The sequence below is a fragment of the Macaca nemestrina genome, chromosome 2, assembly GCF_043159975.1.
Source record: "Macaca nemestrina isolate mMacNem1 chromosome 2, mMacNem.hap1, whole genome shotgun sequence".
NCBI classification, from domain to species: Eukaryota; Metazoa; Chordata; class Mammalia; order Primates; family Cercopithecidae; genus Macaca; species Macaca nemestrina.
This window is the reverse complement of record NC_092126.1, coordinates 50409091-50481179: the sequence shown is the minus strand read 5'-3', so window position 1 is coordinate 50481179 and position 72089 is coordinate 50409091. Positions and strand designations below refer to the sequence as shown.

Here is a 72089-nt window from a genome sequence, read left to right as displayed (position 1 = left end):
AACAGCAAGTTCAAAGGCTCTGAGACATGTGAATGGGTGAGGCATTCAAGAAAATAAGTGAAGTCCAGTGCACCTGGAGGAGAACAAACATACGGGTGAGTTGAAGAGAAGGCAAAGGCCAGGTCCTGCAGGCCATGTAGGCTCTTTTAGGAATTTGTCATGTCTAAGTTCAATGAGAATTCTTCTAAAGAAGTTTAAACAGGGTAGTGCCATGATCCAATTCACATTTTAAAAACGATCATTCTCATTGCTGTATAAAGAATAAATTGAAGGGAGTAAGAGTCAAAGTGGAAAGACCAGTTAGGAGGCTATCGCTAAGAATTGGGCAAAAGACAATAATTTAAGGCCCTTGTGAGATATCTTACTGGAAATATCACATATACAGTAGGAGTTAAAATTTTAAAGCTTAGTTGAGGTCTGGAGAGAAGAATAAATTTGATACAAATGGGCCAGTAGATAGTATTGAAAACTATGAAAATGAATGAGAGCAGGAGATCAGGTAGGAAAATAAAAGAAAAGAGGACCTGGAACTAAGTACTGAGGAATTCCTGCATTCTGAAATTGTCAGGGTCATGGTTTTCGAGAGCCAAATTTTTTCAAAACGAAATAGGCTTTTACCTGTTTATTCCAAGAAATTCTGTGTGCCAATAATGATATGCTCAAAAGTAACGATGTTTTCGGCAAGAATAAAAGAAAAAACCCACAAGCTCTTTTTTTTGAGTTAATTTATATTTCTGTGTGTTTTGACTAACCTATATAACTTTTTATTTTTCCCTCTGGGCTTCTGTGAAGACCTCCAGATTGCATATTTGCCCATTCATTTTAACTAAACTATTTTTCCAGATAATTTTTACCAAAGTCAAGGTGCAGTTGTGTTCTCTAAACCTGCGAGGCCTTTAACTTACAGACTCTCTCAAAATGAGATTCCTTCACTTCTATTTGAAATTCAGCCAACTCTTCCTTGAGCTCATTTCTTTCTTGTAACACTTGATAAACACAGCCCCCAAACCATCAACATTCACTGTTAATGTTCTGTTTTCCTACCTCTTTCCCTAGAGCTACAACTTCATTATGTATATAAGTCTCTTCTAAGGTAACCACGAGTGACACTCTTTCTTCCACTGACGTAATGTCAGAGAGATACCACTTCTACAGTCATTTCATTGGCTAGAGTAAGTCATAGCCTGCCTAACTGCAGGGAAGCTGAGAAATGTTGAGGAGCTTATAGAAGGTTTGCAGATTCATCCATACCTGTCACATCTTTCATTTATTCAAACTAAGAAAATAAAATGCCATGGGCATAATTGATCCCCCTCAATATTAATGTTCAGATTCTTATGTTCTGATTATTATTAGTTATGATTATATGCTACCACTCTCCTTTAACCTTTTGGAGAACAAGGATAACAAATACATGTCAACTAGAATCCCAGGTCTACTCTCTGAATTTCTTTTTATAATAGACCTTGCAGTGGAAAAGGATTTAAATTAATAATTAGTTAATCACAATTAATTTATTATAAAATTAATGACCATTTCAAAGGAAAGAAAGAAAAAGGAGGCATAGACATTCCCTTAATAGACAAAATTTATTTCCTTAAAAGGAAACAAAAAAACAGTTACATATCTTCTCCATCGTCCTCTGTGGCTGATTGTTGTTCAAAATAGTCATCATCTTTTCCCTCACTTCTATGGGCAGTGGTTCCCCCTTCTTTAGATTCTTGGCTTGGCTCATTCTCGCTTTGGCCAATGGGATATTAGCAGACCAGACTCAAGCCAAGGTTTAACAAACACCTGTGAGATTGGGTTTGAATTCTCGTGTCAAATATTTATTAGTTCATGCACTGATATTTTGTTATATTTAGTTATGCATTACTTTTTGAATCATATTGATCTGTACACTCCAAAACCCTACCCAAATAGATGGAGTGTGACTTTTCCATTACTGATCAAAACAGGGCATGAAATGTGACTTTTGGTGAATTAATTCCCTCTAAATATCATGTTCCTCATTAGGTGAGGTCTCAAATAAGAGATATAAGGATCAGGAAAACATGAACCCAACTTTTGAGCTTATTCAAAGACGAATTACTTATATCAATGTACGCAACTTTTTTTTCACTTTCATAAAAAATAATTCTCTACCACCTAACAAGTGTAAGCTTAAATTTTGCTTTCTGTGTGGTTTAAAACCCTAGATAGAAGGAGAGCTGAATGCAAAATGAACTTCTAAACACAAATTGAATTTCATTCTTAGTTCCTAATTGTCACAAACTCTAGTTAGCTAATCATATGCCTCATAACTTGGCTCTTTTAAAAATCTTGCTAACTCTGGCCTCACAGGTACTTTTCAAAGGCAACAGTCCATTTTACACTGTTCTTTAAAGGGGTAAAAAGCTTTCTCAGTTCATCCTAGCTACTCTGAGCACTGTAAGACCTCTTTTCCCAGGGGACAAACTTCTAAATTTCTACCAATCTAGGTCAAGCCAGGCCCATTATTCTTTGTCCGCCTACTGGGCATTTATTTTTCTCTACAGAGAAGGGTCAGATGTTCTCTGACTGCGGCATATTTGTTGTTCATTTTCATTGTTAAACTAAATCTGTCGAAACAACGTAGAACAGATAATGGTCTCCTCTCACCGTAGAACGGAATCTAAGAAAATGTTGGCAGCAGTCACTGTAGGTGTTCCCCCCAGATTGCCTGGACACTTGCCTCTCCTGAATATATTGATGGCTTCTTACTGCAAATACCTGCAATTCTCTCCCTGGGGCTTTCTCTGGTGTCAGGAGCATGTGCAGCTGGTATGGATCAGGCAGCATTGGGGAAGGGGTAAGAGCCCCTGGGAGGAGTTGTCAGCAAAGATGTTTAGGAGGTGATAGATGAATAGCACAGCTCTCTCCCACTTCGGATGGGACAACTCTGAGACAAGTTCTATTCTGTCTTTTCACCAGGGACTCACAGTCGAAAATTGTTCATTAATGCACCTGGTATTACCTCCTTCTCTTACCTATGTTATATCGCTACAACCTCACAAATGCTTTCTGCAATCACTTTCCAAATAAACTACTTATACTCAAATCCTTGTTGCAAGGTCCGAATCTGGAGGAACCCAGTACCAGATAGTGCATACGTTTTTAAAAAAGAAAAAAGTAAAAGGAAGAAAGGACGGGAGGGAGGGAGGGAAGGTGAGAGAGAATGAATTAACTTGAGTAAATTAATTACTTAGGAAAAAATTTCAGCTCGGTAAAATCAATAACTTAATTCTTACACACACACACATACACACACACACACATTATATACAACATTATTAAAATAGGTGTTGCTTCCAAAAATATCACATCTGAAAATAAATACTGTAATCTTTTGGCCTTTGCATCTCCGAAGGATGAAGCACAGTAAAAACACACACACATACAGGCTTTGGAATCCTGGATTCATGACCCTGCCTCCTTTAATAGTTGTGTGGCCTGGGACGTGTAGGCAGCCTCCTCACCTGTTAAATGAAGATGGTAGTGACAAGCTCATCAGGGTTGTTTTGAGGATTAACTGAGATAATTTATGTAAAGAAAAATAAGTGCTGAGAGTTGGCTATGGCTACACTGATGTGATATGATAGTCATGGGTTCCCTTCCTGTTAGTTTAATTTGTTATACTCTATTTGTGTCCTGGTTTGGACTCCTTTTTGGAAGTTGATGAGTCTAACACAAAAACTGTATCAATGACTAGACTATCAGGCCTTCAGAGATGACGTTTGACTGTAGGTATTTTCAGAAATATTAGGATTGCATCTTTATTTCTTAGAAATTTTTCTTAATATTTGGGAGTCACAGAAATTTATCACATTTAGTAGAATTTTTAATTTGCTTAATGGCTAAATTATATTTAGTAATAAAGAAAAATATTATAAAATATTATATAAAGACACTGTACTTCTATATCCTTAGTGTGTGTGACATTATTGTCAAAATTAATAATTTTAAAGGTGCAGATCAAAAACTTAATTTGAAAGAGTAAATGATAAACATAAATCTATTTAACAGCATGATTTGCTGGGAGAGGGCTTTAGCCACAAGTATTTTGGTTGTAATGGGAAATCTTACATCTATTTCAAAGTCTTATATAGATTTAAAAGTCCAAAATACTACATCAGCTTCTTTGGAACTAACCATACTAAAATTGTATACTTTTTAAAATTAACAATGAAATAAAAATTGATTGATTGCTTCTTAGGATTGGTAGGTGTGTGTTAAACACTATAGAGCACTACATAAAATCTTTTTTACTGTTGCACTTTGTAAATTACTCTATAGGTGACTGTGAGTGGGTCATGAGAGACAGAAAGATTTTATTGCCCTTGTTTTCCAGATAAGGAAATTCAAGCTTATAGACAGTAAGTAAGTAACTTGCTGAAGATCTCAAAGCTAAACAATGGCAGATCCAGGAATTTGAGGCTTACAGTCTTAAATCTTTTCATCGTTAGCGTGACATTTTGTTATTTTTTCAACTCAGCATAAGTCATCTCATCTGAAGTACACTTACAAAGAAGACATTCCCTTCAAAGCCAAACATTTCCTTACGGAATGTTTTTATTGAAATGAAGTTAGAAATCGAAATATGGAGAGCTGAGTTTCAGTATCTGATGAAAACAGCCAGTTTTGTTTCATGGATATTAAAAATGCTTGCTTTAAGACCAAAATGGTGAAAAGGTCAAAGGACCTGGGGGCTGAGTGGTGGTGTTTGCTTGCTGGCAGCTCTAGCTCCACCATCCCTGATTTTGCACTCACAGCATCTGGAGCCTGATTAGCTTTTGCCCAGAATAAGATTTATCTCACTAGTTTTGTCTGTGAAAACTCTGCAGTGTGAAAATGCACAGAACTTTTGAAATTACCATAAACGACTCAAAAATTTTCGATGTTTTCTACTTGGTCACACAGGCCTCCTCTCATATCTCCAGAAACCCTAATGCTGGTCTTTTTAAAAAAATGTATTGTACATTGATTTCAATTCATGATCTAAGTTTCAGCACAGAAATCACTGTTGAACCATTTGCAGATTCATTCCTAATGCTTCACCTAAAAGTAAAGTGTACAAAACAGTATCACTGAGAAAGAGAACAAGAAACAGACTCTTTTCAGGGGCTCCAGATTAGGGCTGCATCTTGTGCAAACTGAGGGCATAGGGAAGACTTTCTTATCCAGAGATCTGTCTGGCACTCATCAGGTGGTGTTACTTGATCACAGCGGGATAAAAATGCACTCCCAGGGCAAATCTGTAAACACCAGCTTAATCTGCATGGGAAGAGTAACTGTCATCTCCTCTGACAGAAAGAGCCTCCAGGACACATTCCAGCAGTGCCAGTCACCTCAGTGTCTTAAAAAATCTTGCCAGATTTATTACGGAATGATTAGAAATGTTGGAAAGCTGTATTGGGAGAAAAGAAATGAGTATTTTCTGTGAATTTTGCTTCTTTAAAGGTAATATAGATCCTCATTTTACATTGTGATTAAAATAAAATTTGTATTGCTTCAAGAGCTGCGGCATCTTCAACATTGTTATACAGTGGCGTCATTTTTTGTACTATTGCCTCTTCAAGCAATCTATGTAGTCAGCACCATCCTTTCTAATAGAATAGGTTAAAGATGATCATTCCAATATTTAACTTAAGTTCTTATTGTGTGTTAGCATAAAAATCACAAAATTATTGGGGGTAATATTTAAAGAAAGATAAATATGAGTAGACTTGTAGATACCTAAGGGGAAAAACTCAAAGATAATGGTAAAAATTAAACTGTAATAAATGTAATGATATATAATTAACCCACAAAGTACAATTTTTTCCAAGTCTTGAAAGGTTTGCATGTCAATTTTTATAACACTGTATTTAATGAGGGACAAATAAACAGTCATTTCCCACTCCATCCCTCTGACACACACATGAACACCAAAATCTAGAGAATCCTGGCTGCTGAAGGTCTTTTCTGTGTGAAATAAGAATTCTTGCCATTTAGAAGTAGTGGCAGTGGTGGAGTAGTCAAGAATACCTCCATGAAGCTGATGAATGTCATAAACTTTATTTTCAGAAGAAAAATAATACACAGAAAATTTGATATTCCATTTCAAAGGATTCATCAACTCCCTAAAATCCTACTAAACTGGGCTAAGAACCTTAATGCAACACATTCAAGTGAATGATTGGTTCTGACTATGGCCAAAGTACTATGGAGGGATGGGCTATTCCCACAGTAATTCTGAACTGTCATCACAGCTGGAAAGTGTGGCCTTTAAATTTCCTCTTAATGTCCTGCCCAAGTTCACCTGAGAATTCCTTAACTTTCTGCTTTACTTTCATTTAATTCAACCTCCTGGCTAATTCCTGTGTAAACATATGTTTGACTCTACATACATGGAGAGAAACATATTGAAAATATTAAGTGTTAAAAAATGGTTTACATTAGTTACTTCCATATATGTTCATTTGAATAAGGTGAAGCATCAAGAAAACTAGTTACCAGGAGCCTTATTTATCCAAGATGAATACCTAGAGAAATTCTTTGGTATTAGTGTCAGCGTTTGCAAGAAAAAATTATCCTATTAAAATAGTCTTCATGAATAATTCAAAGAGTTCAATTTAATGGAGGAAGGGGGAGACAGAAACAGGTTATCAAATTTGTTGGAAACCCATGTTGCTGAGCAGCATTTTTTATGAGCAGTTATAATGTAGGTTATTCTTTGTTCTGTATCTACATGAAAAAGTAGATTTCAACATTTAAACACCATTGCCTTTAATTTTTTGCTTTGTAGCCGTTAATGCATTTTTTCCAATATTTTTTCTCAAAAAAAATGTGTTGAACTGTGGAGTCCAATTTTTTTTGTTTGTTTTTATAGTCGATAAGAAATGTTTGCCAATGTTGAAATAGTAGCAGACTTAAAAGGAAACAACTGGGATTACGAACTTTCTGTGTGATAAAGATGATCATGAAGGCAAGTGTTGTGTACACTGGTTATTTAACTTCTGCATTAGTCAGGATTCAGTAAAAACAAACTCAGAAGCCACTTTAGAAATGCCAATTATGAAGGATTTAGAATAGAGAATTAGAGCTTACACAACCTCAAGAAAGGCTGGAAGAGCAAATTTTCAGGAATGGAGAGAGACAGATTAAGGACAAAGAAGAATAGCAATGGGATTCAGTAGTTCACCAAGCTCAGAGAGTTTATCTTCTTCATCAAGTTTAGTGACTACTGTCCCACATGCAGAGAAGCCTGATGAATGCAGGATGTTTCAGATTCAAAACTCAATAGCCAATGGTTTTTCAGTTTCCCTATTAATCAGCAAGTGCTTTTCCTACAATGTAGATAGCATAGTATTTTTTTCTTTTAAAAAAACAAAAAGAATATCATATTCCCTGATGTGGTTTCAGTACCTACTACGTACTATATCAACCATCTACATGTATTTTATAGAGATAAAACCATAAATGTTAATAATAATGGACCAAATAGCCACTAAGTTATATAATACTAATAATTGTAATTACCTCCTCTTTTTCCTCATTATCATCATCATCATTAGGAAAAAGACACTAAAACTTCAGTTTTGGAGGAAATTGTGTCACCTAAAGTAGCAGAGAGGGCTTTGTGTGAGAAATGGTGTTTCACCCAGTCTTGATAGGAGTTTCTCAGAGGATAGGCATAAGAGAAGAGAAAGTTGCAGGGTTTTTGTTCGTTTGCTTTTGTTTCTGCTTTTGAGACAGGGTCTCACTCTGTCACCCAGGCTGCAGTGCAATGGTGTGATCTTGGCTCACTGCAGCCTCAAACTCTCAGGCTCAAACTATCCTCCCACTTCACCCTCCTGAGTAGCTAAGACCACAGGCACTTGCCACCACACCCGGCTAATTTTTGTATTTTTTGTAGAAATAGGATTTTGTCATGTTGCCCAGTCTGGTTTCAATCTCCTGGCCTTAAGCAATTTGCCAGCCTCAGCCTCCCAACGTGCTGGTAATAGCAAGAGGATGCAGACAAATTCCTAGGTAGACAGGGATGGGTTCCTGTTGAAACCTGACCTTCAAGCCAAAGACAGACTGAAGTCTGAAAACAGAGCTGCCAGTTCCAGGTGCGGCTCACTACCAGAGTGAGAACTTCATCGATACCTTTTAGCCAACCTAATGGTGCTTTTTCCAGACCCACCCATGGACCAATCATCATGCACTCCCCCATTCTGGGCCCATGTTAACCCCAGACTCATCCTCACAGATGGCTACATGCTTTTGGGCCCCCTGTCCCCACACAGAGGGCTACCCACTTCGGGTCCACTCTCATGTCAAGAGCTTTTGTGTGGCTCAATAAAATTCTTCACTGCCTTGCTCACTCTGGTGTCTGCATGCCTTATTCCTCTTGGTTGTGGAACAAGAACCTGGAACCTGCTGAAACATGGGTACAGAAAGAACTGTAACATGTGCTCCTACTCACAGAGCTATGGGAGGGGAAAAAAAACCACTGGGTGCCACATGCCCCCATTTGTTGAGCTGTGGGCAGCTGGAATGAATGAGCTATAACACACTCCTGTACACCAAGCTTCAGTTGGCAGGGAGAGCTATAACATGCCCCCATCCACTGAGCTACAGGCCAGGGGGAGAGCTATAGCACACCTCCATCCCTGAGTTGTATGCAGTGAGTAGAGCTGTAACACGTTCCGTATGTCGAGCTGTGGGCACAAAGAAGTGAAGCAGTCTGGTGCCATTCCTTCCTGACTGACTCACCAAACTACAAAAGCCACAACATTTCTTGAGGGCTCAGACCTCAGGATTCTCCAAGCAACAGCTGTAACACCTCTTGGGGCTTCATGGCTGCTGGCATCTCTGACTTTTTGGGTGTCACCATGTTCTTCTCACCTAGACTCTGGTGCCCAAGACAAAAACCACCCATGGCATACCCAGTTTAGCCACAGGTGGGGGAGAGTCCCTGTTCAGGCATAGTTTCTGGGCTGGGGAGTGAGCCTAGTGCAGCCTACTGGGCCAAGTGGGCAGAGTGAGTCTGGCAGGCCTGAGGGAGGCCCTAACCAGAGGTCACAGCAGCTGCAGATATTTCTGACTGGTAAAGTGGCACTAAAGGAATCCTGTAACATTTCTGGGGGCTTGACTGGGATCATCAGAATGGTGAGTAAATGTGGACCTACCTCTCAGATAGCACAGCTGCAAAGGACAGGCTTGCTGGGGAGGACTTTGTCAACTCCTCCATCACCCTCGGGTGTTGGGAATGTTAGATTTGTTCCAATCTAGTTTCCTTTTATGGAGGTCTAGCTGTTGTGTGGGACTAGAAGGTTCTTGGGTAAATGAGGGTATCTGTCTGAGGCTACATCTTGTTGTTGATCAAAGGCCCCTGGACTGACAGTCCCCCACAGTCCACTAGGGCGTTGGCACTAGGACCTCCAGTTTTTCCTATGGTACTTTCTTTCTTTCTTTCACAGCTGTCATGGCTTCTATCTCTTCTTTATATACAATATTAAGGGTGCTGTTGTAAACCACAAAGGTAATATAACTGGATAGAATGAACACTTGGCTCAGTCATCAGGAGGGTAATTTGGAACAATGTGGTTTCTGTCTAAGAAGCACGTAGGATATAATGATTAAGAAAATTTTCTTTCCCCTGTTGAAGGAACCTATTAGCATAGGGCAAGAGGCTATTTCCCCCAGGTACCTTCTCTCCCCTGCATTTAAGTTGTTTGCTTTTTTCCCACCATGACAGGAGTCAACACAGTCCTGAGAATACAGGGAGATTTTCCATGCAAGGGAGTAATTTTTTCCTCATGGGAGGCATCTTATTAGGACAGGTTCCCAGTTCCCAGGACTCCCTTTCTTTTTTTGTTTGAGGAGAACCTGGTTCCACAGTTTCACCTTAGCATTATTCTAATGTATTTTCCAAGCTTCATTTTGGAACCCTAAAAAGAAAACTATATCTGAGGGACCCAGAGTCAGTCAATAGTAGAAGGCTAGGGTACAACACAGGTAAGCATGACTATTCCTGATGACTAGGCCTTCCTGCTTCATGGGTGAAGAACTTGTTTGCATTCAGGGCATAGAAGAGGTCTGTGGAACACAAAGGTTGCTGACAGCAGAAGGCTAGGATACAGCATAGCTAAGTATGACTTACCCTACTAACTAGGCCTTCCCAATTCATGGGTGGAGGCTGCACACACATCCATGAGTGGCTTCCTACTGGCTGCCAGGACTTGAGGAAGGGAATGGGGTAAGAAAAATATGACACCTTTTATTCTCCCCCTCAGATACCCCAGGTTTTTGCTGAAAGAGAGACAGGAACTAAAGGATGCCTTTTCCTCTCTCTTTCAGATGGGTAACAAACCATCTTCAGCCTGCACTCCTCAAGTGAACCTTGAATCGCTGGAACTCCTTTGACCATTACACTCTGCAGAAAAAAAAAAAAAAAAAAATGCCTTAAATTTCTTTGCCTGAGGATTTGGCCAGATTGTGATTTGCAGTAAGTACAAGCCTGGCCTCTAAAGGGAAGCATTAATTTCAATACTATCCTGTAGTTGGACTTTTTCTTTAAATGCCAGGGCAAATGGTCTGAGGTCCCATATGTGCAGGCTTTCTTTGCCTTGCAGGGTAATCCAAACCTTTGCTGACACTGCAGAATTGATTCAGGCCTCCTTGTGGCCATCTCAGGAGAGGCTGATAAAGGCAATTCCAAGGGAATAGGAAAGTGAACCCCCCAGGTGCCTCCACCAGGGGAGTCAGCTCCCTCTGGTCCTGCTTCTCCTAGTGCACCCCATTCTCCCTATCAAAGTTCTCTCTCAAGCTTGTCCTATCCTAGAAGTCTTTGTTTTAGGCAACTCCCAGTCTCACTCCTATCCCTACAAGAGATGCCTGGTGAATATGGATCCATTAAGGTCCAGGTCCCCTTTTCCCTACCAGACTTAAGGGAAATTAAGGTGAATTTTTTTCAAAGATGACCCAGGCATGAATATTGACTCTTTCTAGAATTGTCTGCAAGGACATTATGTTACTTTTGAATCAAACTGCAACAGCCCTTATAATACTCAAATATTGGAGGTACAGAAACTCAACAGGGAATGGAGACTCATCCAGGATCTGTACCTCATTAATGAGGATGTGGTTCCAATTCATCCAGTGTTTCTGAATCCCTATGTCCTGCTAAATCAAATACCTGAGGGAACTAAATGGTTAACAGTCCTGGACTTCAAGAATGTCTTTTTTCTGCATACCACTACACCCCAACTCCCAATATTTGTTTGCATTTGAAGATCCCTCCAACCAAACCACTTAGCTAACCTGGACAATGTTAACCTCAGGGATTCCAAGATAGTCCCAAACTGTTTGGGCAGGTGCTGTCAAAAGATCTGAGTTCCTTTATCCTCAGGTTAAAATTTTACACTATGTAGATGACATTCTCCTTTGTGCTCCAACTGAGTCTCTCAGGAGGGCAGTAAGAATCTTCTTAATTTCCTGGCTAATAGAGGATATAAGGTCTCAAAATCTAAGACTCAGCTCTGTCAGGCTTCAGTCAAGTATCTAGGTCCAGTCTTGTTAGAGAGGACCAGGATACTAGGCAAAGAAAAAATTAAGCCCAGCTCCTCCTTTCCCATCCCCCAAACCCTCAAGCAACTGAGGGGATTCTTAAGCATTACAGGATTCTGCAGATTATGGATACCTTGGTACAGTGAGATAGCTCATCCCTTATATCACCTAATAAAGGAAACTCAGGCAGATAAGACTCACTCCCTAATTTGGGAACCAGAGGCTAAAAGGCCATTTGACCAATTGAAACAAGCCTTGCTTGAGGCACCAGCCCTCAGTCTTCCCACAGGGAAGATGTTCAATCTTTATGTAGCATAAAGGAAGAAAATGACCCTGGGAGTTCTAACCCAGGTCCAAGGTCCAGCCCAGAAGCCTGTCGGCTACCTGAGCAAGAAGCTTGATTTAGTAGCTAAAGAATGGCTGGCCTGCCTCTAGGCAGTTGCAGCAGTAGCCGTGGTGGTATCAGAGGCTACTAAGTTAACCATGGGTAATAACTTAAACTGTTTATGCCCCACCTAATGTGGCAGGACTGCTGTCTTCTAAGGGGAGTCTCTGACTATTGTAAAACTACATCCTGCAATATCAAGCTTTGTTATTAGAGGAATCTGCAGTCCAGTTAAGAACCTATCCCTCCCTAAACCCAGCCACCTTCCTCCCAGAGGAAGCTGTGGAATTTGAACATGACCGCAACTACATAGTAGTGCAAACCTATGTGGTCAGAGAGGACTTCAAACTAACCCCCTTAGAGAACCCAGCCTGGACTCTCTTTATGGATGGAAGTTCTTCTGTAGAACAAGAGTTTCATAAAGCAGGGTATGCAATAATTACCCTGAATGACATTATTGAGAGCACATCTCTCTTCTCAGGCACAAGTGCTCAACTAGCTGAGCTAATTGCCATCACAAGGGTGTGTGAATTAAGCAAAGGGAAAGCAGTCAACATTTATACTGATTCTAAGTATGTTTTCCTAGTCCTCCATGCCAATGCCACTGTCTGGAAACAGACTTTCTCACAGCTAATGAGTTGCTCATTAAATGTCATCAGGAAATTAATAGACTATTATCCTCAGTCTTCTTTCCATGAGAAATGACAGTAATGCCTTTTAAACGCCACCCAAAGGGGACGGATGAAATAGCCAAGGGATATTATTTAGCAGACCAAGCAGCTAAATCAGCAGTGAGAAGGCTGCAGATTTCTGATCCACTTGAGGACCCTCTAATCTGGAAGGGCTTCGTAAGAGAAATAAAACCTCAATATTTTTCTCTGGAAATAGAATGGGCCACTTCTCAGGGATATACCTTTCAGCCCTCAAGATGGCTACAATTGGAGGATGGCAAGTTTCATCTACCAGCTTCCAGGCCATGGAAAGTTCTTAAAATCTTTCACCAAGGCTTCCATCTAGGTAAGGATAAAACCTATCAAATGTCCCAAAAGTTGTTCTCAGGTAAAAATTTGCTAAAAGAGTCAAACAGGTCATTAATGCTTGTGAGACTTGACTTAAAAAATAATCCCCTCAATTAATGACTTCTCCCCACTAGAACCCAAAGAATGGGAAGCTACCTGGGGGAAGACTGGCAGATGTATTTCACCTATATGTCAAAGATACGGGGCATCCAGTATCTTCTGGTATTATTCTGGTTTACCTTCACTAACTGGGTAGTATTTCCATGTTGAACAGAGAAAGCCTCTGAGGTGATAAAAGTACTAATTAATAAGGTCATTCCTCATTTTTGAACTTGCTAAGTACCTCCAGAGTGATATGATAATAGCCCTTCATTCAAGGCAGCTGTCACCCAGAGAGTCTCAAAGACACTAGGCATATAGTGTCATCTTCATTCTGTTTGGAGACCACAATCCTCGGGAAAGGTAGAAAAGACAAATGATATTATCAAAAGGCAATGAAGAAAACTGTCTCAAGAGATTCATCTCTCCTGGATTATACTTCTTCTTATGGCCCTACTATGTGTTAGAAATACCCCTTCAAAGCTGAGCTTAAGTCCCTTCAAAATGATGTATGAATGGTATTTTCTCATCAATGATTACTTGCTAGACCAAGAAACCTCTGATGTGATTAAATATGTAATTTCTTTGGCCCATTTCCAACAGGAGCTGGAATAACTGTGTGGCCCAACCCCATGAACTAGGGCCACCTCTATTCAAATCAGGGCACTTAGTATTTGTAAATGGTCTTCCTTCCCTTTTTCTTTCTCTAGGCCTGAACTGAAAGGAACCTTACACTGTACTTCTTTCTACTCCTTCAGCATTAAAGGTCACTAGAATTGATTCTTGATCTCATTATAGTTACATAAAGGCCTGAGAAACTGATGGAATTACCTCTGTTGGCCCAAAAGAGCCCCCAAAGCACCAGTGTGAAGAAATAGGAGACCTCAAGCTAAAAATAACAAAAGATAAGTGTCAATAATTAATCTTCCATGGATATTCTCTTTGTAGTCTTGCCTATGCTTGCTGTTCTTGCCTTCTTCTGTTCCTCACCATAAGGTATGTTTGCCATGGACCCCTTGATCCTGAACACTCACAGGATTATCTACTCCCCTAAACAGTTATCTTTTTTCTAAAGTTTAACTGCTCTTCCCCATACAAGACTTAATTTCTTCCACCAAGGTGAAACAGTTCTGGCCACAACATTGTTTTCAGAATGATTAGTGTATTTTACTTTTTATTTCTGTTATCTTTGACACTAGGTTTTTTCATTTTAGTTCCTTTTTGTATAATAGTCATATTTGGTCCATGCATACTTAACTTCCTTGTAAGATTTGTTTCTTCTTGTCTAGAGACCATCAAACTCCAAATAGTCATGCAAATGGAGACTTGGAAAATGACTCCCTTTTACTGGGGACCCATAGATAGGCCTCTGAGAGAAATCTGACTGCCATTTTCCCAAAACAAAATCTCTTGTCAGCATGAAGCAGTTAGAGCAGTCACCCTCCCTATCCTAACAGCAGTCAGCTGTACCTCTTCAGAGAGGGGATTGATAGTGAAAGAAGACAAATTCCTAGGCAGACAGGGACAGGCCCCAGGTGAAACCTGACCTTCAAGCCAAAGACAACCTGAAGTCTGAAAATAGAGCTGTCAGTTCTGGGTGGAGTCTACAACCAGAGTGAGGACTTCCTCGATGCCTTTTAGTCAATCAAATGGTGCTTCCTCCAGGCCCACCCATGGAACAATTAGAACACAGTCCCCCATTCTGGGTCCATAAAAACCCCAGACTCAGCCTCACAGACAGCTGCCTAATTTTGGGCCCCTTCTCACACAGAGGGCTACCCATTTTGGGTCCCCTCTAGTGTAGAGAGCTTTTCTGTCACTCAATAAAATTATTCTCTGCCTTTCTCACTCTCCTGTATCCACATACCTCATTCTTCTTGGTCACAGACAAGAACCAAGAACCCACTGAATGGTGGGTGCAAAAAGAGCTATAACACACACTCTTGCTCACTGAGCTATGGGAGTAAAAAATAAAAATTGCTGGGTGGCAGGAATGAATGAGCTGTACCTCACCCCCTGCAAATCACGCCCCATTCACAGAACTGCAGGTAGCAGGGAGAGTTGTAACACGTTACTGTCTGCCAAGGTGTGGATGGTGGACTCTCATGTTTACCTAGCTGTGGGCACAAAGAAGTGAAGCAGTGAGGAACCGTTCCCTCCTGGCTGGCTCACTGAACTACAAAAAGAGCAGCATTTCTTAGAGGCTCACACCTCAGGACTCTCCAGGCAAGAGGTGTAATACCCCTTGGAACTCTGTGCTGATATCTCTGAGTTTTCAGGTGGCACCATGTTCCCCCCATCTAGACTCTGGTGCCCAATGTGAAAACCACCCACTACAAGCCTGGTCCAGCCAGAAGCTGGGCATGGAGTCCCTGATCAGACACAGGATGCAGGACAGGGCATGAGACCAGTGCAGCCTACTGGGCTGACTGGCTGGAGCAAGCCTGATGGTCCAAATGAGGCCCCAGGCAGAGGTCATGGTGGCCACAGAGATTTCTGACTGGTGAAGTGGCACTGAAGGAATCCTATAACACTGGCAGTACAGGCATGAGCCACCACACCCTGCTGAATGTGGCAGTTTTTAGAGGAGCAGAAAAGAGAAAGGTTGTGAGTTGAATTTCCTAGGATGTAGAATCTGAGAAGGAGATATGTGGTCAGGAAGTTTACTATGATATGCTTTTGGAATCAATTATCTGGGGGGGAAAAAAAAAGAAGAAGAGAAGGAAACAAAAGTGGGAGAAGGTGAATCCAAGCTGAGAGGTAAGACAGTCTCACTGTGAGTCTACGAGATGCACTGCAAATGGAGCAGCCCTTTACAGATGTACCAACTGGGCCTAGAAGGCCAGACCCTTATGTCTTCACTTCCATTATTGAGTGTGGATTGCCCTGAGAAGGAGGAACAGCTTTGGGCTAGTTTTCTTTCTTTAGCTAAGGCAATCTCTGAATGGAGCTAAGATCTAAAGGCTGTTTGCCAGCAGCACTCACAGCATCTGGGAGAATAACTTCTAGGTTCCCACAAGGTGGCACAATAAGTGTCCATCACAGGAAAGATGAAATGGTCAAATATTAAAACATTTCAAGTAGAAAGAACAGTACCTCAGGGCAGACTCAGGAGTAGAAATGAGAGAGACAATGAAAAGGGAAAACCTATATGTAAAAAGGTATTTGTAGCTACAATTAGGACAGATATATCTGGGCCAAATAAGAAAGAGCATTAAAATTCAGGCTCAGGTTTTTCAAATAATGTAGCAATACACTGGGAGTTCTATCTGGATTTGAAAGAAAAAAGCTATGCATAAAGAGAATATGTATGGCAATGTTGTGTTATAGTTGGATGAAAGGAAAATATCTTGAGTCAAGTAGAAGTAGAGTGTGGATGAAACTGATGGTTGCTTTTAGATATCTATTACTAGCATCTTCTTTCTTTAATAACTGGTCCTCTTTTTGAAAGAGGCTTTCCGTGAAGAGAGAGGTGATCAATGAGACAGAAGCATAAGCTAGGTGATGCTTTAGGGAAAGCTCTTTAAAGTGTGACTCACTTGCCTCTCCTTCTTTTCCTTCTTGGAGCTCAGAGATGATGGCTAGAGTTCCAGGACACATTTTAGCCTATGGGGGAAAGACCAGGAAGAATTGCAAAGAGCTCAAATTGCATACTCTTGAGCCACTGAAGTGATGCCAGCTGTCCTCTCTTTCCAGATTTGTCATTACATGTAAAAGATTATAATAAACCCTTAAGTGTTGAAGTCACCATAGTTGAATCTCTACTACTTGCAGTGAAACACGGTTACTAATGATAGCCAATGGTCTGACAAGAGACAAGACTGTGATTAACCTATGCCTTTGGGCAAGAGTAAAGAAAACTTCTTTGTCCTCAGGGGGCTATAATTGAGTTAGGTAAATAAGACTTCTATCTTGAAACAATAGTAAACATGATATAATAATGTATAATTAAGCCCCTATTTAATTTCACACTACAGAAAATATATTATATAGGAGTTCAAAGGAGAGGAAACTCAGGACATGAGCTAACCCATAAGTAATGGGTAGATTTGCATAGAGAAAGAAAATGTCAAGGAATTTAGAGAGAGTAAAACCATCAAGTTGAGAATTAAGATGACATACTTTATACAACACAATATAATTGATTTTTTTAAAAGTCAGGAATATAGCAGTTCATATAACAGGAGAAAATGATAGGAGCCTGGCAAGTCTCACAGGAAAGACTGGATTTAATATGATAGAAAGTAGGGAGCTATTGAAAATGTATGCCATGCAAGTCACTTTGAAGATTTTGGGTACAGCATGAAAGAAATTGGAGAAAAACCTTTACCTGAAGAGATTAGCCAAAAGACCACGACAGTAACCCAGAAACAAGGTGGCAAGAGTCTGAATCACACTGTACAAGTGAAAAGAGATGAGAAGGCATGGATACAAGAGATATTTCCAGATTTCAACTAGTGAATAATCTTTACCAATGCTTAAAAAGATAAGACCGGAACCAATCATGATCAGCATCCTACCACAAACTATTACTGCTTTGGGTGAAAGGCTGTAATGGCTCTCCAGTGAACCTTGAGGACTCCATAAACCTCATGAAGAAATCCCTCCTAATAAGATGATATGCACTTCTAATGTTTAACATTTCTTTAGGCCCATCCATCAGATTTTATTGTTTTATTTAGATAAAACTGTAATTTTCTTGGTAAATGGATTGCTTATTTTTGTTGTTTCTATTTTTACCACATTGTGGTTAAGAGCACGGGCTCCACAATTGGACCACATGGGTTTGAGTCCTGCCTTTTCTGAATATCAGCTCTATGACCACGGACAAATTGCTCAAACTCTGTATGCCTCAGTTTACTCATATAAAAAAATGGAATAACACTTTTTTCATTTGAGTATTTAATAAGTTGATGCATATAAAGAATTTAAGGTGGGGTGTGGTAGCTCATGCCTGTAATCCCAACACTTTGGGAGGCTGAGGTGGGAGGATCACTTGATCCCAGGAGGATGGGACTGTGCTAAATTGTGTTTGTGCCATTGCACTCCAGCCTGGGCAACAGAGTGACCTTGTTTAAAAAAATAAAATAAAATAAAATGCTATAGAATACAAGTGTTCAACAAACTTTAGTATTATCATTATTCTGAAATTAGCTGGTTTCTATTTGGTTCAGTAGGGGAAAAATGTGTTATTCAATAAAGAGCACTAGTATGACAAACCATATGGAATAATATTGTTTATAATAAGAAAAGAGAAAGGAAAAAAAGTCTCTTATTTCATCGTTGAAACTGTGTTTTTTGCTCAGTGAGGTGTGGTGGCACATGCCTGCACTCCCAGCTACTTGGGAGGCTGAAATCAGAGGATCACTTGAGCCCTGGAGGTCGAGGCTGCAGTGAGTCAAGAGTATGCCACTGCACTCCAGTCTGGGCAACATAGTGAGATCCTATTTCAAAAAATAAAAAATTTTAAAAATTCAAAAAAAAAAAAAACCTGTTTTCTACTTCATGCGTTGATTCTTCCAGGTTTAATGGCCTTGTTCTTTCAGGATTCTCTCTGTATCTTTGCTTGTGCTGGCCACCTCAAAGCCACGAGGGTTGCTTGGGCTCACCACTGCACAAAGGTTCAGGATATTCAACACTGAGATGTGGGAACATGGAGGGTGGACATCTCCCAATACTCCCCAACTATCTGTGCCCATTTTCTAGTCACTCATCCTTTCTCAGTCTTGATTTACCCTTCTGAAAAATGTGGGTCCAAATTCATGCAGAATCTATCTCACTACCACAAAGTTCAGAGGAACAGATATATTTGCGTGGTTTACAAAGTTTAAAGCACTGTTCAAATGGATTTTGTTTTCATCACTGACATCATCACCTCTATTGTCTACCCTTCACATACAGCAGAGTACACTTAAAACAAAATCACTTCCATTCTCACAGTTTATCTAACAAAGCCTACTGTGGTGGGGGATGGGAGGCGATGGGAAATAGCAATATGTGTGCAGGAACGCCATCTCTGTCTCAATTCCCTGAGTGCACAGTCATCTGTTCTCTGACGAACTTCTTGATAGGCTGCGTCTGTCCTTCCAAGTATGTTATTTCTTCAGCATCGGAGGCCTTCTGTTAGAGTCAGACTTTCATGGAAATTTTCCATTTCTTTGTTGTTGTCATTATTTTTTTAACTTTTATTTTGGGTTTGGGGTACATGTGAAGGTTTAGTACATAGAAAAACATGTGTCACAGAGGCTTCTTGTACACATTATTTCATCAACCAGGTATTAAGCCCACTACCCAATAGTTACCTTTTCTGCTACTCTCCCCTTCAGGTAAACCCTAGTGTCTGTTGTTTCCTTCTTTGTGTTACACGAGTTCTCATCACTTAGCACGTGAGAACATGTGGTATTTGGTTTTCTGTTTCCATTTCATTTTCAGAAAAATTGAATCTCTCCACTAAACACCTGGACACAGGTTTCTCCAATACCTTGTACCAGTGTTGCATTTTGGGCAAAAGATCAAAAGATATTTTTCAGACAAGGACACAGATTTCTGGCCTCACTTGGCCCCTGTAAATGCCTGAGGCCTTCTCACTGGCCAGGAATTTTGAGGCCAGTTTTTTCATGGAGTCACTAATCCCCATCGCACTTAGCCTCAAGCTTCTCCAGTAAACTTTCTGCTGACATTTTCTCAACCTCATGCTGGTGGATGATCCCTGATGTGGTAGACTCTTTCTTCTGAGCTCTGTGAAATTCGAAATCTACTGTAAATAGCTCCTCTGCTTCCCAAGAAGCTCCCTCTACCTCCCAACTTTAACTCAACTTGCCTCCCTCCACAGGACACTACTGCCCCTTGAATGACAACTAAGTTTGGCTTATTTCTATCTATGAAGAGACTTTTATTGGTTTCAGCTGTGTCACACAGTACAGGCTGACATGTCACTTTCTTTGCTTGTATGAAGGTGGTGGTGACTTTTTCTTTGATCTTTCTGCTACAAAGACCAATGATCAATTGTATCTCTACACAAGATGGAAAAATGTAATAATAAGAATACAGGAAAGAGAATTATCATATCAACATTGTAAGTTTCTATGCCAAATGTCTAAGAACAATCAGTACATAATAAAATATTTTACTGTGTAGCAACCGTACTTGATAAAGATTTTCTCCCACACTTTTTCTCATTCATAAACTTAAAACTGTGAGGAAGAAGGGCAGCTGTTAGTTACTACTTTTTTAAAAAGGAGATTGTAACTCAGAATGCTAATTGACATTCCTGTGGTTACTTGGTGAGAAATAAACCCTCTGTTAAGCGTCAATCATCTGACACTTGTTCAGTGCCTCTGTATACAGCTACGGGCTTTTAAAACATTAATTTTAATCATGTACATATCATATGAATATGGGATTAAAAAATGCATGTAATTTTATCGTGTTATTAATTCATTATTTGTACTTTAAGAAAATGATCTTGCACCAACTCTCTCTCATCTTACGCTTAAGTAAAATGACCTTCTAAGAATGGCTTTCAGCACAGCCGAGCCCTCTGAGCTGTCAAGCCTAGATGCTTGTTTCTCGTTTAATGGAGAGGGCTTGCATGGGTGAAATGGTTTTATCCGAATGTAAACCCTTGCCATCAATAAGTAACTGGCCTGAAGGCACAAAGTGACAGAGTTAACACTTTCAAAATTAATTTCCTTAACTGACATTGCTGCTCTTTGGAGACTGGTCTCCTCTATGGGACATTGCTCCAGAAGCAAAAGTGAACATTTTTCAATATACAATTGTAGCTAGATTTCTTTAATCCCATGGGGTGAAGTAAATCTGTGTAAATGTTGTAGTTCTGTGGCTGAATCAACACAGTTTCAGAGAGGCCTATATTTTGCAAAGATAAAGAAAAAATAATTAACAACAACAACAAAAAAATAGCAGACCAAATCATCTAGCAGAAGATAAGCCTAAGGGAACTCATATTTTTTGAGGGTCCACAAAAATTATTTTGTCCTTATCCTCACAGTAACCTTTTGAAGCTGGCTATTATTCTTCCCATTTTTCAGATTAAAAACCTGAGGCTCAAGAATTAAGTGGCTTGAACCAGGCCATGGAAATTAAAAGTGACGGAATTCTGTTCAACTCTGAACGCTGGGTTTTTCCCACTTTTCTGCATAGTTTCATGAAGAGTGTACATAGTGTCATCTTCTCCAGAGCCATCATGGGCATCAGAAGGCAAATATCTCATTTCCTGTGGGTACCATACAACCAACTCTAATTCCTAATTTTAAACAGCTTTACAATTTTAATTATAATATTTTAGACCAGTCATTGTTTTTCGTGTGTCTTAAAAGGCTGACCTATTTTGTCAATGAGCCACATGTACTTTCTTTATTTTTTGCTTATGTTTTTTAGGATACATTCTATAAACAACATTCTAATTTAGCAAAGAAAGTCTACCTTGAATTTATACTTGGTGCCAATTTATGTTGTAATATTACTGACAGTGTCACTTAATTTGCCTAGTTGCCTATGGTCTAAATGTAGGTAATTTACAAACCTTTAACAATTTTCAGCTTTGCTAAATGGTACAGAGAACTGCAATTACACTTAAAATGCACTGGCGCTCTATATGTCAGTAAAAAGCACCTACAAAGACATAATTATAATGTAATTGCCCACAAGTTCATAAAGTAAACATACATTATTAGAAGGCACTCGTCTGTTCAATTTAAGTAACATTACAGCTAACATATTGCATAAATAGGGAGCCATTTTGTGACTAGTTACTGTAATAAAAAGAGTTTAAATTAAAATGTGGTGCCTAAGTATATGTATTCTTAAGATCATTTTGGATATGTTATTGAATATCCAGTGACTTGCTTTTAACCTTTAAAAATGCATTTTAAATATTAAATTCATTTTACGGAAATATTTACAATAAATATATGTTTCAGATCTGATTGAAAATAGGTGTTACAGAAAAGCTTTTTTAAAAAGTTTTAATCCTGGGAGGAGACGCAGATTCATATTTTACACACATTTAGAAATATGATGCACATATAGGGAGATGGCCAATTATGATCTTATAGTATGCAGAACACACAAATCAGTAACTTGAAACCACAAAAACATTTTTACACTTTGACTGTCTTATGATAAGTATATCACTCCTAAGCTTCAAAATTTCATCTATCACATAAAATATGCATTATTTATACCAAAGAATTCAAGCCATAAATTTTTAGAGGAAACAGGGTGTATAGCAGAGGTCCTATAACTCAGTTTGCCTTAATACATTTTCCATGACTCTTTGACTGGGTGCTCTTGATTTGAAATACTATAGGGGAAATGGGTGGTGGAGGTGATGACTGGGGAAGGAGAGGACCGCAGATTTGAAGCTTGATATTTTAGTAATATGTGTATTTGTAATTTAATATTTTTTATTCTGAAGCTTCTCAAAGACTTAGCAAACTCTTTCTCAATAGTATATTTGGCACACTTCTATCCCTGAGTTGAGCATAAGAACAGGTGAGGAAATAAGATGCTTTATCCAGGTACATAGGATAGTTAGTTTTTAGTCAGAACAAAAGAAAACAAACAACATAAACTTTGACAAAGTGTTAAAAGCTTTCTCAATAAGTGACGTCTACAGTATTGCAAGATAAAGGTCCTATTTCCAAATTTTTCTCCTCCATCTTCATTTTTCCAAAAGATTAAGTCAATTCCTGTGAAATAGCACCAGTCAGAACAAGAACTCTTCCACTTAGGTTAATTAGAGAAAAATAAGCAGATACTTCTATGTAGACACAATTTTTCTGCAATTTCTCTACTCATTTTTATTCATAAATAGATGACTCAGGCATAATAGTTGAGTATTATTAAAGTATGTAGGAATTTGAATATCAGTACTGTCTTACATACTAGAGTTCGGACCTGCAGATTTGTGCCAATATTTTGTCAGCTTTGCATGGGCTAAAAGTCATTCTCATCTTCAACAAGATATAATAAAAATAAATGTAATCCAAGAGAATTTAAAGGGATATTTAAAAAATCATTCTGACTAAGAATACAAGAAAATAATCTTTCTTGAATGTGTTGTGAATAAACTGATAAACTTACCCCTTGGTCCAAAGTAGTGACGGAAATTTTGAGAGCTTTCTCTCTACCAGTAGAAATGTAGACAAAAGCTATCATTAGAAGTATCACCCTAAATATACATTTTTATTAGTTTCTCAGTGTTGTATGGTTTAAATAGGAAATTTGAACTTTGAGTAACTTCTAAAAACTTCCATTCCATCTCATATTTCTCCAGCACCCTCTTTCCTAGATGTCTGCCTTCACCTGAATCCAACACTTTTGATGATACATTTCCAGCCGTTGCATTCTGTATTTACATATGGAGAGGTAAGAATGTCATAATATTCTACCTAGATTAAACTGCTCATCATTTTTCTGATTTTTGGAGCCACCAGGATCCTACCCAGAGTTATGACCAATGCCCGCTAGATGGCTCTGAACATGGCTTATCTCTTGATCTAGGCTACTCGGCTAGTTCAAGTCACAGGCAAATTAGTGTATGTTTGGCGTTATGATAGCCTCACTATGCAAACAGTCTATCTTCTGGTTGGGCATTTGAGTTTTGTTTCTACTTGTGATGCCTCTGCCTTACAACCATCTTTTCCATGAAGAAGACAAAATGGTAACTCTCAGAGCTTGCCACCATTTTGTGTAATTCCTATAGGCCAAGTATGCACTGGGGAAAGGGAAAGAAGGAAACAAGTTTTTCACTTCTGTAATGCAATTGCAACTTCTTTTTTTTCTAGTTAAAATTTAGGATAAACATTACAGCTAAAGCTTATAGCAGCTGCCTTTGTGGAATAATTTCTAGACTTCTAGGAGGAATTTTTGTTTCTATAAATACCTTGTATGTGTGAGCATATAGAATGCAAAGTCTCAGTAAGACCTGAAAATCTACAGATAGAGATTCCTTTGATTGGCTTAAGGAGTGATCGTTTTTAAGGTACAAATGGTCATAAGAGATGTAAGATTTTAAGTCTAATTAAAGGAATAGGGGGCAAAATTGAAGTTTCAACTCAAAAGCCAATATGACAGATATTGGATTCCAAATTGGGTTTTAAAAGAAAGCCTATATAAAGATTTTACAGGGAAGATTTGCCTTGTAGATGCAAGGAATACATGAGAATTTTGCATACTCCAAATGGACCACTAAGAACAAAGAATGCATATACTACTACTTTGGATCATTTTCAAAAGGAGGACCTAAAGGTTGCAATATGAAGCTGACGGTGTATTTGGATCCTAGGGTTTGCAGAATGATTTGCAATGGGCCACTGAACATAGAACAGTCCCCATCTGGAGTCAGAGAAATTTAATGTGAGTAACCCTATTGTTAGGAACCTCAAAAGAACACTTAAATACCCACTGAGGGTTGACTTTTAACCATCTGTCAGGCCCATAGAGTGGAAAACCACCCAGCCTTATAAGAAAAGCTCTGTCTCTCACCTTTTCTCCCTCTCCTATACATGAACCTAAAATCATCTGACATAACAGTGATCAAATGAAGAAGTTTTTATAAAAAAGGAAATTAATTGAATCATAATTCTTGTATGATGGTGCAGGCAAACACTAACTACAGGTTTTAACTTATGTAAAGAAAATGAAAGGTTTAACTTTGGAAGAAAATTGAAGTATTGAGTAATACCTTCTACTAGATACTAATTATTGGACTAAGTTTGTATATGATAGTGAGAACAAAATTCATGAAATCTTACTGTTTCTATCTGGGGAGAGATATATTAATCTCAATGAAAAATATTTGTAAAATATGAAAATAAACTTGTACTTCAGTATGTGAGAAATTGTGTTTGTTCAATATATGTATATAACAACTAGTTATCTCTTTGTGTGAATAAGTTTTTCCCAAATATTCCCAAGTTGGTTAGTTCTAAGGTTGGTGGAGAATAAGGAGGGAGCATGGGAATGAGTTAGGGAAAGTTACGGAAGCAGATTATGAAGGGAAAGGAAATAGCAAAGAACATCTTATGGGCCAAAACAGAAGGAGCAGCAAGGGTAAAAGTAGCAAAGGAAGATGGGATGATTGGAACAACAATCTTTCCTTTGAGAGTACTGATGGTATAAATGTGTGAATGGAAAAAAAGAAGTGAAATGAACTAGCTACTTGAAATTCTTTATGGGGTTAAATTTGAGCTTTCCACACAGCATATAAAAGCCACAACACTCAGATAAAAATTATCTTTCACTGGAAAGACTTATCAAGTTGAAAACTAAACTACTTCCTGATTTAAGCACACTATGATGTCACATTTGATTCTGCAGTAAATTCTCAAGTGGCTAATTCTTATACTGGCTGTGAAATTCATAGAAGATGAGCCATATAGAATTTTGTCTACCAAAGAAAGGTTAGAATCTGCCTCAGGGCATTATTTCATAGACATCATGTTTATACATGTTGTGATTCTTAGAAGGCCAACAACATTTTCATTAGGAATACTAAATACAAAAGAGTCTGGCAGATTGTGTACATAAGTAAAGAAAAATGAATTTCTACTTTTTCAGTTGACAAATGCTTTTATTTACCCTATAAAAATGCAATAGTATGTAAATTAGAATATCTTTGCTAAAAATCCATTGCAGAACCATGTAATCCTCCCCAGAGAGTCAAGAGTGAAAGCTCCTTGAGGCTAAAAGTAGTGACTGTTATTCCAGTGCTTTGGGAGGCTTGAAGCCAGGAAGTCAAGACCAGGCTGGGCAACATTGCAAGACTCCATCTTTACAAAAAATGAAATTATTAACTAGGTGTGGGGGTGTGTGTTTGCAGCTGCAGCTACTCAGGACGCTGAGGTGGGAAGTATCCCTTAAGTCCAGGAGCTTGAGGGTGCAGTAAGCTAGGATCTTGCATTGCTTTCCCACCTGGGCAACAGAGCAGTTGTTGTCTCTGGGGGAAAAAAAAGAAAGCTCATTGAGAGCAAGGACTGTCTTTCTTTTTTCTTTTAATTGCTTTCTAAAGATATACTGGAAATATGGTAAAATGTGCATATTTAAATAATAGTCTTTGACAAGTTTTATCATATGTATACACCCATAAAACCAATACCACTATCAAAATAATTAACTTGTCTCTCATCCTCCCAAAATTTTCTCTTGTCCTTTGGTAATTTCTCCCATCCACCCTTCCATGCCCCCATGACACACAGGCAGCAACTGATTGGCTTCCTGTTACTATAAATTAGTTTGCATTTTTAAGATTTTTATGTAAATGGAACTGCTGTGGGTGCAACTTGCTGGGGCTAGTGTAGTGGTTAATAAAGGAACTTACCAAGACAGTTGTAGGTAAAAAAAAAAAAAAAAAAGGCAGATTTTTAAGAGAAAGTATGAAAATACATTGCAAGGGTGCAATAGGCAGCACAGCAGAGAAGGGGCTGTCTGCTAAGAGGTGGGGGCTGGAGGGAAGTTTTATAAGGTCATGCTGGAGGGGGCTACATGCCAAGCAAGGTAGTTATGTCAGAGGTATGTATGTGATTTATCCATTTCTCAGAATAATTGTTAATTTTTTCCCCCATCTCTAGCCCTCCCCCATCAGTAGCCCTTCTTCACTTGGAGCCCCTTCATCATTGTTACTTATTGAAATAGCACATTCCTCCTCTGACAAAACAACAATGACAAATCTTTTGCATTGGGGAAGATGTCTCATCTTCCAACTACTTCCTGCTGGCCTGGACCATACAGTTGACCCTACCTAGGAGTGCTGGTCTGTCAGGAGGTCCTGTGGGTCATTGTCTCAGATTGTGGGACTTAGGATATTGGATCTTCTTGGAGGAAAGGACTCATCAGAGATGAGGAACATGTCAAGGCAAAACTGGTGTCCAGCTGAATCCAGGAGAGATTTGTAAAGGTAGCAGGCATCACTGGGAAGAGACTTATATCCTGTTCACAGCATCATTTGAAATTGAAACTGCTAAATTACAGAAAATAAAATTTTGTTTCTTAAGCCAGTTACTGAAAAGGCCAAGAAAACCTTTAGCATTGTGACTATTTTTCCTTACTGGAAACCCATTTAGATAACCTGGAAGTGAAACTTGGTGCAAAAGTGCTTGAATTTAATTAGACACAGAATGTGGAACCAGTTTTAGAGAAAATATTATACCTTAATCATGTACAATACTCCTTTTATAAATTTCCTTCCATGAATTTTCTCATTACTTACACAGACCATCTATGACATGCTTGGATTTTCTGACTTGTCCTAGACATCTCTCTTTCTTAAACAACTAGTTATTTTACTTTAGGACAAGAACTTACCATACAAGGATCCTTTCTCATGTAAAATATCTTTGATATAACCTTCCCTTCTAAAAATAGCTCTTTACCTTTATAATCTTCTTTATGTTTCTCTTTTCCTAGTTTCTTTTACCTTATTTTTATATATAACTTTAAAATAACCTTTGAATTAGACAAAAATTATCTTCCTTTTGTTAGGAGGTTAAAGTTTGTATTGCATGTTTCTGGGTGATTCTTGTGAAGCAGAAGGAAATAAAATTATGTACATACTGTAGAATTTATCCCCCATCAAAACATTGCTCAGATTTATTGCTAGGCTTGTCTGAATAAGTGGAGGCTATTTTAATCCCTTGAGGTAGGACTATCTAGGTTGAAGTTATTCATTAAAGATTTAGGTAGCTTTCCCAGGAGAAATAGGGCTATTAGAAGGAAAGATGAATTCAGATGTTGGGTAAATATTAAGCAGGCACCCATCTTGGAAGGCATATTTTTGCACCAAACGTGTGTGGGGTACTTAGACATTACCAGGAACTGGTGGGAGAATGGTATTTCGTTCCTTAAGTAATATAAAGGGATGTGAATTTTTTCTTTTAGAGGAGGAATGCCATTTGCCTCCATTATTAGACAGAATTTGGAGGATAGTTACTCAGAGAAGGTAATTAGTACAGGGTAGGCATCTCTTGAGACCAAAGGAAAATTTATAATCTTACTTGTTGCCTCTCGTATTACCCTTGGCTTTCTCACGTTGATGAAAATGTTTGATTTGGAAGCCAGTGGAGCAGAAAGCCCCTTCAGCTCAAGGCCATCAGGGATTGGGATTCTGTCTCAGGGAGCCTTTGGTTCTCAGGGCAGTTCCGTTTCCAGTGGCTGAGCTTGTGGCAGATAAGGCTAGCTGTGTGGGGCTTTTTCCCATTTGTCCCATTGGTACAGTTTGCCTTCCAGTGTCTTTCTGAACCGGTGGCAGTTACCTGGATGAGTGCCTTTAGGGAAAGCTGGAGCGAACTGGACATTTGTGAAGCAGCCAGCAATTGAGCCTGCCTCTGGCCCTTTTGTTTTTCTTTCTCCTTAGCCCTATCAATTTTTCTCAAGGCTTCTAACTGAAGTAAAAGTCCACTGAGCAACTTTGAGATGCACTTTCCAAAGAGACATCTCACCTGTTGGAAAGTACCTTACTCTAGATGAGCAGAGGTTGAGAGACCCCTGGTCAGTTCAGGTACAAAGTATGCTGGGTGCTCAATCCAGGTATGAGGGGAAAAGTCTGAGGGAAGACTCATCATCCTCGTGCTGTTTGGGATCACCTGGCTTAAGACACCCAGAGCAGGATGGCTGGCTGTCTTTATGGGAGAGTTAGAGTGAGAAAAGGGGGTTCTGAGTCCCCTAGAACGTGTGTAGGTTTGCCCTGATTAAGCTTTCACTGTCAATTGCACTACACCTAGGGACTGGGGACTTTTGACTAGAAAGAATAGGAGAGAGCCTTTCTCCCTTCCAGGCAAGGCAGCCAAACTTTTTCACCCCCTGGCCTTCAGGCTACACTAGCAAGTGGCCCTGGCCAGTTGCCAACAATTGCTAAAGGGGTACTAGAGTTTGTCTACTGGAAAACTAAAAATGAAAGCAAATTCTGAACTCTCACTCAATGCGGCAGTGGTTGTCAGACATCTTTCCACCGGAGCCTTCTTGTCCACCAAGGAGTGGCCTGTACCTTTATTTGTCTTCAGGTTTGGATGCTGTCCACTTACAGGTTGGAGTTGGAGGAGACCAAAGTAGGCAAGAGGTCCCCTAGCAGGCCACCAAAATGTTACCAATGCTACTAGCTGGGCCTGGTCTCATCAGTGGTAAAAAATTCACTAGGTCAGTTTTAGGTAAAGAAAGACAGATTTATTAGAGAAAGTATGAAAATATGTTGCAAGGGTGATATGGTTAGGCTTTGTGTCCTCACGTAAATCTCATCTTGAATTATAATCTCCAGGTGTTGAGGAAGACACCTAAACCCCCTGACTGAATCATGGGGGTAGTTTGCCCATGCTGTTCTTGTGATAGTGAGTGAGTTCTCACAAGATCTGATGGTTTCATAAGCATCTGGCATTTCCCCTGCTCACTCTTCTCTCCCCTGCCACCATGTGAAGAAGGTGCTTGCTTCCCCTTCATCTTCTGCCATGATTGTAAGTTTCCTGATGCCTCCCCAGCCATGTGGAACTGTGAGTCAATTAAACCTCTTTCCTTTATGCGTTACCCAGTCTCAGTTATTTCTTTATAGCAATGTGAGAACAGACTAATACACAGAGTGCGACAGACAGCACAGCAGAGAAGGACCCGTCTGCCAAGAGGTGGGGGCTGGAGGAAAGTTTTATAGGGTTGTGCTGGAGGAGGCTAATGTGGAACAAGTTTATGCTGCTGGGGCTATGTGCAGAGCAAAGTGGTTGTGCCAGTTGTTTGTGATTAGCCATTTCTCAGAACAACTGTTCATTGTTCTTCCCCACTTGGGGCCTTCCCCAACCTGGGACCCTCCTCCACCTGGGACCCTTTCCTCACTGTTGCTTGCTTATCAGGATTCCACAGGAACCGAACAGTATTTCCTGTTTTTAATTATTTTGAAACTCATCCATGTTGATGATATCAACAGTTCATTCCTTTTTATTACTATAAAATATTTCACTGCATGGATAAGCCCCAACTTGTTTATCCTTTCACCTGTATTTTTGTTGTTATTGTTGTTGTTTTCCTTTTAGAGACAAAATTCCTCTCTGTCACGCAAGCTGGAGTGCAGTGGTGTGATCATAGCTCGTTATTGCCTCAAACTCCTATGTTCCAGTGATTTTCCCGCCTCAGCCTTCCAAATAGATTCACACCACATTGTCACCTGCCAAGCTCTTTTACCTGTTGGTGGACACTTCTTTTTTCCCAGTGTGTGGTTACTCCAGGAAAAGCTGATACGAATATTCATGTACAAGTCTTTGTATTCACACATGTTTTCATTGGGTAGGAGGTAAATACATGTGAATGGAATGGTTGGGTCATATAGCAGATGTATGTTTAAACTTTTAAGAAATTTCCAAGATGTGGTTGGCACATAGTGGTTGTGCCATTTTATATGCCTGTTAGCAGTGAATGAGAGTTCCAGTTTCTCCACACTTACACCAATACACGGTGTGATTATACCTTTAATTTTAAACATGCTGGTGAATGTACATGTAATGTTATTTTATTGAGGTGCTAACATAGTGACACAAGTGGAAAATTCCATACACGACCTCATGCACATAAACTTTGTTTTATGCAAAAAAATTATTTAAAATATTGTATAAAATTACACTCTAGCTATGTGTATAAGATGTATATGAAACAAATGTGTTTTGTCAGGTGCAGTGGCTCATGCCTCTAACGCCAGCATTTTGAGAGGCCAAGAGGAAAAGGTTGCTTGAGGGCAGGAGTTTGAGACCAGCCTGGTCAACATAATGAGACTCTGTCTCTACAAATAATAATAATAATGATGATGATAATAATAATAATAATAATAAATTGTCTAGGCATGATAGCAGATGCCTGTAATCCTGGATACTCAGGAGGCTGAGGTTGCACCATTGAACTCCAGCCTAGGTAACAGAGTAAAGCTCTATCTCTAAGAAAAATAAATAAGTAAATAATAAAAATAAATGTATTTCACATTTAGACTTGGGTCTCATCTAAGGCACCTTATTATGCATATGCAAATATCCAAAATCTGAAAACACTTTAAATGCAAAACACCTTTGGTCCCAAGTATTTCAGATAAGAGATACTCAACTTGTACTCTGTTTTCTTCTCCTAGATGTTTTACAATTTTAGATTATACATTTAGGTCAGGTCTGTTAGTAATTTTGAGTTAAACTTTCCATATTATATAAAATGAATTTGAGTTCTAATTTTATTTATGGAAATTCGATTGTTTCAGCTTAGTTAAAAGATAATCCTTTCTCTACTGAATTGCTTTTGCACCACCAATTGACCATGCATGCATGGGGATATTTTGGACTCTCTCTTTTGTTCCATTTATATATTCGTCTACTTTAATGTTGATATAAAAGCTTAATTTCGATAGCTTTATAACAAGCCTCAAAATCAGGTAGTGTTAGTACTTCAACTTTACTTTTTTTTAAACAGTTGCTTTGCCTATTCTAATTTTTTTCCACTTATATATGAATTTTAGTATCAGCTTGTCAAGTTCTTCAAGATATTCATGCTGGGATTTTTCATTGATATTGTATTAAATCTAGATATGGAAAAGAGTAACTTGTTAACTACTGAGTATTCTGCTTCATAAACATAACTTTTCATTTATTTAAGCTATCTTTAATTACAATTAGCAATAATTTGTGGCTTTCAGTAAACATAGGTTTGTTGAGGTTTTTGTTAGATTTATTCCTGAGTATTTTGTTTGTTTGTTTGTTTGTTTGAGATGGAGTCTCACTCTGTCCCCCAGGGTGGAGTGCAGTGGGGTGATCTCGGCTCACTGCAAGTGCCACCTCCTGGGTTCACGCCATTCTCCTGCCTCAGCTTCCCAAGTAGCTGGGACTACAGGCGCCCACCACTACGCATGGCTAATTATTTGTATTTTTAGTAGAGACGGGGTTTCACCGTGTCAGCCAGGATGGTCTTGATCTCCTGACCTGATGATCCACCCACTTCAGCCTCCCAAAGTGCTGAGATTACAGGCGTGAGCCCTGCGCCTGGCCATATTCCTGAGTACTTTTTGATGCTATTGTAAATGACATATTCTTTCTATCTCAACTTTTGTTGGTAGTATGCGGAAGTTAAATTAATTTTTGTATCTGTCTTGTATCTTTTAACCTTGCTATACTAACTTATTACTTCCAATAACTTTTATTATAGATTCGATTAGAGTTTCTACACAGATGATCATACAATATATGAATAATGACAGTTTTGTTCTTTCTATTCCAACCTGGGTACTTTTTATTTTTTTTCTTGACTTATTGCCATGGGTCAAGTACAATTGTAAAGAAAATTGGTAAAAGTGGACATGCTTGACTTGTTCTTTATTTTAGGTAAAAAGCATTTGACCTTTCACCATTAAGTATAATGTTAAATGTGGGTTTTTGTGTAGATTTTCTTTATCAGGTTGAGGAATTTTCTTCTGAAGTAGTGTGGATGTTTGTCCTCTCAAAATCTCATGTTGAAATGTGATCCCCAATGTTGGAGGTGAGGCCTACTGGAAATGGTTTGGGCCATGGGGACAGATTCCACATAGATGACTTGGTGCCATCCCCTGGGTGATGGGTGAATAATCACTGTATTAGTTCACACAAGAACTAGTTGTTGAAAAGAGGCTGGCACCTCCTTTTCTCTCTCATGCCCTCTCTCTTTCTGTGTGATACTCCTGCTCTCTCTTCACTTTCCACCATGAATGATAGCTTCCTGAGGCCTCGCCAGACACTGAGAAGATGCTGGTTTCATGCTTGTACAGCCTGCAGAACCATGAGCCAAAAAACAAACAAACAAACAAACAGACAAACAAAAAAATAACACTTTACTATATAAGTTACTCAGTCTCAGATATTCCTTTATAGCAATGGAAATTGGATTAATATAGAAAATTGGTACCAGGAGTTTGGTATGGCTATAAAGATACTTGAAAATATGGAAGCAACTTCAGAACTAGGTAACAGGCAGAGGTTGGAAGAGTTTGAATGGCTCAGGAGAAAATAGGAAGATGAGAGAAAGTTTGGAACTTCTTAGAGGCTGGTTAAATGGTTATGTCCAAAATGCTGATAGAAATATGGACAATGAAGGCTAGGCTTATGTAGTCTCAGATGGAAATGAGGACGTTATGGGAAAATGAAGTAAAGGTCACCTTGTTATGCCTTAGCAAAAACCTTGGCTACATTGTATTCATGCCCTAGAGATTTGCGGAAAGTTGAACTTAAGATTGATGACCTAGAGTATCTGGTGGAAGAAATTTCTAAGCAACAAAGTGTTTAAGAGATAACGTGGTTGCCTCTAACAGCCCTCAACAGACATGGGACCAAAGGAATGACTTAAGTTGGAACATATAATTAAAAGAGAAGCAGTGCATAGCAATTTAAAACAATTGCAGCCATCCTGTGTGCAGAGAAGGACAAAGGCATCATCAGCAGAAGAATACAAATGGGCTGCAGAACTAAGACCTTCCAGAGAAACTTGCATGACTGAAAGAAAGCCAGGTGCTAATATCCAAGCCAAAGGAGAAAAGTCTTCAAAGACATTTCAGAAGCCTCTGGGACAATCCCTGCCATCATGGGCCCAGAGACTTAGGAAGAAAGAATAGGCCGGCCCTAGGATGCCACTGGCCTGTGCTACTTCAAGAATCTGCTCCCTGCGTCTGGACTGCCCCAGCTCCAGCTGTGGCTCAAAGGGCCCAAAGTATAGCTTGTACTGCCACTTTGGAGAGCTCAAGCCACCATAAGCCTTGGTGGCTTCCATGTAGTATTAAGCCTGCAGGTGCACAGAATGCAAGAGTAAAGGAGGCTTGACAGCTTCCACATCAATTTCAGAAGATGTTTGGGAAAGCCTAAGTGCCTAAGGAGAAGCTTGCCATAGGAGTGGAGACCTAACAAAGAGCTTCTACTAGAACAGTGCTGAGGGGAAATGTGAGGCTGGAGCCTTCTCACAGAGACCTCAGTAGGGCACTGCCTAGTGGAGCTATGGGAATGGGGCTGTCGCCTTCCAGACCCTAGAATGGTAGAGACACCTGCAACTTGCACCCTTAGCCTAGAAACAATGTGATTCCAATCCTTGAGAGCAGCCACATGGGTTGCACCCAGAAAAGAAATGGAAGTGAAGCTGCTCAAAGTCTTGGGAGCCCAGCCCTGGCACCAGTGTGCCCAGGATGCAGAGCATGGAGATAAGGATTATGCCAAAGCTTTAAGGTTTAACGTCTTCCCTGCTGGGTTTTGGACTTGTGTGGGGCTTATTTCCCCTCTCTTTTGGCTGATTTCTTCCTTTTGGAATGGGAATGTTTACCCAATGCCTGTACTACCATTGTATCTCAGAAGTAAATAACTTAAGTTTGATTTTACATGTTCATAGTTGAGGACTCATAGTTCCTTGAGTCTCAAATGAGGCTTTGGACTTTGGGCTTCTGAGTTGATACCAGAATGAGTTGAGACTTTTGGGAACTATGGGGAAGGAATAATTACATTTTGCAATGTGAGAACATGAGATTTGGGGGGCCAGGGACAGAATGGCATAGTTTGGATGTTTGTCTCTTCCAAATCTCAGGCTGAAATGTGATCCCCAATGTTGGAGATGGGGGCTAGTGGAAGGGGTTTGAGTCATGAGGGTGGATTCCTCATGAATGGCTTGTAAATTCTCTCTCTATTACTTCACAGAAGAACTAATTGTTTAAAAGAGCCTGGTACCTCAATCTCTCTCTCTTGCCCCCTCTCTTGCTGTGTGAAATTCCTGCTTCCCCTTCACCTCCCACCATGAGTAATAGCTTCCTGAGGCTTCATTAGACACCACGCAGATGCAGGTTTCATGCTTGTACAACCTGCAGAATCATGAGCCAAATAAACCTCTTTTCTCTGTAAATTGCCCAGTCTCAGGTATTCCTTTATAGCAATGCAAAATGAACTACTACATCTTTAATTTCTGCTTTGCTGGAAGTCTTTATTTTTAATCTGGAATAAATGTTGCATTATGTCGAATACTTTTTGTGTGCCTATTAAGATGATTATATGGTTTTCTTATGGTTTTGTCTGTTAATATAGTGAAATATATTGATTGAATTTTGAATCTTCAACCATTTCTTGAATAAATCCCAATTGGTGTGGTATAGTAAATCTTTTTATACATTGTTGAATTCCATTTCCTTGTATTAAGATTTTTTAAAATCTCTATCAATAAAGGATATTGTAAGTACTTTTTTTCGTATAAATGTTTTACTAGTTCTAGTGCCAGAGAAATGTCAGTCTCATAAAACGAGTAGGGAAATGTTCCCTCCTCTTCAATTTTATAGAAGAGTTGTGTATAATTGATGTTATTTCTTCCTAAAATGTTTGGAAAACTTTCCAGTGAATCCATCTGGTCCTAGAGTTTTCTTTGTAAACAGGTTTAACTGTAATCAATTTCTACAATTTTAAAAACTGATATAAGGCTATCAGGTTATTTACTTTTTGAGTGACCCTTGATAGTTTTATAGCTTCTCTTTCAAGGAAGGCATTTATTTAATCTAAATTGTCAAACTTATTGGCTAAGGTTGTTCATAATATTCTCTTATTATCATTTTAATATCTTTAGAATCTTTGATAATGTCTCCACTTTCATTCTTGATATTGTTAATTTGCATCTTCTCTCCTTTTTGGGGATGCAGACTAGTTGGAGGATTGATAAATTTTATTATCTAAGAAAAGCAGTTTTTTGTTTTATTTATTATCTCCATTGATTGTTATCAATTTCATTGATTTCCTCTTTGATCTATATTTTTCATTTCTTGTGCTTTTTTTTTGGTTTCATCTGATCTTTTTCTATTTTACAAGGTAGAAGTCGAGGTTATTGATTTGAGAGATTTCTTATTTTTGATAATAGGTGTTTAGTACTATAAATCTACATTTAGCTTCACTGCAATATTTTGATATACTGTGTTTTCATTTTAATTCAGTTAAACATTTTTCTAATTTTTTGGTTGTGTAATTTATTTTAAAGTATGCTCTTTAGTTTCTACATATTTGGGAGTTTTTCCAGATATCTTCCTATTACTGACGTATAATTTAGTTCCATTCAGAAGGACAGCATACTTTGTACAACTTAAATCTACCTTGGGAAATGTTTCACATGTATTTAAAAGACATATTAGTGTTTTGGGGGTAGGAGTGGAGTGTTGTATTAGTGTCAATTAAGTTAAGCTGATCAATAGTGTTTTTCATGTTTTCTATATCCTACATAATTTCCTGTCTACTTACTTCATGTATCTGGAGCTCCACTATTAGATACATTAACGTTTTGGATTGTTATGTCCTCGTGAAGAACTGATCCTTTTGTCAGTATGAAAGTTTCTCTTTATCCCTGGTAATATTATTTGCTCTAAAATGTACTTGTTTGATCTTAATATAATTACTCTAGTTTTATTTTTATTACTTTTAGCAGGGTATATCTTTTAGCATCTTTTTAATTTATAATTTATTTGTGTTTAGTATTTAGAGTAACTTTCTTATAGGCAATACATAGTTGTATCTTGCTCTTTTAACATAATCTGACAATCTCTGCCCTTTAATGTGGAGATTATTGATAAAATTACTATTTTCTTTTCATGCTATGTGTTCTTTAATTTTTCTACCTTTGTTGAGGGAGCTTCCTTTTTATTATTTTTATGATTCCTATATATGTCTTTCATTAGTTCATTAGCTATAACTTTGTTATTTAGTAGTAACTTTAGGGTTTGTAGTATACATCTTTAAATTATTATGGTACATTTTCAAGTGATATAATACCATTTTATGTATTATATGAGAACCTTGCAACAGTATTTCTCCATTTCTTCCCTTGTAGACTTTGCACTACTGTAATAAGTACTGCTTCTACATATGTTATAAGTCTGGAAATACTTTATTATGTTTTCCTTAAAGTTATTCTTTAATTTTTTTTTTTTTTTTTTTTTGAGACAGGGCCTTGCTCTATTGCCCAGGATGGAGTGCAGTGATGCCATCGCAGCTCACTGAAGCCTCAACCTCCCAGGATTCTCCTACCTCAGCCTCTCAAGTAGCTGGAATTACACGCAAAAGTCACCAAACCAGGTAACTTTTGTAGTTTTTGTAGAGACAGATTTCACTGTGTTGCCCTGGCTGGTCTCCAACTCCTGGGCTCAAGCGATCTGCGAAACTTGGGCTCCCAAAGTGCTGGGATTACAGACATAAGCCACTGAGCCCAGCCACTTGCCACTTAAAGTTATCTTTAAAATAATTTAAATAATGATAAAAAGTATTTATATTTACCCATGTAGTTACCATTTTGGCACTCTCAGTTTCTGTTTTTTTGTTTGTTTGTTTTCATTTGTTTGTTTTGAGACATAGTCTCACTCTGTCACTCTCTGATACCCAGGTTAAACTGCAGAGGTGCAATCATACCTCACTGCCTCAGCCTCTGGAATATCTGGGACTACAGGAGTGTGCCACCATGCCTGGCTTATTTATTTATTTATTTATTTATTTATTTATTTATTTATTTACTTATTTTTGTAGAGACAGGGTGTCACTATGTTGCCAAGGCTGGTCTTGAACTTCTGGGCTCAAGCGATCCTCCCACCTCAGGCTCTCAAAGTGCTGGGATTTACAAAGATGAGCTACCATGCCCAGCCAGATTCATATTTCTATCTGGTATGATTTTCCTTCTGCCTAACATATTTCCTTTAACATTTCTTGTAGTGCAGGTCTTCTGGAGAGGGTCTCTTTCAGCTTTAGTATGTCTTATAGAATCTTTATCTCAGCTTGGTGTAGTTTGTTTCATTTTTTGATACATAATGTTTGCCAAACAGTGTTTTAAACAACTTTGGGCATTTAACAATGACATTTTAAATATTTAAAATATTTTTTATTGGGGTAATAAATATAAGATAAAATTTCCTGTCTTAGCTATTTTTAAGTTAAATTTGAATTAATTGAATTAACAATGTTATACAACTATCACCACTATTTATTTCCAATTTTTTTTTTATCACAGCAAATGGAAACCTTTTACCCAGTGAGCAGTAACTCTCCAAGCCTCCTCTTCTCAGCCTCTGGTAATTTTCAATCTACTTCTAACTGTATGAATTTTCCTATTCTAGATATTTCATATAAATAGAACTAAATAATATTTGTTCTTTTGTGTATGACTTATTTCACTCATCATAATGTTTTCAAGTTTCATCCATGTTATAGCAGGTACCAGAATTCTACTCATTTTTATGACTGAATAATATTCCACTGTATGTATATTACACATTTTGTTGAGCCATTCATTTGTTCAAGGAGACTTGGGTTGTTTTCACATTTTGGCTGTGTTGAATAATGCTGCTATTAACATTGCTGCACAAGTATCTGTTTGAGTCCCAGTTTCCAATTATATTATAATTATAATATTTTCCAGTTATTTGGGGTGTATACCCACCAGTGGAATATCTGGGTCTTAGTAAATATGTTTAACTTTTTGAGATACCACTAAACTCAACTTTATTTTTGAAAGATAGTTTAGGCAAAGATCCTAAGTCCACAATTTTGTGTTCTTTGTGTTTTTCCTTTCAGCAGGTTAAAGATGTTTCTCCATTGTTTTCTGCCTTACATTGTTGCAAGTTAAAACAATGTAAGACAGAAAACAATGGAAAAGCATCTACTGTCATATCTGTCTTTGTTCCTTTGTATATCATGTGTCTTTTTACTTTCTGCTTTTAAAATTTTCTTGTTATTGCTAGTTTTAAGCAATTTGGTTATAATGTAGTTTCTTTTAGTTTTCTTCTTGTTTCTTGTATTTAAGGTTCGTTGGTCTTTTTGGACTTATGTGTTTACAGTTTTCATCAAATTTGGAAAAATTTCTGCCGTTAATGTCTCTATTTTTTCTGCTTTTCTTTCCCTCTCCTTTCCTTCAAGCACTTAATTTACATGTATATTAGGACTCTTGAAGTTACTTCTCCCCAACTTTTTAAAATGTTTTATTGTTCTGTTTTTTTCTTTCTGTGCTTCATTTTTGAGTCGTTTTTGCGGTTATGTCTTCAAGTTCAATATTTTCCTCTGTAATGTCTAATCCTATTCAATGTAGATTTCATCTCTGACATTATGGTTTTTATCCCTAGGAGATCAATTGAGATATTTTTTATTTCTTCAATCTCTCCACATAACCATTTAAATCTTTCCACTAATTTGAATATATAGAATTCAGTTATAATACTTGATTTAATGTTTTTATCTACGAATTCTACTCTCTGTGTCAATTCTGCATTAATTTTAATTTATTGATTTTTCTCCTGAGTATGGGTCATATCTGCTTCTTCCATACCTGATAATTTTTATTATTTGTCAGACATTGTAAATATTACCCTTTTGTTAAGATTGATTCCGAGAAGTGGTCAAGTTAGTGTCATTCTTGCAGGTTTTCTTTGAACTTTAATGGGCAACACCAGAACAGTGTTAAGTTTAGGGCTAAGTTTAGGCTCACAATTGAAGCTAAACTCTTCTCAATACTCTGCCTATTTCCCTGTGAATTTTGAGTTTTCCACCCATAATTCTGATAGGCATGGACATCATTTCCATTTCTCTGTTATCTCTGAGAATTGTTTCCTCCAATTCTTTGGGGTAATTCTTTCCCTCATCTCAGGTCATTTCTTTACATACAAGCACTGATCAGTATTCAGTCAAATCCTCAGGAAGGGCCTCAGCAGATATCTGGAGCTCCCTCTATGTACAGCTCTCTTCTCACCTAAGGTAGCTTTGAAATTCCTGGACTCCCAGCAAGCTCTTGTGAAGTCAAGGAGAGTCCCAACTCCCTCTGTGTTCCTCCTTTCCACACTGCAATCTGGAAGAATTTTCCAGATAGCAAGTCGTGATGCTCGACTTACTTGTTTTTCATTTCTCAGAGACAAGTTACTGTTCCCTGTTGTCCAATATCCAATGTTTTGAAAACATTTTTATGTATATATTGTCCAGTTTTTGGTTATTTTGGGTGAAATGGTAAATCCAATTCCTGCTATCCTATCCTCACTAGAAACAGAAATCAGACACATTTTTTTTCCTGTTTCGAACTTTACAAAAATTACCTCTTGAATGATTGTGTATGGAAGAAAAACACATACAATTAGAACATTTTAATAAATCCCACTATATAAATGATGACTAGCATTTTAATTAAAAATGCAAAAAAAGTTTAGAAAATGCACGTGTCAAGTAATCAGAGTTAGATTTGAATTAAGAAACCACCAACTCTAATGCAACTGAACTTTTAAAAATAATTCAGTTTAAAGTGTAAATAACTTTACTGAAGTTTAACGTGTACTCTAACACTTCTTTTCCATGTGGTTGGTCTTCAGATTTCTGCCTCAATTTTTACTTAAGTAGATGATTTACTACTTTCAGAGTTAATCCATTCATTGTTGGATGAGCTTCAATTGCTCAACTATTTCTCAACAACCATTTTTTGAGCATCTAGGATTGATCAAGCACTATCCTAAGCACTATCTATACAAAAATAAATATAATGTTCTTTATTCCCTTAAGGGGCTCACCCTGTAATTCAGGAGCCAGACATGAACAAATCATAACAGTGCAACTGTTAAGTCTTATGGTCAAGGCTGCCTCAGAGTATGCAGGTCTTTTAAGGCACAGAGGCCTAAAGAACATGGCACATTGAAAATATTACAAACAGCTTGATTGATTCAATAAAAGGCATGTGGAAGAACAGGAAAAGATGAGATTGAAAAGGGAGAGATGATTCAAATAAAAAAGGATCCTGAATATCATACAAAAGAATTTAGGCCTTATAATGGACAAAATAAAGGACCCTTGAAGGTTTTTTAAGTAAAGGTGTGCTATACTCTCTACATTAATCACTCTGGAGTAAGTATGATATGGATCAGCAGGAGTCAGCAAATTATAGTTCACAGGCCAAATCCAACCCACGACTTGCTTTTGTGTAAATAAATTGTTGTCCAAGTACAGCCACACTTATTGTTTACATATTGTTTATGGCTGCTTTCTTCTTACAAAGACAGAGTTGAGTAGTTGCAACAGAGACCATATGCCCTGTAAAGCTAAAAGTGTTTACTATTGAATCCTTTACAGAGTAGGTTTGCCAACCCTTAGATCAGAGTGACACAAGAATGGTTTCAAAAAGTAATTAGAAAGGTTCTGACAATAATTCTAGTAAGCCAGTATAAGAGCCTGACATTTAACACAGTTTCTCAAATGTTTAGCATCATTCGACCACAATTTTCACCATTTCCTTCAGCACTAAATCAAAGTCAGAAGGCATTATGTTAACCACCAACTGGTCTGTGTGAATAAAGCAGTATGTGGGCAAAGCAGTGTGAGGATTGGCAGCACCATTTTAATTCATTCAGCAATACCTTTCCCAATGCACACATTGCTTGTGTTCACTCAGAAATGAGCCTGGAGCATTTTCTCCAATCTACAACATGGCTCATAAAATAAGTATGCTTCTCCTGTAATTTAGGTCTTCAAAGATTAATATGATAGTAACTCATTGAGTGTATAATTTCTTGAACATATATTGAGTAGATTCTCACTTTTTAACTAGAGATTTCATCCAAATATAAGTCAAAAGTCTCTTTTCTTGCCCACACAATGTATTTCTCTTCTTATTGTGTGCTATTGATAAACAAAACCAAGAAAAAAAAGTCATTCGATAAAAGGGTTTTGCCAACAGCTTGCCTTGTTAGCTTCTGAGCATAGTATTTGTCTCTTTGCAGATGGTTTTATATGCTTCTGACAATGTGTGACTTGCAAATGGTTTTGCTCTACGGAAAATAGTAAATTTTGGTCATCTTCTATTTTAGCAGAACAGTTCATCAATGTCATACTGAAAATCATAATTTTCTGATTGTTCTGAAAAAAATCTGATTATTTTACAAGTGAGGTTATTGTGATTTTTGAAAATGGCATTAAAGTCTTCATAGCTTTGTGTTGCTATTAGATCATACTTTATAACAGACAATATCCTGAAGATTAGGATGGCCCCTAGTTGGTCAAATAAAACCAAGTTTTCTGATATTACATGTCACAATTTGCAGTCCCAGTTTTCTTCAAAGACATCATGATGTTGTCTCTTATTCGAACACATATAAATTTACATTTTATAGTTTCATTGGAGAATTGTTCAATATCTAAAACTATGGCATTATTTTGAATACAATCACTTAATTTTCAAGACTTTGGCTCTTCAATGGACCACTTTTGAGTCATTAGAAATTAAAATTTTTTTAAAGGGAACTAACAACCTAATAATTATATAAAACATACAGATTTAATGCATGTAAAATATAATACTCAGTGATATGAAAAAATACCTAACGTAAGCTGTCATACAGCTGAGATAAACTGCTAAGAACATTCTTGAAGTGTAACCCAACCTATAATAAAGATTATAAGCAAGTCCCAAGATTTTTATAATAATAATAATTAGTTTTTTAAAATCCAAATTTCTAAAACTTGCATGAAAAAAATGTATAAATTCTTCTTTCCAAACTGACAAAGTCTCTGTGGACTACTTAATTGATCATTCTTTGAGAATCACAGTCATAAATATATAAAATATTTACAGCAATATATAAAAACTATGTAAAATCTTATTCAACTCTGGCTAAACTACCATATATTTCAAAACTAAGTGAGAAAATGTATGCATACAAATTGCACTTTGTGAACTATAATAAAAACTTTAATGTAAGAATTAAGATTAAATAAATCAAGAGTTATTAATCATCCATAGCATTGTTTATATATCTGTTTTCTGTTCTATTCTACAGAGGATTTAAAGAAACCTATGAAAATATCTTTGATACTAAATAATGATATAAATAAGTAAATGAATCTGATTTAAGGGAAAATATGATTAAGAAAAAATAATCTGTGAGGAGAATTTTCATGCAAAAATGCATGCTAAGCATTCCTGTAGAGGTAAGACAATCGGACCATGCATTTGGCTCAAATTTTCTCAGAGCTAAAGCAAAATCATGACATCATTTATCTGCAAAAATAGTTACCAACTCATTCACTATCCAAATGAGGATGTCAGACACCCATCTCTTATTGAAGTCCCACAGATAGAAATTTCCTCACATGTTTTCCTGCAGTAGTTGAGCTATTTTTATATTCATTCATTGCATTATACAACATTACATTTATAAACAATAAATGCTGAATGGTCATTCACCTTTTACCAGCTTAATGTGTTAATTTTTAAATTTATGACTCAAATTTAGGTCATTTTAAGTTAAATCCCACAAATACATATATAATAAAATATTATCTTGATAAAAATTACCTATATTTGGTGGTCTGGTGGGACAGATATTCAGAAGTATGCAGACTTTTTTTCTCATTTTGAATCACATCCCATTATAGTGAAAGTAGGACTAGTTCTCTTCTAGTGTACAAATATGCAGTATTTCTATAGAATGGTAGCTATGCCTTAATACTTCATTATTAGGAATAAATTATAGCAAAATAAAATTCTGCAAAAGAGATGGTTCTTATTTTTGAGAACTCAGTTGTATTAAAATAGTCTTTCAATCAAAAATTGATTATTGTAAATAATGATTTTTATAGCCAGGCCTCAAGAATTACCTGTGTTTTTGATCATATCTACTTCATTATTACTTTTAAGTCCATATTAAAAGAAATATACATTAAAAGAAACACACATTAAAAAACACACATTAAGCTTTTAACACATGGTGCTTCATTTTAAAAGCAGGTATAAGAAGTATTCACTGGCTTCCAATAGATAATCATTTGGTTGATCACAGAATACATGGATACTGAACAAATTAATTTTAGTAAGGTAGAAATAAATGAGTGGAATGGACATGGTAATCATTTAATCTCTAAGTTAGAGCTGCCACTGATTGGTTCTATCACAAACTAAAAACAATAGATGCAATAAAAGTCTATTTATCTTACCCTTTGAATGACTTCTATATTAAAACAGAAATGCTGGAACTAAAGATGTCACATACAAACAGATAGTGTCATTACAGCATTGTGCCTGGCAGTTCAAAGGTGAGGGAACATTCCTAATACAGGAGAAACTCTACCTCAGAGAGTAACACAGAGTTATGATATTTAGAAGTTCTAGTGCAAAACCTTACCATAATGCTTAAAGCATCTCTTGCTTCTGTAACTATCTGCTGTATATATAACTTGTAACTTTGAGAAGGTGCAATAGGATGTTAATAATTAAACAAGTATATCATTAAATTCTGAACATATCTGAATAGACCTTTATAGGTGTGCTATGTTTTTATATTAAGAACAAGAAGCAGTATGTTAGTAATTAAGTAAATATTATAGTAAGTATAGCTTATTCTTGAAGCTTATCACTCCCCAGGGAACAGATATTTAATTTGTGGTCATGATAATAACAACCTAATGAACTTCACATCTTTCAGGAGAGCTTAATAAACTTCAAAGAAGACAAAACAAGAATGTATGAGTAAAAGTACATCCTTAGCCTTTCATTAGGCAAAATGAGCATGAGTCCTGGCCCAGCATGGCTTCCAAAGTTAGCATTCCCAACTACAAAGCAAATGTATGCAGAGAAATGTACAACAAAAGACACAGCTTTTAAAGCTCCAGTTGAATTTCCACAAATGTTTCTTACAAAAGCCACCATTCTCTATGTTAACAAAAAGTTGTGGATCCGTTCTTCACTAAATCCTCTTTTCTTGCATAATCCACCTTGTGCACTTTAGCTTGAGTGTGTTTTATCTGATCTAATCCTGGGCTCATTCACTCTCAGATAGAAGCAACAGGATTATTTCACACTTAAACGAAGTCCAATCTTTATGTGATCCCTAAGAGGACACCTGGCTGATACAGAATTTAAGATAAAGATTAACCAGGTGCTTGAGGAACATAATTATTTCAAATATAATAACAGTTTATGATAGAAAGAATTACTGTCAGACTATAAAAATTTGTTTTAAAATGCACACATTAAGACATATATGTTATTATACATTTTTTGCGTGTAAAGCTTATATACCTACACACATAAGAGTATTCATTTCAAGAAAGGACTCCACATTGTATTCAGAATTTTATAACCCACAGAAAGTGTTCACATTTTCATTCATGTCTTTCTTTCATATTCAGCATATCCACAGCTTATAATGGCTTGAGGAGGGCCAGGCTTTGTGGCTTAGCAAATGAGTCCTTGATTTTTTTCTTTTAATGCAGTGGATAAGAAAGCCCAATAGAAAATTTTCTAAACCCCCATGAAGCTAGAAAACATGGATTAGTATGAGGTAAGTCTATCTTCTTCAGCTTGGCTCTGCAGGATCATTACATTTTTAAAAAGTGTGTGCGCACATGCATTTGCTGTGTGCATATATATTTTACATTGGTTGACTGTATATACACACACGTATTTCCTAGGGGTTGTAGATGCTAGATTATCATTACTGATAAGACAGTCTTACTTCACTTTAATGCACTTTAATACAGTCACAGGCTCAAATTCACTGTAATACAGCTTTCTGATTCCAGAGTTTGCTAATGTCTCGATATTTTGTTTTAAAAAGTTAAAGCCAGATAAGGCTATAGAAATATTCTTTTGGCTGTAAAGTGTGTATAAAAATCTATGGAATTGCTATTTCTTTTCCAGTTGAGACTTGCATAGATATTTTAAGAAGAGGAAAGGTTCACAGATATTTAAGAAAATTGGAATGCCATTGTATATGTCTTGCGGTGTACCTCCTGGTTTTTACATCTGGAATCACAGAAATGTAATATGAATAATATGTGAGAGAGATTGAAGAGCACAATAGTATTCATGTTTTGCTGGATATTTTAGCACATCAAAATTTGTTGAAAAAAATTAACCATCTACAAAACAGAAAAGTCGAGCCATATAGAAATAATGTAGATCATGATACTATCTCCCTAAGTATTACTTAGAAAAGTCACATTTTTCATTGATAAAAATTTCTTCATGTACCTGAGACTCAGTTTCTTTAGCTGCAGAATGGGGGAACTGGGCCAATTATCAATTCCCCTTTCACTCTAAAATTACTCTCAAATAAAAAAATCCCTATATGTTTTGAATTAAAAATACATTCCAGGTATTTATACTTTTAGTTATTAGAGTGATATATCAGTTAATGAATCTCCTAGCAGCAAATACATTTTATGCTAGTTAAAAGTGCTGTTAAAATAACTTGATAAATCTTTAGGAGCTGTGTTTCTGTGAACATTTAGCTCAGCAGCTTTGTTTCCGCAAAACTGTGTGTGAGTGGATATGGAAGATTATAAAAAATAGCAGTGGCATCTTCAAGAAAAATGTGCAAGCTCAGGTAGTTTACCAGATTATTAAAAATTGCATTACATGATATTAAGTACTATATTACTTACAATGAAATTATAAGTGTCACCTTAAAATTATAATTGAATATTTTATAAGAAAAAAATGAAAACTGAAGGCTAAGTTTATGATACTAACACCTATTCAGCTTAATCTTTCCAGTTTTGAATCAAATCATTAATCTCATCCTTTGGAAATATATTGGCAAAATCATAAAATTATTTTACCTTTCAAATAGTTGTGTCATGTTGAAACACCAAAGAGGAGAAAGAAAAGGATAGAATGAAACAAGTGCAAAATTAATTTTCTATCATAAAGTAAGTTATGGTCACATTCTCATCAAACATGGCCACTTATCACTTACCACAGAGTTTGGCCAGGCCTCTTCACTCTTATTAGTCAATAAACTAGGAAACACATCTCTTAAATAAAATTAAAAATAAGATAAAGAGTTGTCTGCAATGTAGTACATCCTGGTCACAGGTAACTTAGATGTTCATTGATGAAATGGAGGAAAGAATGGAAATTAATGTTAGATGTGTGAAAAGTACTATTAAAATACAAGATGATCTTAGAATGAAATTTTTTTAAAAATGTGGGAAGAACAGTGAGACTGAGGGAAAGTTGTCTATATCATCTAAATACATATCAGTTAAACATAATTGGTTAGAATACAGTTGGAATAATCAGTGTCCCAAATAAAGAAGGTACTTTGTGTATATATACATAACGATGACACTGACAACTGGTAGATGTCAGGATAATAATAGCCAAACATTTGTTTACTAATTATTATTTCCTTAATACTAGTTCAAAAACTATACACACATTATTGCATTAATCCCCAGACCACCCCAATGAGGAATGAAAGTACTATTTGTCTCTCTATTTTACAGATGAGAAAACTAAGACTAAGAGGGTAGGTAATTTGCCTCATGTTAACTCTAAATCATTCTCACACTTCATTCATTAGATTATGCATTATTTCAAATAATCCTTTTCTGCCTTTCTCTTCCAGGCAGGAATATCTCTTTTCTACACAAAGCCACCTGAGCCCGTTTAAAATGTAACTTTTGCCATGGAAGAATTCTACCAACACTTCTGTCATCATTTAAACTACCCATTAAATACCTTTTCTATTTTTTATACTATTTTTTGTACTATTTTTTGTTACTGTGTGTGTGTGTGTGTGTTATTTACTTATTTTCTTAATATCATAACAAAACAAAATTAAACAAAAAAAATTGGGTTTTACCAGTGTTGCCATCCAAAATATAGAATACCCAGTTTAACTTGAATTTCATATAAACAAAATTATTTAGCTGGATATCCCATCTTTTGTTTGCCAATCTAGCAAACTTAGTTTTTGCAATCAGCAATGTGTTGGTTCCTAATGCTGCTGTAATAAATTACTACAAACTTAGTGTCTTAAAACAATACAAATTTGTTCTCTTTCAGTTCTGGTACTCAGAAATATAAAATGAAGATGTTGGCAGGCTATATTCCTTCTGGGGACTTCAGGAGACAATTATCTCCTTGCCTTTTCTGGCTTCTAGTGGTTACCTGCTTTCCTAGGTTCATGGTTCCTATTTCAATCTTCAAAGCCAATGGCCTAGCACCTTCCCTCCTCCATGACCTCTTCTGTCTCTTTTATAAATGTTCTTGGGATATCATTGAGCTCACACAAATAGTTGAGGACAATCCCATCTTTAAGACCCTTAATTTAATCACATCTGCAAAGTTCCTTTTGAGGGTAAGGTAGCATAGTCACAGGTTCTGGAAATTAAGACTTTCACATTTTGGGGGGGCCAAGATTCTGTCTACCACGAGTAGTTTCTTAAACTTGCTGAAATACCTCATCCATTTTTTGCTGTTATTTCTTGTATTCCATCCTTCCTCCTGAGTTTACTTTCCTTCTGGCAGAATTAGACACTTCTGTAGGTCTTTTTATAATGGTCTGTGAGTAGTAAAGTTTCTTAGTCTATGTGACTCAGAAAATGTATCATTGTTGATTATTGACTTATAGTTGGTATATGGTAATACTATGATCTTACTCTCTGGACATAAACTCTACCCTTAGCCACTCTTGGGATGGGTTGGAATCAAACATGACCAATTAGAGCATTGTATTTTCCTGATTAGTCAGGTGTCCTGTCAGTTCCAAAAAAGATGTGGTGAAACTTTTCATGGGAATATGGAAAGAGACAAATTCTAGGAGGATTTATTTGTTCATTTATTTTTTAGAGACATATTCTCACTCTGTTGCCCAGAGTGGCTGGAGTACAGCGGTGTGATCATAGCTCACTGCAAACTTGAACTCCTGGGCTCAAGCGATTCTCTTGGCTCAGCATCCTGAGTGACTAAGACTAGAGGCAGTACCACTACACCTGGGTAAGTTTTTAATTTGTAGAGATGAGGTCTCACTATGTTGGGCAGGCTGGTCTTGAACTCTTTTCCTCAAGTGATCCTCCCTCTTTGGCCTCCCAAAGCTTTGGGGTTACAGGCCTGTGCCAGGCCCCTAGGGGGATTTAAACCAAAGATAACTGCCATCTTAAGGAGAGAAGCTAGCTGATAATTGAGCCAATACTCCAGAGAGCAGGGTAGAAATGTGAAAAGAAACATTGTTTGTGACTCTTTTTGTGCCCCCAGATCAAGCTATGTGTGAAGCCAGGTCTTTCCCGCAGACTTTTAAATTATGTGATCCAATCCATTTCCTTCTTTGTTTAGTCCTATTAAACAAAGAAGCCATTCTTGGGATGGCACAATTTGCCTCTAACTTTCTGATCACTTGAAATTAAAAGAAACCTATAAACATACTAAAATTATTATTTATATCCTGATGATTTTTGTTACATTTTATAATAACCATATGCTAATTTTAAGTGAAAGAAAAAAGTAAAGTCTATAGCTGACATACCTATTAATATTGATTCACAAGCCCCTAGCACTAATTTCACTCCTGCTATGGTTACAGTTCTAAAAAGATTAAATTATAGACAAAAAAAATTTTTAAAATAGAAATGACCAAGATTCTGTTAGGCAATACCATATAGGTCATCATGATGTTTGCCAATTTGGCATCCATTTGCCCCTAGAAATGATTCTGCAACATACTCCTCGGGTTATTCAATCCCAGCCAAGAAATCTGTGGAAGAGGAAAAACAAACAAATAAACAAAACAGCAAAAGAACTTTCTGATTATCGTGTGACTAGCTTCATAAGCTTGGAAGTCTATGAATTTCCTGGTCTTCCTTTTGCCCCATTCCTCACATAGCTCATGTTAATGTCTAGGGACCGTCTGTGAATGAATGTAAAGAGAAAGACTAGATATTCATTGTCCATTGGCTCAGTCACTCATGGGATAAGAAATACTTCAAAATTTATATTTCACTGTTAAAAACCACTCCAAACTTTGTAAAAAAAAAAATATTATCAGACTTGCACCATGTAAACCAAACACTTTAGGACAAGGTTTGATATTTAGCGGGGTTACAAGAGGGTTGGATGTTTGCTCTGATTGAATAGATGTCTATTCTGATTGTTCAGTGGCCATGACACACTGAATGTTTAATGTTTGCAGTGTCACACTTGAGTGGAGGCAAGCACAACCACATAGACCACGGCTTCTGCGAGGTTCTATTCTCAGCCATTAACTAAATATTCTGACTGACATGATCGTGTCAACAGCCATTTCAGCATCCCTATCATATTTAATTAGGATTCAATGAGGTTTTGGAAAAACATGGAAGGAAAACACAGGAATGTTAAAGATTATATGAATACACACACAAACACATATACATGTGTATAAATATATAATCACATACACGTATATATAAAAGTTTATATATTTTATGTATGGATGATATGTACTATATATGCACATAAGTATACATCTATATTAACATACAAATATACATTTATCTTACTTTATCTTCTAAAGCAAGATTGCTTTCACAGAAAAAAGAAACACAATTATAAAAAGATTGAAAATAAATTTGCAAAGACACTGCAATGTACATATCTTAGCATTAACAACATGTAATACAGAAAAGGAGAATTCCATATTTTGTTAACTTACAGAGCCCAGTACACCCAGGAGATACTTAATTAAGAAGTCTCTAAGCTGCAGGTTTATTAAACGAGCATACTAATGAGGGTAAATCCTTTACTTTTAAATAAAATTTAGGAATCCCGCCCTGCTGTTACTTACAGTTATGATTGTTTGCTCATCAGAAACCTACAATTTACAGTTCCCGTTTGTCGACTGGATATCTTTTTCTGAACCAGAAATATCCATTAACACATATGTATTAAACATCAATATATAGATTTGTAAGCATAATTTTTCTTACTATAATTTATAAAAGTTCATCACAGGAAATTTTACAAATATAAAACTCTTAAAATGTACACATAATCTCACCAGTCAGGGAGCATAACAATTATATTTGCATATCCTCATTGTCTCATATACACATAGATATATATGTATATTCATATTATATAAACACATTCATTTGTATACATATGTATATATATACAAACACACACTATTTTGATAGATGTCAACATATTTGCTCTATTAAATTTGAAAGAGAAAAAATACTTTGTCTTTGGAGACAGACAATTCTTTTGTTTGGTTCAACTCTCAATGAACCTCTTTGTATGTACAGATAAAAATCTTACTATGGGCCAGGCATGGTGGTTCATGCTTATAATCCTAGTATTTTAGGAGGCTGAGGCAGAAAAAGAGTTTGAGCCCAGGAGTTTGTAACCAGCTTGGACAATATGGCAAAATCCCATCTCTGTGAATAATAATAATAATCATCATAAATTAGTCAAATGTGGTGGTGCATGCCTGTGGTCCCAGCTACTTGGGAGGTGAGGTGGGAGGATCACTTAAGTCCGAGCGGTTGAGGCTGCAGTGAGCTGTGTTTGTGCCACTGCACTACAGCCTGAGTGACAGAGTGAGATGCTATCTCAAAAAAGAAAAAAAGAAACAAAAAAAATCTCACTATGAATGGAAGATTTGAGATTATGAGGAGCTATAATTTTCTGTATAATAATGTTGAAATCTTTCTTTCCTGGGGTCATCATTGTATCTCAGACTATAATAAGATTATAATAATGGAGAAGTGGGCCAGAGGCTTGAGAAAAATTTGAAACATATTTTGATTTTATGCTACCTTTGAAAGATACTTTTTATGGCCTACTAAACATTCTTCTTCCTTCTCTTCAGTAAAACAACTTGAAATTTATGTAGAAAGGCACATGGCCTGCAGTTAAAGGGGTCATTTCAAATAAGTTCTGACCAATGAGGTGTAAGCAGGCAAGTTGCATAGCCCTACCAAAGAAAATCTTCATCCAAAGGAATGAGTAGGCCTTTTTCTCCATCCTTCTGTGTGGACTAGGAAAGTGGCCACTGGAGTTTAAATATCCAACTTGGAACCATAAGGGAGCATATTTAAAATAGCAGAGGAGCAAAACACGACCTCTGAGTCCCCATTCCAGTTCTGAAAAGCTGCATCCTGAATGTTTTTGCATGAGAGAAATGAACTATACCTTGATTAATTAATTAGTTATTTGGGAGTTTACTGTTAGAGCGGAATTTATTTTATAACTGATGAATTCTCACTGGGATAGAGAAAATTGGAGAGAGGTTATCTACGGGCAAAGACAGTTTGGTTAGAGAGACGTAGTTTGACTGCTGACAAATGACGGATTAAGGAGATAGCATCTTTTGAGAAAGGTTTTAGTGTTAGTCTCTAAAAGTTGTGCTCAGTGCTGTGGTCTGAGTGTTTGCCTTCCCACTGCCCCACACCAATTCATGCTTTGAAACCTGATCCCTAATGCCACAGTATTAGGAAGTGGGATCTTTGGGAAGTGATTAGGTCCTAAGGATGGAGCAGTCATGAATAGAATTAGTGCCTTTATAAACGAGGCCTGAGGAGGCTTGTTTACCTCTTTCACCATGTAAAGACATAGCAGACAGCACGATCTGTGATGAGTGGGCCCTCGTTAGAACTTGTCAGCTTCCAGAATTACAAGAAATAAGTGTTTGCTGTTTACAAACCACCGAGTTTATGGTATTTTTGTTATAGCAGCCCAAACAGACTAAGAAACCCAGTTCCTAATTTGAAGTTTTTGTTTTTCACATTGTAATTTCCTTTTGTTATTGCCAAGATTTCACTGAGGTTTAGGCAAATGGTATATTCTTGTGTTTTGGGAAATTAAGAAATATCCTGTTTATACCTATACCTGGAGAAGCTATTGTAAAGAAACAAGATTATTTATAATAACTGCTAGAGTGATCCAAAGTGAGCTGACTGGCTGACTTGACAAGCGATGACCACGATGGATCTGTAGAATGTGAACCCTCTCCCCTGGTGTTCCTAGAAACAATTATTTTCAGTGGGAAATTCCATAAAATCCTGGGCTTCATAGAATAGAATGACTTGATTGCTAGTGGAAAATGTTACAAAATAACCATTCTCATAGATAAAAATATTGAGGATGTTGGGTTATTAATACACACCCATATAGCCCATAGGATAATGTCTTAGTCTGTTTGTACCACTGTAACAGAATACCACAGTTGGATAATTCATGAAGAACATACATTTATTTTCCCACAGTTCTTCAGGTCTGAAGTCCAAGATTAAGGCACTAGCAGATTTTGTGTCTGGTGAAGGCTACTTTCTGCTTCCATGATGGGGTTTTGTACACTTTGCCCTCTGGAGGGGAGGAACACTGTGCCCTCACATGGCAAAAGGCTGAAGTACAAAAAGAGATGAACTCACTCTATCACGCTTTCTTAGAAGTATGCCTAATCCCATTCATGAAGGTGGAGCCCTCATGCCTTAATTATCTCCCAAATGCCATACCTTCTAACACTGCTTCATTAAGGAGTAAATTTCAACATGCATTCTGGAGGCAACAAAAAAATTTTAACCACAGAAGATGGATTTGAAGCATTATCATTATTATTATTTTATTGTAGTATTGTCTTTAAATACTTGCATTTATTTTTAAAAGAATTGATACTTTTCACTGAAGATTAATTTAATAAAATAAATATCTAGAACCAGAAGTAGCATTTGACCCAGCAATCCCATTACTGAGTATATACCAAAAGGAATAGAAATGATTCTGTTATAAAGATGCATGCCCATGTATGTTTATTGCAACACTATTCACAATAGTAAAGACATGAAACCAACTCAAATGTCCATCAATGATAGACTGGATAAGAAAAAAAAAAAATGTGGTACATATACACCATGGAATACTATACAGCCACAAAAAGGAATGAGATCATGTTTTTTTTGCAGGGACATAGATGAAGCTGGAAACCATCATCCTCAGCAAACTAACACAGGAATAAAAAAACAAAACTGCATGTTCTCACTCATAAGTAGGATTTGAGCAATGAGAACACACGGATACAGGGAGGGGAACAACACACACCAGGGCCTGTTGGGGAGTGGGGGGCATTGAGGGGAGGGAGAGCATCAGGACAAGTAGCTAATACATACAGGGCTTAAAACCTAGGTGACAGGTTCATAGGTGCAGCAAACCACCATGACGTATGTATAACTATGTAACAAACCTGCAGATTCTGCATATGTATCCCAGAATTTAAAGTAAAAAAACAAAAACAAACAAACAAAAAAACTGTAAATTCTACATGTGTTTTCAGGGAATGCATCAGTTTCCTCAACAATACATAATGATATTGAAATTTAAAAAATTCAGAATTTTTGGAACAGCTGCAAATGAACCTAGGAGGGGTAAAAGCTAAGGACATGTTCACTGACAATTCTATGAAGGCTTTCAACTAAAGTAGGCAATGGTTAGTAGGCATATAATGCCTGAAAGTGGAAATCAGTCGATGGCTAAGAGAATCAAAAAAGAAAATTAGAAACTGTGTTAAGAAATAATAAAATGAAAATCTGACCTATGTTAAGAGGTGTGTGGTTTAAATGTAGTGCCTTCCAAATTCAGGTGTTTCCAATGCGATATTATACTATTATACTAAAGAGGTAGACGTTTTAAGAGCTTAGATTAGGCCAGAAGTGCTTCTCTTTCATGAACAGGATTAAGGACTTATAAAAGAGACTTTACTAAGCATTTGACTTCTCTTGCCTTACCCGATTCACCACGGTAGGATGCACAAGAAGGCTCAAAAGATAACAAATGTTGGTGCCTTGATTTTGCACTTCCCAACCTTCAAAACTGTGAGAAATATTCCTGTTCTTTTCAAGTTACTCAGCCTCAGGTGTTCTGGTGTAGCAGCACAAGTGGACTTAGACAAGAAGTCACTTGAGAAGTCAAAACAAACAAAAATCATTTTTATTCTTCAGAAAGCCTTAGAACAGATCAATAATATTTTCTTCAAAATAGCAAAACCAGCATATGATAAAGCTAAAGAACTTTTGTGAATAATGTTTTGTATAGAAAATATTCCTCTGGGTAAGAGGGTTCAAGAAGCAGCTAGTGTGTGCTTCTCTCCCAGTAAGGAAATGAAGTGGTGAGTAAATACTGACTTTTCAAGTGAATCATCTGAGAAATCATGTCAGCATCCTTTAAGTGAGTGGGGAGACACATGGAGAACAGAGAAGAGTGAAAGTAAACAGCTGTCCACCTGGGACCAGTGCAAAGCCAGGAGAAGCTCCCTGAGATGGGGAAAGGGGGAGAGAATAAGAGTCCCCAGGGGATCCACATTTCCCACAGAGACCTGTGTAATATTGGGAAAGGGAGAACCTCCCTGACTCCTTGGTCCCCAGGCCTCCAAATTGATAAAGGGAGTCAACCAGAGTTTTTGCAGAGGTACCACTCAAGACTGGAAGGAACTCCACAGGCCTTGGATCCACGAGCAGCTCAGCATGAGCTGCCATGACACCAACAGAGGCTGTGGTCAAGGTTCTGGGGAACAGTCAGACTGCTTCACTCCTTCTTGCCAGACAAGGGTTGGCTCCTTTCTCTAGCACAGTGGTGCCACCACTGCCTGAACTATGCAGCCAGGCATAACTCTGTGTTACCCCAGGAAACACATGGATGGTGATCTGTGCTACTCCTCCCACATTTGCTGCTCTTAGCTAGGCAAGACTCACCAGCATGGGTGCAGCCCAAGTAGGGGAGAAACCTGCACTCTCTGAATACTGAGAGGGGTGAGATACCTGGATTCATGAGCTGGCAGGGGAGCAGGGCATACCTCCCTCCACAGAGTTGGTCCAAGAAGGGTGTGGCCTGTCTACCAGCTATAACCTCTACCTAAGGGAACCCTGTAGGTGTGAAATACCTAACAAAAGAAAGACAGGTGCAGTGCCAGTGATTGGAGGAGTCTCTCCTAAGATGCAGGAGAACTGGCAAGAGGATCATCTCTCTCCACCTGACCACAGAGCACTACTGAGAACATGCTGAAATACAAAAGAGCCACACAACTAAGTAAAGTCTATCTGCTAGTCATCACTCTTAATTTCCATCTAATGAATTCCAGCCAAAATTACAACACCCAAAATATTTTGCCAGCATACAGCACCTGTGAAACTTAAGGCAAAAAATCAGCCACAAATTAAAATCTTGTACAGAACTTAGCCATTTGAAAGCACCTGGAAATGAAGTCAACTGACTATACTCATCTTACATCACAGTTAAAAGAACACTAGCCCTCTCAGATGAGAAAGAATCAGTGCAATAATTCTGGCCATTCAAAAGGCCAGAATGGCTCCTTACCTCCAAACAAACACACCAGCCCCCACAAGCAATGATTTTTAACCAGACTGAAATGACAGACATAGAATTCAGAATCTGGATAGTAAGAAGTGTTTCAAGATCCAGGAGAAAGTTGAAACCCAATTCAAGGAACCCAGTAAAATGATCCAAGAGTTGAAAGATAAAATAGCCATTTTAAGAAAGAACCAAAAAGAACTCCTAGAAAGAAGAATTTGCTACAAAAATTTCATAATGCAGTCAGAAACATTAACAGCAAAATAAACCAAGCCAAAGAGAGAGACTTAGAGCTCAAAGACCAGTTCTTCAAATCACCTCAGCAGTCAGACAGAATATTAAAAAAAATTTCAAAAAATGAACAAAACCTTCAAGAAATATGAAATTACGTTAAGAGACCAAATCTATAACTTATTGGCATTCCTGAGAGGGAAAGAAAGAGAGTAAGCAACTTGGAAAACATATTTGAGGACATAATCCATGAAAAATTTCCCAATCTTGCTCTAGAGGTGGACATGCAAACTCAAGAAACACAGAGAACCCCTGTGAGACACTCCACAAGATGACCATCCCCAAGGCACATAGCCATTAGATTCACCAAGGTCAACAGAAAGAAAAACTCTTAATTGCAGCTAGAGAAAAAGGTCAAGTCACTTAAAAAGGGAACCTCATCAGGCTAGCAGGAGACTTCTCTGCAAAATCCTTACAAGCCCAAAGAGATTGGGGGCCTGTTTTCAGAATCCTCAAAGCAAAGAAATACGTCTATCCAAGGAAGTGAATGATCTCTCCAAAGAGAACTACAAAACATTGCTGAAAGAAATCACAGATGATACAAGTAAATAGAAAAACATTTCCTGCTCACAGATTGGAGGAATCGATGTTGTTAAAATTGCCATACTTCTCAAAGCAATTTACAGATCCAATGTGATCCCCACTAAAACATCAATGCCATTTTCTTTTACATAAGAAGAAAAAACTATTCTAAAATTCATATGGAACCAAAAAAGAGTCCAAATAGCTAATGGAATCTTAAGCAAAAGAACAAAGCGAGAGGCATCACATTACTTGACTTCAAACAATAATAGTATAAGGCCACAGTAATCAAAACAGCCCAGTACTCATAGAAAAACAGAACACATAGCCCATTGGGATGTAGTAGAGCAGCCAGAAATAAAGCAGCACACCTACAAAAAAAAAAATCTGATTTTCAACAAAGTCAACAAAAATAAGCAATGGAGAAAGGACTCCCTGTTCAATAAATGGTGCTAGGATGAGTGGCTAGCCATAGACAGGAGAATAAAACTGTACTCCTACATTTCACTATATATATAAAAGCAATTCAATATGGATTAAAAATTTGAGTGTAAGACCTCAAGCTATAAAAATATTAGAAGAAAACTAAGAAATGCCCTTCTTGACATTGACTTTGGCAAATAATTTATGGCTAATTTCCCAAAAACAACTGCAAAAGAAACAAAAATTGATACGTGGGACCTAGTAAAACTGAAGAGCCTCTGCACAGCAAAAGAAATTATCAACAAAGTAAACAGACAGCCTACAGAATGGAAAAAAATTCATAAACTATGCACCTGGCAAACATCTAACATTCAGGATCTACAAGGAACTCAATAAAATAAAGAAGCAAAAACCAAATAATCCAATTAAATAATGGACAAATGACATGAAAAGATACTTCTCAAAAGAAGGCATGCAAATGGACAACAACCATGACAAAATGGTCAGTATCACTACTTGTCTGAGAAATGAAAATCAAAGCCACGATGAGATACCATGTCACACCAATCAAAATGGTGATTATTAAAAAGTCAAAAAACAACAGATGCTGGTGAGGCTGCAGACAAAAGGGAACACTTATGTACTGTTAGTGGGAATATAAATCAGTTCAGCCACTGTGGAAAGCAGTGTGGAGATGCCCAAAAGAACTTAAAACAGAACTATCATTCAACCCAGCAATCCCACTACTGGGTACACACCAAAGGAAAATAAATCATTCTACCAAAAAGACATATGCACTTGTATGTTCTTGTATTTTCATTACAGTGCTATTCACAATAGCAGAGACATGAAATCAACCTGCCCATCAATGGTGGATTAGATAAAGAAAGTGTGTTACATATACACCATGTAATACTATGTAGCTATAAAAAAGAATGAAATCATATCCTCTGCAGCAACATGAATGCAGCTGGAGGCCATTATCCTAAGCAAATTAACACAAGAACAGGAAACCAAATACTGTATGTTCTCACTTATAAGTGGAAGTTAAACACTGAATACACATGGACATAAAAATGTGTAGACATTGGGAGCTACTAGAGGGGGAAGGAAGTGGGGGGGTACGGACTGAAAAACCATTGAGTACTATGCTCACTACATGAATGATGGGACCATTTGTATCCCAAACCTCAACATCACACAACATACCCACATAACAAACCTGTACCCCCCTGAATACTAAATAAATAAATAATGAATAAAATGTGGTATATTTATGCAATATTTAAAAATTCCTTTGAAGTAATATTTCTTAATGTTTAATTTTGTCAACATTATTTTAATTAGTCCATAGACTTCCCTTTTACCAAATAATTTATTTCAAATGCCTGTTTTGTGTTACATTTATTAAATTTAAACAAATAAATGTTATTTATTTCTAGCAATTTGGCAACAATGCAGGCAAAAATACTTATTTGTCAATTTTTGAAAGATTTGTTTTTTAGACAGACATCTTTTCAAAATGATTGTCTAGAGGAAAGAAGAGAAAAACAATTTGTCTCTTCAGAATTCTAAGCTGTTTAAACTTTGTTAAGCTTTCTCTAAGACGGAAAGAAAGAGAAAAAAGAGAGAGGAAGAGAGAAGGAGTGATAAGAGAAAGCATGAGGGAGAGAAAAAGGAAGAGGAAAGAAGGAAGGAAGGAAGGAATAAAGGAAGGAAAGAAGGAAGGAATGAAGGAAGGAAGGAAGTTAGGGAGGGACAGAGGAAAGGAGAGGTGAGGGGAGGGAAGGGAAAAGAAGGAAGGAAAGAGAGGAAGTTGCTTATAAATGTCAAGTCTTGTCATCAAGAAGAAAAACAAAATATCCTAACAAGAAAAACGTTTCACTCTTTCAAGACCGGTATCTGGAAATTATAGATGTTCATTGCTACTGGGCTGGTCATCAGACATTGCTTCTAGGCCTTTGGTTGGGAGAACAAATATTTACATTACATATACATCTTTTTAAAACTAAGATACCTGGAAAGTTGCAGTTCTAATTCAAGACTAGAGAGTTGTACTTCATCTCTTCTATATAAGAACATTATCCCCTGTCTTCCCCACTAGGAATTCTGGTTGTCAAGGACACTGGATATAGTAGAATTAGAGTATTCTATGTCTATTGTTTTATACCAACTACTTTATATCATTTTAGACATAGAATAGTCTCAGAATCACAATACAAAAATACTACCGCAAAATATGATTATTGAATAGTTAAAAGAATTTTGTGCATGCTCTCCCCATTCTCTCCCCATTTGTAAGGTTTATAAATATATCTACATTACCAGATCATATTGTTACATATTATAATCTATTTCTTTTAATATTTCTGTATTCCTAGTTTTATAAAACTGATATATTTAATGTTCAACACTAGTTATTATGTAGAAGTCTCTCTAATAATTTTGTTTGTCTAAAGTTGATCCTGTAGTAGATTCTTTAGTAAAGATCAAGGGGAAAATATTCCCTGAGGTCTACCATTTGGATAACCTTTTGCCTTGCCCTCTACGTTAGAGATACATTTTGCTACATCAAAAAAAAAAAGAAAAAAAAAAGTCTTTAGTTTGCATTTTGTTTCCTTTGACTATGTTTATATGTTACTGTTACTGTTTTCTTGGGGTTTACAAAGTTGTTATTAAAGGTTCTAAAGATAATCTAATTTTATTTTACTTACAAGTCTCAATTATTCAGCTTAAATACCCATGAAATAGTTTTCTTTTTTTAAGTCCAGTATCTTTAAAATAATTTGTTTTGTTTTTGGACTTCGTAGATTAATACTTTCAAGTACGAAGTTATCTTTTCCAGTATATAGTTTCAAATCTGTTTATTTATTTCAAGAATAATATTTGAGTTATTGTTTTTAATGTTGCTTGTTTTTTTTGTTGTTGTTTTGGTTCTGGTCTTCAGGTACTCCTATATTCATATGTTGGATTTATTTGCTTAACTTGGTGATTTGTCTCTTTCCTTTACATTCTTTTGATCTCTTTTCTCATTTCCTTTTGATTTAAAAAAGAATCATTTTTTCTTCTAATTGTCTTAAGGTATGTCTTATTGCTTTATTTACTCTTCTATTTCTACCAGTTTAGTCTTCATTGCTAAAATAACTTTTTTCTAATATTTCTAATTTTCTGTAACATCTGTTACTGATTTCTGAGTTTACCAATTTGTGTTTATTTTGTTCTCTAAAGTTTGAATCATTTTCTTAATGTCTTTTCAGTTATTTTGAAAGAGTTTGTAATAGTTTTTCATGTTTTTTTGGAAGTCCACATAAATAAAAATAACATGCCTTTTAAAATGTCATGATACTCCTTTTTATTTTTCTTACTGCAACTTCATGTGGTGTTTTATTTTGATATATTTCTGTTATATATTTTTATGTGAATCTGGCTTATCTTTATTTTAAGAATGGTACTTGATCCAGAGAGCTTTGCTAACTTCAAAGAGCCCTCCATTGGTCTACATTGAAATGTATGCCCACAAAATATAAATATTAGTAAGATGGGGCTGGGCACGGTGGCTCACGCCTGTAATCCCAGCACTTTGGGAGGCGGGGCTGGGGGGATCTCTTGAGGTCAGAAGTCCCACACCAGCCTAGCCAACGTGGTAAAACCCCGTCTCCAGTAAAAATACAAGAAAATCAGCCGGGCGTGGTGGTATGTGCCTGGTAGTCCCAGATACTCGGAAGGTCAAGATAGGAGAATTGCTTGAATCCGGAGGCCTGAGGTAGAAGTGAGCAAAGATGATGCCAGGGCACTCCAGCACTTCAGCCTGGGCGACAGAGCAAGACGCCATCTCAAATATACATACATATATATGCACATTTGTTTTATTTTACTTTAAGTTCTGGGATACATGTGCTGAATGCGCAGGTTTGTTACATAGGTATACATGTGCCATGGTGGTTTGCTGCACCTATCAACCTGTCATCTAGGTTTTAAGCCCTGCATGCATTAGGTATTTGTTCTAATGCTCTCCCTCCCCTTGTCCCCCAGCCCCGACAGGTCTTGGTAATTTTGATTTTTTAAAGTGTGTCATTATAGCATACTTGCATTATCTTCAACAATTTTATGCCATTCCTTCTTATTGTTCTTATTGTGTCTTTATATGGAACTTTATCTTGATATATTTCTATTGCTTATTTTTATGTGAATGTAATTGTTCAGTTATTTTAGAAGGAGGCTTGGTGCAGATAGTTGTGCTAACTTCAAAGCACTTTCCATTGATGTAAACCAAAATTGCCTTTCAAAGTATGCTTTTAAAACGATGATTGATAATAACTACATAGATGCTTATCTATGTTAGTCTATTAATTTATTTAAAATTCTTTTTTTAAAAATTTACATGATGAAAATGAGTAATTGGCTATAATTTTTACTATTATATATAAGACTGTGATTGCAAATAATATATAGATATTAGTGCAAATCACTAATTATTTCTTCAGTATACATTCCTAGAAATGAAATTAGGCTGGGTGTGGTAGCTCACACCTATCATCCCATGATTGCTTGAGCCCAGGAGTTCAAGAACAGCTTGGGCAACATGACAAAACTCTGTATCCACCAAAAAATAAAATAAAAAACAAAAATTAGCTAGGTGACGTGGCACCTGTCTGTAACCTTAGGTACTAAGAAGGCTGAGGTGGGAGGATTGAGCCCAGGAGTTCAATGTTGCAGTAAGTTGAGATCACTCCACTGCATTCCATCCTGAGCAAGAGAGTGAGACCCTGTCTCCCTGTCTCACATAACAAATTAAAAAAAAAAAAAAAAAAAAAAAAAGAAAAAGAAAGAAAAGAAGTAGAATTACTAGGCCATATGTTTCCATATTGCTAATTAGAAAAGTTAAAAGTTTATAAAACATTGGCAGGATAGGAAAGTGTTCATTTCACCACTCTCATCAGTAATTTGTTAATTTAAAAAGTTAAACATTTTGTTTGTTTAAAAATGCATTTCTTTGATGAAAACTAAAGTTGAACTTAATCTTATTTTATTGGTCTTTTGAATTTCTTCTATTATGAATTATCTATTTTGTAATTTATTTTGTAAGTTACAAAATAGACCACACCACCTCCACCACCCAAAATCTTCTCTCAGTCTTTTTCTCTCGGTAAATGGCACGTGCAACCCCCCCGCCCCCGGGTTCTATACAATGAACTGTGATTCTTTCTTGCATCTAACTTTTCATTACTGTTCATGCAAATGTTGCTCAAATTCTCTAGATTGTGCATAAAAAATCTCAAATCTACCTACTTGTCTCCATCTCCATTACTACCATGCTACTCGAAACTGCCTGATCTCTGAGCTTTCTTTCTCCCTCTAAACATTCTCCACATTACAGCCTCACTGATTTTAAAGGGTCACTCTCTCTAGTCCTTTATGCTTAGAAAGACTTTCCCAAACGTAAGATGCTACTAGCTGTTTTATGGCCTTTTCATTTTTATTAGATTCTCATTCATCATGCTTTCATAATTATTCTTCTCTAGAATTTAAGAATTTTAGTTTCAGTTTTTTCTTTGATATGAGTTTACCTTTAAAAATGTTTCCTGGTGAGAAGTGCATTTTTGTTATTATTATTACTAATTGAGGACTTATGGCTCTTTAATGCTGTTTGTATTTCTATTTTTGAGTTATTTAGGGCCTAATATATAGTTAATTTTAATAGGGGCTTATGTATACTTGAAAAAAGGTATATTTTCTGCTAGCAGGATAAAGTGCTTATATATTTATAGACTCTATCTTATGGGTTTTAGGCTTTCTATGTCCTTACTAACATTTTTTTCCCCTTGATCTGTCTAGATCTGAGACTAGTGTGCTAAAGTTTCCTATTTTTAATATGTGTCTATTTCTCCTTTCATTGCCTGTAGTTTCTGCTTTATGAAAGTTGCTACTGATATTTGGTGAATAGATATTAATATCTTCACTGTGAATCGCACTCTTTAGCATTATAGAGTGTCCTACTTTGTATCGTTTAATTCTTCTTGGCCTGAATTCTACCTTGTTTTAGATCAAGGTCATGGCCCCTGCTTTCTTCTTTCTTGCCTTTGCCTGGTGTATTTTTGTTCATGCTTTTATCTTTACCCATTTCAATTCACTTTATTTTAGGTATATCTTTTGCATACAGCATAAAGTTGAATTTTGCTTTCTTAGCCAATCTGAAAGTCTTTTTTTTTTTTCATGTAAGTCCACTAACATGCATTGATACAACTGATATATTTGGTCTCAGTTCTATAATAAAGTATTATGTTATATAAATGTGAATGCATGTGCATGTTCCATTATTTTAGTTGTTTGCCCTTCTCCCCCATTATTTCCTTTGCTATTTGGGAAAGTTTGAAGTCTTTCTAATGGTTAGCTTTACATTAATACCTATCTATAATGCGTTTAACCATACTCTGTTCTGAAACAGTTTCTTTCTATTATTAATACTATTGTCGGCCAGAAACTGCTTCTTTTCCTCTCTTGCTAGTTATAAGTATAATCTTAGTGTTGTTTGTAGAGCAAAACATACTTAAGCTTCAAGCTCTTAATTTTTCTGTTTTAAATTATCTTTCTCTTCCTAATACCAGTAAGTCAGTCAGCGAGTTTATCTTAATTTCTATTTACTCTACCCCTTTCCATCCCAATTAGTAATTTAGTTGTATTAATTCTCCAACATCAGAGACTGTAATATGCACATTGCATTTTGTCATCTTTCATTTTCTGATCCTTAAATGCTTACTGCCAGGCCACTAGACATATGAAAGAGCTTTCCAAATGTTAACAGTTTTCTGGATCTCTTTCTGTGATAAGTTCCCTAGAAAAGGTTTATGGAAATGATATTTTTTCAAGTATTGCCTGTTTATAACTCTTTATAGCCTTTGTACCGAAGGATGTTTGGCCACGTATAAAAACCTTGGCTCACATATGGTTTCCTTCAATACTTTAAAAATGTTGCTTAATTGTTTTGTAGCTTAAAACATTGCTGCTTAGAAATTTGGGATGACTTTCATTTTTTTAATTAGTTAATTGATTTATGTATATGTGTTAGTGGTGTGGAGTGAGGATGGAGGATGTGTGGTTCTAAATTTCTGAAGGCAATTTTTCCTTATCTGTATAGTCTAATCTGTCTTGATATTGACTCCATGTACAAGGAGAATATGAATTTTCAATAGAATCAATTTTTATTTTTCCAGAAAAGTTTTGATAATTGTGATTTTAATTTTTTTTTCTGTTTTATTGTTTCCATGTCTATCTTGAGGAACAACTATTAGATGCATATTTAATCAACTTTGCAGATTTTCTCCGTCGGGTTTTCAAATCTTTTTAATATCTTTCTTCAAATCTAACGGGTTGGGTTTTGATTTTCTATTTGTTAACTATTTATCCCTCTTCCTTTACAATGTTTTTCCTAATGCCAATTTACCCTTTTATTTTGTTTATTTATTTATTTATTGAGATGGAATCTCACTCTGTTGACCAGACTGGAGTGCAATGGCATGATCTCTGCTCACTGCAACCTCTGCCTCCCCGGTTACAGTGATTCTCCCTCCTCAGCCTCTGGAGTAGCTGGAACTGCAGACATGCACCCACGCCCAGCTATTTTTTTTTTTTTTTTTTTTTGTATTTTTAGTATATATGGGATTTCACCATGTTGGTCAGCCTGGGAATTTACTCTTATATTCTTATTTTAGCTTTATTTCTGAATATTTTTCTCTTTTTCCAATTCAATTTTAATAATTATCAATCCTTCCTTCCTGTCTTTTTATCAGTTATCCATATAAGCTCCGAGATTTTGAATTTCTTAACTGCAACAGTATTTCAAAGCATCTAGCATTTTCTGTACCTTACTTTGTAATATTGTGCCAGAGTTTCTGTTTTGAGGCCACATTTTTTTTCTGATGTGTTCTTACTGTCTTTTGAAACATTATCATATTAACTTGTATTACTTCTTTTAGCAGTAACTTATATTGGAGATAGACTGCATTTTCCCCCACATTTATAAAGGAGTGAATTTTCCTAAGCTATTAGAAAGAGGCTCCTTAGGTCTGGGCACTGTGGCTCATGCCTATAATCCCAGTAATTTGGTAGAATGAGGCAGGAGGATTGCCTGAAGCCAGGAGTTAAAAAGCAGTCTGGGCAGTGAAATGAGGCCTTTCAGAAAGAGGAAAGGAGGGAAGGAGGGAGGGAGGGAGGGAAGGAAGGGAAGAAGGGAGGAAGGAAGGAAGGAAGGGAGGAAGGAAGGAAGGAAGGAAGGAAGGAAGGAAGGAAGGAAGGAAGGAAGGAAGGAAGGAAGGAAGGATAATAATAGCATATTGTCCATTCGTATTACGAATTAAAGTGTTATTATTTTAGAGTTGAAAGTGTATTAGACAACCCCAAGAGTAAGCAACTAATTATGCAAATAAGGAAACTCAAATTTTCTCATAATCACAAGACTTGTAGCTATTACTACTTGTTGTAATGTTTAATTGCTTTCTTAATAATTATATCTCAACTCTCCAAATAGATGGTAAGTTTCTCAAATTTAAGGACAATGTTTCATTCATCTTTAAAGTCTTCCACAAGCACCTGGTATGGAGCTAGGAATACGAGGGGAATGTAGAAGGTACTTATTAAGGTGAAGTTAAATAAATTCATTTGTTCATTCAGTAAATATTTATTGAGTGCTTCATGTGTCAAGTATTGTTCTAAGAATTTTGTGTGTATCAGCTGAGAAATATTTTTTGAATTCTCTACTTTGCTGGAGCTTATATTTTAGCATGGGTAGAAAGACAACAAAAATAAATATGGTAATATGTTAATTATGTGAATGTTAAATATTGTAAGAATTATAGGGAAAGATAGGGCACAGAAAGAGAGCAGGGGAATGGAAGGGAGTGCAATTTTTAATAGTAAGATGGTTATGCAGTTGGTGAATTTTGGGGGAAAATCTGAAGCAGGTGAAAGTGTTAATTATGGAAATACCTGAACAGTGTTTCAAGCAGAAGAAACTTACAGTGCAAGAGCCCTAAGACAGTAGTCTGGGTGCAGGAAGGAGAAATATCATGGGAACTAATGTGGCAAAACAAAGTGAGCAAGGAAAATAATTGTAGGACTTGAGGTAAATGATCAATTCTTGGTGGGACTATATATGGAGCAGGAGTTAGGGTTACATCATATAGGGTTTATGTGCCATTGTAGATATTTTGGTTTTTACTTTGAAATAGGAGGAGATTGTAAGGTTTGGAAAATAAGGAATATCATGGCCTGGCTTATACTTTTAAAAGATTACTCTGGTGGCTCTGTTGAGAATTCATGATAAAAGATAGAAGGGTGGAAGTAGGAAAATCAGGAGGATTCTTCAGTAATTCAGCTGAGAGAAGATGGTGGTTTGACCAGATGCTAGTAATGGAGGTGGTGGGAATCAGTCAGTTAATAGGTAAAGACAACAGGATGTTTTAATATACCAGATATGAGATGTGAGAGAAAGACCAAGGATGACACTAAGATATTTGTCATGATCAACTGGTAGGGTGACCAATTTATTGTATTTTGCTCAGAATTTTCTTTCCCAGTTTTAACAATGAAAATTCTTCATCTTGAGAACTTACTCAGTTCCTGGTTAACTAGGATGGTTGGCCACCCTTGAAACTGAAAGAAAGGCATTGTTGTAAGTAAGTCTGTAAGATTTTTAAAGGAAGACCAGAAATTCATTCTGGACATATTAAGTTTGAGTTATCTATAGAGTTTCTATCTATTAGTGGAGATTCTAAGCAGGTAGTTGAATGTACATGTTGAGTTCAGGAGAGTGGTCCGGACTGGAGATATATATTTCAAATTTCTTGGCCTAAAAATATTGTTTAGTATCCTGAGTCTGAATGAAGTCATCAAGAAAATAAATGTAGATAGGGGAAAATCCCAATATTTAGAGTTTCAGAGGAGAAAATAATTGAACAAAAGAAGATTGGCTGGGCGTGGTGTCTCAGGCCTGTAATCCCAGCACTTTGGGAGGCCAAAGCAGGCGGATCATGAGGTCAGGAGTTCAAAACCATGCCTGGCCAACATGGTGAACCCCCATCTCTACTAAAAATACAAAAAGTAGCTGGACGTGGTGGCACAGGCCTGTAATCCCAGATACTCAGGAGGTTGAGACGGGAGAATCGCTTGAACCTGGGAGGTGGAGGTTTCAGTGAGCTGAGATCATGCCTCTGCACTCCAGCCTGGGCAACAGAGCAAGATTCTATCTCAAAAAAAAAAAAAAAAAAGAGGAAGATTGAGAAAGAGTGAGCACTGAGGCAGGATGAAAACCAAGAAAGTATGGTGTTCAGAAAACCAAGGAAAGAAAGCACAGCAAGGAGATGGCGAGGATCAGTTGGACAGATGCTGATATGGGTCTAGAAGAAGAGGACTGAAAATGTAACTACTAGAGTTAGCAACATGAATGTGAGCCTGAAAAGTTAAGTTTTGGTCATGTAGTGGACACAAAAGCATGACTGGAAAGCAAATAAAGGGAAATGGGAGAAGAGAGATAGAAGGCAGCAGATATGTACCATTATTTCAGGGTGACTTGTGGAAAAGATTCAGAGACTTGGAGAAGCAACTGGCAAAAAATTCAGTTAGATAAAATATTTGTAAATGAATGACATAATAGCATGTTTGTATATTACTGGAAATGACCCAGTAGAAGGAAAAATGAATGATTGTATAAACAGAGTAAGAACTGTCAGAGAGATTTTCTTAATAAGGTGAAACAAAATGGAATTACCAGCAAAATCACTCACTAGAAAAATGCATATTTCAACTGTCTGCACCACATTTAGAAAAAAAACATGTAAATGACAGCAAAACAAGGAGGAGTTTGTGCAAGAGAATAATTTCTGGAGTTTGCGCTATAGTCCCTCTGGATTAAATTTCAATCCATTGAATATGCCTATACAGTACCACATTTTTTACTTTATAGCATAATTTTGAAGCATTGCACAATCCTCAATCTTCAGAAAATATTTGCTTGCTATTTAATAGAGTGGAAGTCACTAACTGCATGTTTTAGAAGGCTTTCTAAATACATTTTCAATACCAATAAGTATTGAAAGAAGAATCTATTTCAAAGTAATTTTTAACCAATCAGAAAATTCCATCAACTTGTTATCAGCTTTCCAAGTATTGTTATACTTCTTTTGTTTCCAATTAAGCAAGTTATAATTAATATTTTCTGTATTGAAACAGGATGAATCTATAGGTACAGTCTTCAGAATCTTATCTGAACTACTGGTTTACAAAGATTTTGCTGGATATAAATACACATGTATTGTTTTTTCCTACATTAATTATTCTCATTTTTGGGGTTCTATTCAGTATCTAACAATTATTTTTGATATTTCCCTTAAAGCCTGTATATTTTCCCAGATACATTTTCCTTTATGTTGAAGCCTAATCTGCTGACTTCACCTAAATGGAGATGGGATTTATCAGCAAAAGGAAAGCAGGTGAAAACCAGACCAGATGTCGATAATTACACGAGGCACTAATTAACACTACCTAAATGAAACAAGTTTGTCTTTGTTAATATGTCACTTGCACACTATTACTCCTCAACCTGAGGAAATACTCTGTGTGTGATGACACTGTTGTGTTCTGTCATAATGGTGCCATTATTGCATCTGAACAGTTTCTGAGTAGGACTTTCCAGGTGATAGACAAAGATACACACTTTCATTTCCAGTTTATTTTCTCTAGTTCTAACTACATTATTAATTTTTAATAATTACATGAATGCTTTAGAACATAATCTAACATACAAAAAATAAACATAGGAACCTCAAATAAATTTTCCATGAAAAATCTGAATGCATTATTATTTTTCATTATTATGTAAAGTTTTATAATCCAGTTATGGTACTTGAATATGTGTTTTTATGTTGAACGTACTGAATTTTATAAATGTAGCCATAATTATTTCTAGGTTTAAAAATTATCAGCAATGTTAAAGCAGGCAGCAGAAAGATTGAGTACTTTTCTCTTTCTTCTCTCAAAAACATACCAAAATAGGCCAGGCTTGGCGGCTCATGCCTGTAATCCCAGCACTTTGGGAGGCCAAAGCAGGTAGATCACCTGAGGTCCAGAGTTTGAGACCAGCCTGGCCAACATGATGAAACTATGTCTCTACTAAATATACAAAAAATTAGCCCAGTGTAGTGGCACATGCCTGTCATCCCAGCTACTTGAGAGGCTGAGGCAGGAGATCACTTGAACCCAGGAGGTGGAGGTTGCATTGAGCTGAGATCACATCACTGCATTCCAGCCTGGGCAACAGAGTGAGACTCCATCTCAAAAATAAATAAATAAATAAAACTAAAAATAGAGTATTCTCCATTATTTCATCTTTAACAAAAGCTGAAAATGACAGTAATTGCACACACACACACACACACACACACACACACACCCTCTGAGCAATGAGTGCCAGACATAAACTCTGAAGCAAAACAATTCGAGCACATAGAGTTTCATTATGTGATTTTTTTCCTCTTTTTTCTCTTTTGTCTTTCTGTGTCTAGAAGATAACAAGTGAAACAATTCTCAATGGCTCCATTACAAATATGTTGACGAGGTGAGGACCTAGAAAGGGACATGAAAAACATCGTGAGAAAAGTAGAAAGACTCTATAGGATCTTATCCCCACTTCAATAAAGAGCAGTAAAGACTCAGGGAAAAGGGATTCCTGTACTGGGCTCCACATTTTAAAGGGTCTTGTATATCTTGTCTATCAGAAGCAAACAAAAGTAAATTCACTAAAACACACATGGGTCCCTAAGTCACAAAGAATTCAAAGCTCAGCATTGGTATCAAATAACTCCACTGGCTCTTGGGACTAGCAGCATTCAGACTCCAAGGGAACTCTCATCCACAGCTCTCGCTGAATTCATTTGAACATCTTCAGGAACTGCAGGTTGTGCCATTAGAGATGCGTACTGCTTCACAGTTCAAGGAAGATTTTTGTAGTTGAAGCATATAGAGAAGAGAAAAATACAAATTAGTTAACTAGTACAATCTTTCATCATACATAGTATGAATGTAATATTTTGTGCTCAATGAAGATTTACTCCTCAAAAATGTCAACCATTAATTTTTTGTTTTGCTTTTCTTCATGTTCTAATTATTGGACCCAGAGGTATTCACAATACAGTTGCAGTATTTATAACAGTTGCACCCAGTGGCTGAGAAAATGTTCACAATATTAAAAAACTCACATTCATCTTATATTTATATAAATGTAGGTCTATATGTAACATGTCTGAAACTAAATACAGATCCTTGTATTGGCAGCTGTGTGGATATTGAATGCTAGAATTGTGAATAGCTTTATTTTATTAAAATATTTACCAAGGTTTAATTTCTATAGACAAAAGTTGCTGGCCACACTAGATCAAGTTTTTTTCTCATTTGAAAGGCAACTTGAAAGAATTGAACAGCACATTACTATTTTTTATTTACTTTAAAATATCTCAATATTGAAGTATTTTAAGGAAGAATTATATGATTTGTGAATTTATTTTAAGAGATGGTAAAAGCATGAAATAAATAGAGTGAATTGTTAGGAGAAAGCATTATAATATATTTAAATTTTATCAGTGAATCAAGTTATATGTGGCTTCATTACAGAGCTTAAACATGGTGTATTAGTTTGCTAAGGCTGCTGTAACAAAGTACTACAAACTATAGTTTGATTCAACCTATAATACATGGTATATAAAGCTTAGCAAAGTGAAGTTTCTTCAAAATTAAGACCAGGCCTGTTGGCTCATACCTGTAATGCTAGCACTTTGGTAGGCTGAGGCAGGTGGGTCACTTGAGGTCAGGAGTTCAAGACCCACCTGGCCAACATGGTGAAACCCCATCTTTACTAAATACACAAAATAAACCAGGCATGGTGGCATGTGCTTTTAATACCAGTTACTAGGCAGGCTGAAGCTGAGGTAAAATAATCACTTGTACCCAGGAGGCGGAGGTTGCAGTGAGCTAAGATCTCACCACTGCACACCAGCCTGGACAATAGAGCCAGATAGAGCAGCCTGGACAATAGAGCCAGCCTGGACAATAGAGCCAGATTCCATGTCAAAAACAAAATTAAAAAATTAATGAAAACTAGGGCCTCCCAGGCTTTCAGAAAGATTGTCAAATTTAACATTGTACGCACAACACAATTACATAAAACATCTCAATTATAATAACACAGTAACTGGGAATTGTGCTGAAATAAGAGCAATAAGAATTTATTAACTTGCTAGCTTTTATTTTATTACTCATTTAAACATTCCTGACCTGCTACCGGATCACTCAAATACGCACAGTATTAAAGTACCATAATTTATTAGTGTTTTGCTGACTTTCCAGGCACATGGAAACAATTGCTTTGCAGTATTTTTTTAACTTTTGTTTTTATGAAGGTATATTTTTGGTGGGGTTTTGTGCTTTTTTTTTTTTTTTTTTTTTTTTTGAGACAGGATCTCACTCTGTCACTTAGGATGAAGCGCAGTGGCTCAATCTCGGCTGACTGCAGCCTCCACCTCCTGGGCTCAAGCGATCCTCCCACTTCAGCTGCCTGAGTAGCTGGGACCTGTACAGGGGTGTGCCACCACACCTGGCTAATTGTTTTGTATTTTTGGTGGAGACTGGATTTCATCATGTTGCCCAGACTAGTCTTGAGCTCCTGAACTCAT

At 36.8% G+C, this 72089-nt stretch overlaps 1 long non-coding RNA gene across 1 annotated transcript; it reads right to left on the bottom strand.

The window, feature by feature from the left end:
• Nucleotides 1-32319: 32319 nt before the first annotated feature.
• LOC139361749 (uncharacterized) lies at nt 32320-59449 on the bottom strand. The gene is made up of 5 exons (XR_011619344.1): nt 59390-59449; nt 54558-54728; nt 49451-49549; nt 46769-46891; nt 32320-32828 (listed from the first exon to the last, which is right to left on the bottom strand). It is a non-coding gene; the product is annotated as an uncharacterized lncRNA (long non-coding RNA).
• Between the last annotated feature and the right edge of the window lie 12640 nt (nt 59450-72089).